The sequence below is a fragment of the Scomber japonicus genome, chromosome 2, assembly GCF_027409825.1.
Source record: "Scomber japonicus isolate fScoJap1 chromosome 2, fScoJap1.pri, whole genome shotgun sequence".
Taxonomy (NCBI): Eukaryota; Metazoa; Chordata; class Actinopteri; order Scombriformes; family Scombridae; genus Scomber; species Scomber japonicus.
In genome coordinates this window covers 1,835,415-1,907,210 of record NC_070579.1, presented here as the reverse complement: position 1 = coordinate 1,907,210, position 71,796 = coordinate 1,835,415, and the positions used below count along the sequence as shown (strand labels likewise).

Genomic DNA, 71,796 nt, shown 5'->3' with positions numbered 1-71,796 from the left:
TCAGTATTATAATAATGTTCCATCTGAAGCAGAAATAAGTTTAAACATAATAATCAGATCAATAATCCCAGTATTATAGTATTTTATATTATTTTATTATATTTGTGCCAAATGAACCGATTCAGTGTGAAATATAGAAATTAATCTGATTTAAAGAATAAAGTGAATCTTGTTGCTTCCTTCAGAGTTTAATGTTGATTTATTTGATTTATTTCAGCCTTCCTCCCTTCCTTCTTTCCCTTCTTCCTCCCTCCTTTCCCTTCCTCCCTTCCTTCTTTCCCTTCTTCCTCCCTCCTTTCCCTTCCTCCCTTCCTTCTTTCCCTTCTTCCTCCCTCCTTTCCCTTCCTCCCTTCCTTCTTTCCCTTCTTCCTCCCTCCTTTCCCTTCCTCCCTTCCTTCTTTCCCTTCTTCCTCCCTCCCTTCCTCCCTTCCTTCTTTCCCTTCTTCCTCCCTCCTTTCCCTTCCTCCCTTCCTTCCTTCCTCCCTTCCTTCTTTCCCTTCTTCCTCCCTCCCTCCCTCCCTCCCTTCCTTCTTTCCCTTCTTCCTCCCTCCTTTCCCTTCCTTCCTTCTTTCATTGTCCCAGTATTATATTATTTTATTATATTATTATGTTTGTGCCAAATGAACCGATTCAGTGTGAAATATAAAATTTAATCTGATTTAAAGAATAAAGTGAATCTTGTTGCTTCCTTCAGAGTTTCATGTTGATTTATTTTATTTATTTGAAGGTTTGATGACGTTTGATTTCTAACATTTAAACGTTTGTGTTTCAGTGAGATTAAAACTTCCTGCTGACCTGAGATGTTTCAGATCAACTCTCTCTCTTCTTTTTAAAGCAACAGAATATATTTAATCCTTTTCAGCTGCTATTTAACTCATAATGTTCATGTGAATGACGATACCAGTAACAATCTAAGTCATGAGTCCTTAAAGTCCTTCATTAGAGCCCATCATGTTAATAGAAGCATTAAATTGAATAAAATGTCTCCACTGCTTTACATTTAAAGTATATATTTTTGGGGCTTTTTTGCCTTTAATGTACAGGGTAGTAGAGAGAGACAGGAAACTGGAGGCAGAGAGAGGGGGAATGACACGCAGGATAAGACCACTCGGAGCGGGATTCGAACCGGGGTCGTCTGCAGTGAGGACTGTAGCCTCAACACATGGGGCTCTACCCCCCACTGCTTTACATTTAAATGATGATGAAGATTAATGCAATCCATAACGCGTTATTTTGTTTTAATGGCATTTTAATGTTTTAGCCTTTTTGTCCCTTCTACTCCCCCGTAGACGGCTCCTCTAGCTGTAGCGCTATGCTTTGAAGTGGCCTCCTGCAGTAAACCTACCGCGCTGATGGAAAGTAAGAGAGCTACTGGACTTTTGAACGGCTTGTTTAACTTTAAAACACTTCCAGACGCTTCAGTTGACAAGTCAAAAGTAAAATGCAACCTGTGTCAAACGGAGTTTAACTACCACCGGAGTACGTGGAGTTTGAGTTAGCACCTCCACGCTAAACACCCAGGTGCAGCCAAGCCAGCCTCAGCTCCACCAAAGGACCATTTTGGAGTGTGGGAGTCGCAGCAGAGCCGTGATTGATTCCCAGTTAAGACACTCTGGTAAGAAATGCTTTACATTATGGGCTTAAAACTGCCTTCAAATGGAAAATAACAGGATTTTAAACATGACATTCAAAACGCCATTAATCACGATTAACTATGGAAATTCTGAGATTAATCTCGATTAAAAAAATTAATCGTTTGACAGCCCTAGTTTTTACACAAATGAATTTAAAAGTCTTTATTATTCATATTTATTAAGTCTTGCATCATATTTTCTATCTCTGGGTGTAAAAAGGATCGATTGATGGGAGACCTTTAGATTCCCAGATTTAGCCAAACTTCCCAATCTGGCAAACATACTGGAATCACTGGTTTTACCCTCTCAGTAATCTGATCTGAGTTCAGCTCTACGCCTCTGTCTCCTCTCTGCATTAGATAGTCAGTCATGTTCTGCTGATCAGAGATGTAACGTGGATGGTTTCTAGTTGATATTAATAATAGTCTCTTCTTCCTTCCTTCCTCCTTCTCTCTTTCTTTCCTTACTCCTCTTTCCCCTTCCTTCCTCCTTCCTTCTTTCCTCTCTTCCTTATTTCTTCTCTTCCTTCCTCCCTCCTTTCCCCTTCCTTCCTTGACTCGAGGACAGCAGGAGGGTTAAAGATATGCAACCTTTGTTGTCATGGCAACATGAGCAAGATGAAGTCGATTAGAGTTTCTAAATGTTGGTTTAGCTCTACTCTGTTGATCCTTGTTGACTCTGAACTAAACTATTTCTGAATGAAAGAAAGAGTTCATGCTTCAGAGCAAAAGACAGAACCACACCTCTGCACTCTGGATGTTACAACAATAAGAGTCTAAACATTTCTCTGAGTCTTCATTCTTTCCTTCCTGTTAAATAAACTCTCTGAGCAGTAAATCCAGATTCCAGACTCTAACTCATCGTCACCATCAGCTGTGGAGTCATGTGACCAGACTGTGTTTTATTCTATAGAGGAACATTTGAAGGTTTTAGACATGGAGACACTCAGCATGGAGACAGTCTGGAGGTTAAATGTAAAGAGAAAAGGTTCAGACACTCTGTTGGTGATTTTGGTTTGAACATCAGATTGAAAAGTTTATTCTTCTTTCTTTCTATCCGGTCTGGATTAAGCTGCTTCCTTTTCTTCTTCTTCTTCTTCTTCTTCCTTCTTTCATTGTCCTAACCAGTAGAGCCGGTTCATCTTTAATCACCTCAAACTGTTGATCCTCAATGACTCAGCTGATTCTGGCTCAGAGAGAATAAGCTCCGAGCCAGAATCAGCTGGTTGGACGTTTAACACATAAAATTAACTTCTACATAACGTTGTTAAGATCGAGATTAAAGATGAAAGATTAAAGGGTTAGGGTTTCTTTATTAATCTGGAACTCTAAACCTTGTCAGTGTTTTAGAGTTTTTACTGACTTTAGTTTAACTGCATATTTTCTCTTTTATCTCCACTTCATTGTAAACGAGGCTTAAATTACATTTATACATTATTATTATTATTATTATTATTATTATTATTATTATTATACCAATACATTTACATTTATTTAAACTTGTGTTGATTTTCTTTTCTGTTCTCTGAAGTTCAAATCACAGTTTCAGTTTCTTCACGTCGGGTTTATTTAAAATAATAAACATGGATGGGAGTCTCCAAATCTGCGTTCAGGCAGAACCGTTGTCATGACAACCGATGAGGGTGAGGTGACCGATGAGGAAGTGAAAGAGATTATTAAACAGGTTTGTTCACATGTTCAACTAATAGATTTAAATATAGAGAGAGAAACAGTGATGACGTCCGTCTGGTTTCCTGCTTTGACATAATAAAGTTCAGACATGAATCATGATGTTTGTTTTTACTCCTCAGAGCTGAAGCACCTGCAGCTGAAGCACAAAAAATAAAACAACGAGCTGCAGTAATCAGTCTGCTGTACATGAAGGAACAAGCGCTAAGTACTGTGACTCTCTGCCTCAGCATCTCTCAGTCTATCATTTCCTGTTTACTGTCTATAAACTCCTCCATGGTCTCACTACAGATCCCAATCAATCAACCAATCAATCAACCAATCAATCAATCAATCAATCAACCAACCAACCAATCAGTCAATCAATCAGCTATAAAGCAGCTTTCATACAGACTGGTGTGGTTCTTCTTATTATCATTCTCTAGTTTTATCTCCTATTTCTTTCTTTTGTCTTTTTAATCTATTTTAACCATTTTTTAAATTTTTCTCTTATTCTCTCTTATTACTTAATACTTTATTTACATGTTTTAAGCATTTTATCATTTTTATTTTCTCTTTCAAACATTAGTCATTTAAATCGTTCTTTGTTTTTATTCCTTTTTAAAATAAATAATAATATGAATAAATAAATAATATTATTTTTTCTCTTAAATCTCTTAATCTTTAATTTATATTTTGTCATTTGTTCTGTTTTATTATCAGCTTGTCAATCAAATATCTGTAAAGCAGAAAAAAATTAATTAATTAATAAGTAAAAAATCACATCTGTTTTAATTTTGATCCTATAGTATAATTTATAACAGCTGTTTTATATCTGCAGTAAATCTTTATACTCACTATAGTATTTCATTATGAGTTATTATTAATATAAATATACATTTATATTTGTTTTATTAATTAAACTTTTAGGTTATTTTTATTAAAACGTTCCTAGTCTGTCCCATTAATAGATTAATATATGAGTGCAGTACCGCAGTCTGACCAGCAGGGGGCAGCAGTACCGCAGTCTGACCAGCAGGGGGCAGCAGCGCCTCAGAAACCCTGATTAACAGTCAGGATGAGAGAAATGCTTCATACTGGGAGGAGCTGGGATCATGACCTCTGACCTCTGACCCCTTTTATACTGGTTTATCTATTTAAATAATAAATATAGTTTTTATTTTAATCTTTATTTATTGATTTTATTACTTTTTCTTTTCTTTTTTTAATTCATCTTTTCTTTATCCACACCTCAGTTAAAACCTCAGTACAACATTTTCATTTTTGTAGTTTATGTTAAAAAATCTTTTTAAAAGGCAGAAAATAAATAAATACATGTAATAATTAAACATGAGAAGAACTGAGCTCAAATATAGAAGAAAAGAAAAGAAAAGAGGTTCCTTTAAAAACAAGAACAGATGGAAAAAGTATGAAGTTCAGTAAAATGTTATAAGACAGAACAAATGACGACAAAAAGAAAAGGAATAAAAATAAAGAACAAATTAATTCATTAATTAATTCAGCCCCTCCCTGAGCTACTACCTTATCGTGGTGGAGGGGTTTGTGCGTCCCAATGACCCCAGGAGCTCAGTTGTCGGGGGCTTTATGCCCCTGGTAGGGTCTCCCATGGCAAACAGGTCCGGGGGGAGGGGCCAGACAAAAGGTAGCTCAGAAAACCCCAATGACAAGCAAGATATTTGGTTTTTCGTATCCCTTACCCGGACGCGGGTCACCGGGGCCCCCCCCTGGAGCCTGGCCTGGGGGTGGGGCTCGGGGGCGAGCGCCTGGTGGCCGGGCACAGCCCGAAGAAGGGACATGGGACCCCGCTCCCACAGACCCACCAGTGAGAGGGGCCAAAGGGGTCGGGTGCAGTGCGAGTTGGGCAGCGGCCGAAGGCAGGGACCTTGGCGGTCCGATCCTCGGCTGCAGAAGCTGGCTCTAGGGACGTGGAACGTCATCTCTCTGGTGGGGAAGGAGCCTGAGCTGGTGCGTGAGGTTGAGACGCACAGCAAGAGCTCTGGAACCAGTCTCCTCCAGAGGGGTTGGACTCTCGTCCACTCTGGAGTTGCCACTGGTGAGAGGCGCCGGGCAGGGGTGGCAATACTTATTGCCCCCAGCTTGGTGCCTGTATGTTGGAGTTTACCCCGGTAGACGAGAGGGTGGCCTCCCTCCGCCTTCGGGTGGGGGGACGGATCCTGACTGTTGTTTGTGCCTATGGTCCAAACAGCAGCTCAGAGTATCCACCCTTTCTGGACTCCTTGGAGGGGGGGCTGGAGAGTGCTCCCCCTGGGGATTCCCTCGTTCTGCTGGGGGACTTCAACGCCCATGTTGGTAGCGACAGTGAGACCTGGAGGGGTGTGATTGGGAGGAACACCCCCCTCCCGATCTGAACCCGAATGGTGTTCTGTTATTGGACTTCTGTGCTCGTCACGGATTGTCCATAACGAACACCATGTTCAAGCATAAGGGTGTCCATATGTGCACTCGGCACCAGGACACCCTAGGCCGCAGTTCGATGATTGACTTTGTAGTTGTGTCGTCGGACTTGCGGCCGCATGTCTTGGACACTCGGGTGAAGAGAGGGGCGGAGCTGTCAACTGATCACCACCTGGTGATGAGTTGGCTCCGATGGTGGGGGAGGATGCCGGTCAGACCTGGCAGACCCAAACGCATTGTGAGGGTCTGCTGGGAACATCTGGCAGAGTCTCCTGTCAGAGAGAGTTTCAACTCACACCTCCGGGAGAGCTTCGACCACGTACCGGGGGAGGCGAGGAACATTGAGTCCGAGTGGGCCATGTTCCGTGCCTCCATTGTGAAGGTGGCCGACCGGAGCTGTGGCCGCAAGGTGGTCGGGGCGGCAATCCCCGAACCCGCTGGTGGACACCGCCGTTGAGGGATGCTGTCAAGCTGAAGAAGGAGTCCTATAGGTCCTTTTTGGCCTGTAGGACTCCGGAGGCAGCAGACAGGTACCGGCAGGCCAAGTGGAACGCAGCTAGGGCGGTCGCTGAGGCAAAAACCCGGACATGGGAGGAGTTTGGTGAGGCCATGGAAAAAGATTCTGGACCACCATCCGGCGTCTCAGGAGGGGGAAGCAGTGCACCGTCAACACTGTGTACGGTGGGGACGGTGTGCTGCTGACCTCGACTCGGGACGTTGTGGATTGGTGGAAGGAATACTTCGAAGACCTCCTCAATCGCACCGACACGCCTTCCGGTAAGGAAGCAGGGCCGGGGGAGGTCGCCGAGGTGGTTAAAAAGCTCTTCAGTGGCAGGGCCCCGGGGACGGATGAGATCCGCCCCGAGTTCCTCAAAGCCCTGGATGCTGTGGGGCTGTCATGGTTGACACGACTCTGCAGCATAGCGTGGACATCGGGGGCAGTGCCTCTGGATTGGCAGACTGGGGTGGTGGTCCCTCTTTTTAAGAAGGGGGACCGGAGGGTGTGTTCCAACTACAGGGGGATCACACTCCTCAGCCTCCCTGGTAAGGTCTATTCGGGGGTGCTGGAGAGGAGGGTCCGTTGAATAGTCGAACCTCGGATTCAGGAGGAGCAGTGTGGTTTTCATCCAGGTCGTGGAACTGTGGACCAGCTCTACACCCTCTGCAGGATCTTTGAGGGTGCATGGGAGTTTGCCCAACCGGTTCACATGTGTTTTGTGGACTTGGAGAAGGCATTTTACCGTGTCCCTCTGGGAATCCTGTGGGGGGTTCTCCGGGAATACGGGGTATCGGACCCCCTGATAAGGGCTGTCTGTTCCCTGTATGACCGGTGTCAGAGCTTGGTCCGCATTTCCGGCAATAAGTCGGACTTGTTTCCAGTGAGGGTTGGACTCCGTCAGGGCTGCCCTTTGTCACCGATCCTGTTCATAATTTTTATGGACAGGATTTCTAGGCGCAGCCAGGGTGTGGAGGGGGTCCGGTTTGGTGACCTCAGGATTGGGTCACTGCTTTTCGCGGATGATGTGGTCCTGTTGGCTTCATCAGACCGTGACCTCCAACTCTCACTGGATCAGTTCGCAGCCGAGTGTGAAGCGGCCGGGATGAGAATCAGCACCTCCAAATCCGAGGCCATGGTCCTCAACCGGAAAAGGGTGGAGTGCACTCTTCGGGTCGGGGATGAGATTCTGCCTCAAGTGGAGGAGTTCAAGTACCTCGGGGTCTTGTTCACGAGTGAAGGAAGGATGGAACGGGAGATCGACAGGCGGATCGGTGCGGCGTCTGCAGTAATGCGGACTCTGCACAGATCCGTCCTGGTGAAGAGTCCATCTTCGTTCCTACCCTCACCTCTGGTCATGAGCTTTGGGTTCCTACCCTCACCTCTGGTCATGAGCTTTGGGTTCCTACCCTCACCTCTGGTCATGAGCTTTGGGTCGTGACCCAAAGAACAAGATCGCGGGTACAAGCGGCCGAAATGAGCTTCCTCCGTAGGGTGGCTGGGCTCTCCCTTAGAGATAGGGTGAGAAGCTCAGTTATCCAGAGGGAGCTCGGAGTAGACCCGCTGCTCCTCCGCGTCGAGAGGAGCCAGATGAGGTGGTTCGGGCATCTAATCAGGATGCCTCCCGGACGCCTCCCTGGTGAGGTGTTCAGGGCCCGTCCCACCGGCAGGAGACCCAGGACACGCTGGAGAGACTATGTCTCTCGGCTGGCCTGGGAACGCCTCGGGGTCCCCCGGGAAGAGCTGGATGAAGTGGCTGGGGAGAGGGAAGTCTGGGCTTCCCTGCTTAGGCTGCCAGCGACCCGACCCCGGATAAGCGGAAGAAGATGGATGGATGGATGGATGGAAATTAATTCAGAGCAGAGATCAGACTTTATATCGCAGCTCTTCCTTCTTCCTTCTTTATAAGCAACTATGAGTCAATAAGTAAACATGCTTCCGTTACAGAGCAGCAGGGTTTTTTTTCTAGGGCCTGTAAATGTCCTCATTATTATAATGTTTTATTATAGAAAACACCTCAACACAGCCTGAGGAAGGTGTAAAACATGTTAATGTAGTGTAGTGTTGCTATCACATGTGAATTTGGGCTTTGGTCTTTTGGTGCTGCAGCAGTAAATGATCTGCATGTGAAAGTAAAAAGTCCGACCACAGATATAATGAGGCCTAGTTTCATGGTTCAAGCTTACGTGACTCAAAACAACGCCTGACGGTCAGTTTCATTTTAAAAGAAACTAAAACATGAAAATCTAAATAACTCGAGATTTTAAATGTCTGTCTGAGACAGCTGATGTTACAGGAGTGGTAAACAGTTTAAATGAGGTAAAGTCAGGTTTATATTAATATATCAAGCTGTAGATGGTCTGCATGTGAAAGTAAAAAGTCAAACCACAGATATAATGAGGCCTAGTTTCATGGTTCAAGCTTATGTGACTCAAAGCAACGTCTGACTGTCAGAGAAACTAAAACATTAACGTGACTGTATGTTTCCTTTAGAGCAGTAAAGGGTTAAATGATCTGTTATATGAGCCATATAAAGTAAAGTCAGGTTTATATTGATGCATCAAGCTGTAGAGGTTTGTTTTTAATCAGAAGTCATTTAACAAACATTTGAATCCCTAAAAAAAAAAAAAAAAAAATCAGTCCTGCTGGTGATGTCATCGGCTCAGCTTTGCATGACGTCACTGCCCAGGTCTTTAATTTCCTTTTAATGACAGATTAAATTAAATGTGAAGAAAAGAAAAAAACAACCTGATCCTATGATTGACTTTGTAGTCGTGTCGTCGGACTTGCGGCCGCATGTCTTGGACACTCGGGTGAAGAGAGGGGCGGAGCTGTCAACTGATCACCACCTGGTGGTGAGTTGGCTCCGATGGTGGGGGAGGATGCCGGTCAGACCTGGCAGACCCAAACGTATTGTGAGGGTCTGCTGGGAACGTCTGGCAGAGTCTCCTGTCAGAGAGAGTTTCAACTCACACCTCCGGGAGAGCTTTGACCATGTGCCGGGGGAGGCGGGGGACATTGAGTCCGAGTGGGCCATGTTCCATGCTTCCATTGTGAAGGTGGCCGACCGGAGCTGTGGCCGCAAGGTGGTCGGTGCCTGTCGGGGCGGCAATCCCCGAACCCGCTGGTGGACACCGGCGGTGAGGGATGCCGTCAAGTTGAAGAAGGAGTCCTATAGGACCTTTTTGGCCTGTAGGACTCCGGAGGCAGCAGACGGGTACCGGCAGGCCAAGTGGGGCGCAGCTAGGGCGGTCGCTGAGGCAAAAACCCGGACATGGGAGGAGTTCGGTGAGGCCATGGAAAAAGATTCTGGACCACCATCCGGCGTCTCAGGAGGGGGAAGCAGTGCACCGTCAACACTGTGTACGGTGGGGATGGTGCGCTGCTGACCTCGACTCGGGACGTTGTGGATCGGTGGAAGGAATACTTCGAAGACCTCCTCAATCCCACCGACACGCCTTCCGGTAAGCAAGCAGGGCCGGGGGACTCGGGTGTGCGCTCTCCTATCTCTGGGGTGGAGGTCGCCGAGGTGGTTAAAAAGCTCCTCGGTGGCAGGGCCCCGGGGGTGGATGAGATCCACCCCGAGTTCCTCAAGGCCCTGGATGCTGTGGGGCTGTCATGGTTGACACGACTCTGCAGCATTGCGTGGACATCGGGGGCAGTGCCTCTGGATTGGCAGACTGGGGTCGTGGTCCCTCTTTTTAAGAAGGGGGACCGGAGGGTGTGTTCCAACTACAGGGGGATCACACTCCTCAGCCTCCCTGGTGAGGTCTATTCGGGGGTGCTGGAGAGGAGGGTCCGTTGGATAGTTGAACCTCGGATTCAGGAGGAGCAGTGTGGTTTTCATCCAGGTCGTGGAACTGTGGACCAGCTCTACACCCTCTGCAGGATCTTTGAGGGTGCATGGGAGTTTGCCCAACCAGTCCACATGTGTTTTGTGGACTTGGAGAAGGCATTCGACCGTGTCCCTCGGGGGATTCTGTGGGGGGTTCTCCGGGAATACGGGGTATCGGACTCCCTGATAAGGGCCGTCCGTTCCCTGTATGACCGGTGTCAGAGCTTGGTCCGCATTTCCGGCAATAAGTCGGACTTGTTTCCAGTGACGGTTGGACTCTGCCAGGGCTGCCCTTTGTCACCGATCCTGTTCATAATCTTTATGGACAGGATTTCTAGGCGCAGTCAGGGTGTGGAGGGGGTCCGGTTTGGTGACCTCAGGATTGGGTCACTGCTTTTTGCGCATGATGTGGTCCTGTTGGCTTCATCAGACCGTGACCTCCAACTCTCACTGGATCGGTTCGCAGCCGAGTGTGAAGCGGCCGGGATGAGAATCAGCACCTCCAAATCCGAGGCCATGGTCCTCAACCGGAAAAGGGTGGAGTGCACTCTTCGGGTCGGGGATGAGATTCTGCCTCAAGTGGAGGAGTTCAAGTACCTCGGGGTCTTGTTCACGAGTGAGGGAAGGATGGAACGGGAGATCGACAGGCGGATCGGTGCGGCGTCTGCAGTAATGCAGACTCTGCACAGATCCGTCGTGGTGAAGAGAGAGCTGAGCCGAAAGGCGAAGCTCTGGATTTACCAGTCCATCTTCGTTCCTACCCTCACCTCTGGTCATGAGCTTTGGGTTCCTACCCTCACCTCTGGTCATGAGCTTTGGGTTCCTACCCTCACCTCTGGTCATGAGCTTTGGGTAGTGACCGAAAGAACAAGATCGCGGGTACAAGCGGCCGAAATGAGCTTCCTCCGTAGGGTGGCTGGGCTCTCCCTTAGAGATAGGGTGAGAAGCTCAGTTATCCGGAGGGAGCTCGGAGTAGACCCGCTGCTCCTCCACGTCGAGAGGAGCCAGATGAGGTGGTTCGGGCATCTAATCAGGATGCCTCCCGGACGCCTCCCTGGTGAGGTGTTCAGGGCACGTCCCACCGGCAGGAGACCCCGGGGAAGACCCAGGATACGCTGGAGAGACTATGTCTCTCGGCTGGCCTGGGAACGCCTCGGGGTCCCTCGGGAAGAGCTGGATGAAGTGGCTGGGGAGAGGGAAGTCTGGGCTTCCCTGCTTAGGCTGCCAGCGACCCGACCCCGGATAAGCGGAAGAAGATGGATGGATGGATGGATGGAAATTAATTCAGAGCAGAGATCAGACTTTATATCGCAGCTCTTCCTTCTTCCTTCTTTATAAGCAACTATGAGTCAATAAGTAAACATGCTTCCGTTACAGAGCAGCAGGGTTTTTTTTCTAGGGCCTGTAAATGTCCTCATTATTATAATGTTTTATTATAGAAAACACCTCAACACAGCCTGAGGAAGGTGTAAAACATGTTAATGTAGTGTAGTGTTGCTATCACATGTGAATTTGGGCTTTGGTCTTTTGGTGCTGCAGCAGTAAATGATCTGCATGTGAAAGTAAAAAGTCCGACCACAGATATAATGAGGCCTAGTTTCATGGTTCAAGCTTACGTGACTCAAAACAACGCCTGACGGTCAGTTTCATTTTAAAAGAAACTAAAACATGAAAATCTAAATAACTCGAGATTTTAAATGTCACTGTGTCTGAGACAGCTGATGTTACAGGAGTGGTAAGCAGTTTAAATGAGGTAAAGTCAGGTTTATATTAATATATCAGGCTGTAGATGGTCTGCATGTGAAAGTAAAAAGTCAAACCACAGATATAATGAGGCCTAGTTTCATGGTTCAAGCTTATGTGACTCAAAGCAACGTCTGACTGTCAGAGAAACTAAAACATTAACGTGACTGTATGTTTCCTTTAGAGCAGTAAAGGGTTAAATGATCTGTTATATGAGCCATATAAAGTAAAGTCAGGTTTATATTGATGCATCAAGCTGTAGAGGTTTGTTTTTAATCAGAAGTCATTTAACAAACATTTGAATCCCTAAAAAAAAAAAAAAAAAATCAGTCCTGCTGGTGACGTCATCGGCTCAGCTTTGCATGACGTCACTGCCCAGGTCTTTAATTTCCTTTTTAATGACAGATTAAATTAAACGTGAAGAAAAGAAAAAACAACCTGAGAGTGTTTTCATGTGTCTTATTTCCGTTATCCTGCAGCTGGGTCATATGACGCCTCGTGCTGCCTTCACGGCCTCTCAATAAAGTCAGTAACACTGAAACTTTATAAACTATACAGTTAAAAAAAAAGGAAATAAAGAATTAAAAAAGGCAAAAACAGCAGATGAATATGTGTAATATTAAGATATGCAGGTGACATAACCGGCAGATTATCATGATTTTAATAATTTAATAAGTTTACAGCATTATTATTGTGTTAATATTTTAGTGTTTAGGAGGAAAAACGACATTAAAACACTTTATAATAGTCCAAAAACAGGAGAAACTATGATATTAAATGCTAAGAATGAACATTTTTGACATTCAGGATGAATATATGTTTTATATATCTACTTTTATGTTTGTTAAGTTCATTAAATGTCAGGTTTAAAAGGATCTCAGCTGTAAATCGTGGCTATGAAAGGGTTAAAACATTACAAACATCTGTTTAAAGTGATTTCCTCTCATAATTATTCTCATTAACAAACTTCTGAACCACAAACATTTCATCAGTCACAGATTAATATGAGATTAAACCTTCATGAAGCTTTCAGAGAGCAGAAAAACTGCATTAAAACACTTGAAACTGTGATATTAAATACTAAGAACGAACATTTTTGACATTTTGGATAAATATAAGTTGAATATATTTACTTTTTTGTGTCATAAATTCATTAAATCTCAGGTTTAAAAGGGTCTCAGATGTAAATCGGAGCTCTTTAAGGGTTAAAACATCACAAACATCTGTTAAAAATGATCCCAGCTGCAGCTCGTCTCGTCTCCACGTCACTGCCTCCTTCCTCCCGCGACGCTCAGATGTCCGAGGTGTCCGTGAACGCAGCAGGACTCCAGCTTTATTACAGCAGGACAAACAGCAGCTGAGAGCAGATCAGATGAGTTCAGGGTCTCTGAGGAGATGCACCGCGATGCAGACCACACTGTCCCCCAGACCTCCAGCATGTAGACCCTCACAGCTGGACTCTTCCTGCTCACATTCACACATTTAAACATTTAAACATTAAATATTAAAACTAGTAAAACTCCTCCTGAAGCTGAAGACCCACCGAGCTGCAAAACTCAACGCTGCTTTTTTTACCTTTTCACTTTTTTCACTTAGTTTATCTTCTTGTTTTAAAGTTGTTTTTTTAAAGGAGGAAAGTTTAGTTTTAGTAGTTTTTGTAGTTTGGAGTTTGTAGTTTGGAGTCATGTCGGATCCGGAGAAGAAGAGTGAAGACATTCCTGATGAGTCTGCAGGAAAAGAGGACAGACTTCCTAACGGAGGGAATACTGTGAAGAGTAAAGAGGTGAGAGTGTGATGCTGCAGCTCTAACCTCTCTGATCATCATTTCATATTAATATTCACTTTAATATTAATAGTTTCATGTGTTAGTGCTGCTAACTCTAACCTGGTGGTTACTTCACGTGACTGCTGTAAAAGTCAGTAAACTGGACTTTTAACCTGCTGGACTCATAAAGTCTTAAAGTCCTCTCAGTGTCACGTTTCTGCTTCTCTTTAAAATCAACTCTAAACAGTTTAAACTTTAACTTTTGATCTTTAATAACCAGGTTAGTTCAGTAGAGAAGTTTTATTTCTTTATTTAACTCTTAAACACAGCAGAGGAAAAAGAGACGTTCATTATTGTTTTAATTCACTTTAATGTGACTAGTTCTCTCATTAGCAGCTTTATATATATATATATATTTATATTTTATATTTTATAAGTTTAACCTTTCCTTTACTCCCCAAGGGAGTAAAGGAAAGAAGGCAGGGAGGGAGGAAGGAAGGAAGGAAGGAGAGAGAACGACAGAAGGAAAAAAGGGGGATGGATGACGGAAGGAAGGAAGGAAGGGACGAAAGGGAATAAGGAAGGGAGGAAGGAAGCATGGAGGAAAGAAGTAAGGAAGGAAGGAAGGTGGGAGGGAAGAAGGTAGGAGGGAGGAAAGAAGGAAGGAGGGAGGAAAGAAGGAAGGAAGGAGGGAAGGATGGAGGAAAGAAGGTTAGAGAAGAAGAAAGAGAGGAAGGTAGGGGGGAGGAATGACAGAATGAAGGAAGAAAGGGAGATGGAGGAAAGAAAGAAAGAAAGAAAGAAGGAGAGAGGAAGCACAGATGGAAAGAAGGAAGGAAGGAAGGAAGGAGGGAGGACGACAGGAAGGTTAATCTTCACCAGGTTTCTCGTATTAAAGTATAAAACATGTATTTATATATTTCTGGTGTTTGTTAAACTTGAACTTTTAAGTTTTAATATTTAAACATAAAGACAAGGAAATGCAAAACAGGAAGAACTAGAATAATAATTATAATAATAAAGAATATACACACTCACACACACACACACTCACACACACACTCTCACACACACTCTCTCTCTCACACTCTCTGACCTCTGACCCTTCACACAGATGTAAATTAGATTAAATATAAATATATTTCAGTTGTAAACTCAGTTTTTTTTAATGAATCTTAAACTTTATTTAACTCTGAATAATAAACGTGAACAATAAGTTTAACACAAAGATATATATATATATATATATATATATATAAAAGTTCACTGATTCTTTAACATGAGGCTGATTTTAAATGAGAGTTAATCTGTTGCCGTGGTAACGAGCAGGATCACAGACAGGAAGTGTTTCTGATATTTTGTCCATGAAACGTTCTGATCTCAGCTGATTGTTCAACTTCTCACAGTTTAATGTTCTCTGACCTCGTTGTTCTGATAGTTTTATTTTATTTTATTTTATTTTATTTTCTTCTTCTTTGTGTTTCAGGACTTCGATCTCGCCTCCATCTACGTTTCAGACGCTCAGTACAACAGAAACATCTGCTTTGATCCTTCACCTCAATCTGTGAAGTGAGACCTCATTCATATCTGAGAGATGAAGGAAGGAAGGAAGGAGGGAAGGAGGAAGGAAGAAAGGATGGAAAGAAGGAAGGGTGGAAGGACAGATCGAAGGAAAGAAGAAATAAAGGAAAGAAGGACAGACAAATGGAAGGAAAGACAGAAGAAAGGAAAAGAAGACAGGAAGGAGAGATGGAAGAAAGGGAGGAAGGAAAGAAGACAAGGAGGAAAAAGGGAAGGAAGGGAGGAAGGAAGGAAGGATGGAAGGAAAGAAGAAATAAAGGAAAGAATGAAGGAATGAAGACAAGAAGGAAAGACAAATGGAAGGAAGGAAGCAAAGGAAAAGAAAACAGGAAGGAAGGAAAGAAGGACAGACGAACAGAAGGAAGGATAAGAAGACAGGAAAGAGAGAGGAAGGAAGGAAGGAAGGAAGGAAGGAAGGAAAGAAAAGAAGCCAGGTAGGAAAGTGGGCCGGATTGAACCCCTTAGCGGTCCGGTTCTGGTCCTCGGGCCTCAGGTTTGAACCTTTAGTCATTAACTGAGTGGATGATAGAAAAGCTGTTTGATCCACTGCAGCTTTAAAACTAATAGAGATTCAGACTCAGACTGGAAGGATGGAAGGAAGGAAAGAAGGAAAGGAAGGAAGGAAGGAAGGAAAGAAGGAAAGGAAGGAAGGAAAGAAGTAAGGAAGAATGGAAGGAAGGAAGGAAAGAAGGACAGACAAACAGAAGGAAGGAAGGAAGGAAGCAAGGAAGGAAAGATGAAAGGAAGGAAGGAAGGAAGGGAGGAAGTGATACTAACTACTTCCTGTGTGTTGCAGACTGTACCTGCTCTACAACCACTGGGTCCCTCAGGTCCTCCTCTACTTCTTCATCATGGTGGATTTATCTCTGGCCATCTTCGAGGAGCCGGCCGTCTTCCTACTTCCTGTTTGGGTAAAAACTAAAAACTCACTTCCTCTTTATGTCTGTGAAAACTCAACGGCAGCTAAAAGCTCTGAGTCAGCAGATAAATGATGATGTCATGATGTCAAACTGCTGATGGAGAGAAATGATTCAGTAACAGAGAGGTCTGGAAGGAAGGAAGGAAGGAAGGAAGGAAGGAAGGGAGGAGTGAAGGAAGGGTGTGATGATGTTAAACTGCTGATGGAGAGAAATTATAACGTCTTCAGTAACAGAGAGGTCTCTAAGGAAGGAAGGAAGGACAGACAGAATGAAGGAAGGAAGGATGGAAGAAAGGGAGTAAGGACAGAAGAAGGGAAGGAGTAAAGAAAAGAGGGGAGGACAGGACAGAAGGAAGGAAAGTCAGAAGGAAGAAGGAAGAAAGGGAGGAGGGAAGGGAGGAAGGAAGGAAGAAAGGGAAGAAGGAAAGATGGAAGAAAGGGAGGAAGGACAGAAGGAAGGAAAGTCAGAAGGAAGAAAGGGAGGAAGGACAGAAGAAAGGAAGGAGGGAAGAGAGGAGGGAAGGAAGGAAGAAAGGAAGGACAGAAGAAAGGAAGGAGGGAAGAGAGGAGGGAAGGAAGGAAAGAACTGGAGCCTGATGAGGAATCCGCAGCAAGACATCATGGGTCACACTGAACTGCATATTGAGGGCTGGTCTGCTCTTTATTCATGATGTCATCGACCTACCAGGAATTGTCCCGTCCCTCCCAATGCCCCCCCCCCCCCCACCGCCTTTGATTGCACATGTAGACGGAAGAAAAACGAGAAAAATACTGAGCTGTTTCAAAAAAAAGTCCAAAAAGAACAGAAGAAAGCCGAGATAGACCGTAACCAATAACAACTATCTGACCTGAGTCAGTAGATCTCAGAGCTCTGGGCTCGACTATCTGACCTGAGTCAGTAGATCTCAGAGCTCTGGGTTCAACTATCTGACCTGAGTCAGTAGATCTCAGAGCTCTGGGCTCAACTATCTGACCTGAGTCAGTAGATCTCAGAGCTCTGGGCTCAACTATCTGACCTGAGTATATGAACACCAGATCAGATCTCATGTAAACATTTGTCCTGAAATCATCAATCAGAATACAAACTGTACTGTGTGTGTGTGTGTGTGTGTGTGTGTGCGTGTGTGTGCGTGTGTGTTTGTGTGTTCTGTTGCTAGGCGACCATGCTGGTGGAGCTGCTCTGTCTGCTCGTCTTCACCCTTCGTCTCGTCCACTACGCCAAAGTCATCCCACGAGAGAAGTTCTGGAAAGACCCCAAAAACATCGCCATCATCGTCATCATCATGGTGGGTGGGGCTCAGTGATGTCATCGTTGTAGTGGTGGTGGGTGGGGGGGCTTAGTGACGTCATCGGTACGGTGGTGGGCGGGTGGGGCTTAGTGACGTCATCAGTATGGTGGTGGGTGGGGGGGCTTAGTGACGTCATCGGTACGGTGGTGGGCGGGTGGGGCTTAGTGACGTCATCAGTACGGTGGTGGGTGGGGCTTAGCGACGTCATCAGTATGGTGGTGGGTAGGGGGTTTTAGTGACGTCATCAGTATGGTGATGGGTGGGGGGGCTTAGTGACATCATCATTATAGTGGTAGGTGGGGCTTAGTGACATCACCGTTGTACTGACATAGTTCAGCTTTAAATGTATATCTACTTTTTCTAGAACTGCCACTAAGCATTATTTTCATTATCAGTTAGAAAAGAGTGAAACTTATTGTCTTTATACGATGATAAGACGAGCCGAAGCAACACTTACTCACATTTAAGAAGCTAAAACAAAGAATGAAAGATAAGAATCAAAAACTATGTAACTAGAATCCCCTAAAATATCACTAATTACACTTTAATGTACCCCTGAAAGCTCAGTAAGAGGTTTAATGATCCCTTCATTTGACAAGGCCTTATTTATTCATCTGAAGGAGGTATTAAGGGTAAAACTTAAACCCCTTAAAGTCCGTGTAAAGTAAGAATAAATATGTGTTCTGAGTTTGACATACCACAGAAAAGTGTGTTGTTAACCACCCTGCCAAATTTGAATGATTAAAAAAAATCACCAAATATATGAAATTAGGCTTCAAAGTTGTGTAAAACTCCGCTGAAGCCCCGCCCCCTACGAAGTGTCATCTGTCAATCAAAGTCACCACCTCTACCAGAAACGTGGATGCTACGTCTGAGAGCTTTCTGCTGCTAACTCGGCTGCTAGCTCGGCGGCTAACTGTAGACTGTAGTAGTAGTAGTGTGTGCTGAATGTATTTATACCTCTACAGCAGCAGGGGCTACTAACTCAACTGCTAGCTCGGCAGTTAGCTCGGCGGCTAACTCAACTGCTAGCTAGGCGGTTAGCTCGGCTACTAACTCAACTGCTAGCTAGGCGGCTAGCTCGTCAGCTAACTCAGGTAACTGTAGACTGTAGTAGTAGTAGTGTGTGCTGAATGTATTTATACCTCTACAGCAGCAGGGGCGGGTTTATGCTAATCACTAAATCCTGAACACACAATCCACAATTCAAATCTAAATGGTTGAAATGCTTTTTACACCTTTTTTAGAAATACATTTATGACCTATTTAATATGTTTAGAAGAAAACTCACTTTACATTAGAAAGTCCTTAATTTATTTATCACCTTAAAATCTCATTAAAATCACCTTATTTTAACATTATTCATGAGTAAATTCAGTATTTAATCAATTTAACCTCTACAGAGAATCACTGAACAATCATTTTAACATAATTCTTATAAAATCTGCAACAGAGAATATAAATTACTGCGTGTTTCCACTCAGTAAACGTGCACACAGTCACGTAAGCGTCTCTGTGTTGAGGGATCAGACTAACTCCTGGAGACGGTTGGTGACTCGTTGGACGTTTCCTGGAGGTTATTTTGGTGTGAAAGCTGCAGCAGAGTTCCTGTGAGAGACAGAAAAAGTGCTGAGGAGACTTTCTGCTGCTGCTGCTGCTGTTGTGAAACAACCTTTAGCCCAACATGTTGCCTCGTCAGCGCCTTTTTTAAAAAGCAGAACAACTTCCTGGTGACTCGCCGCGATCACTTCAGGACACGGGAAATAATCTGAAATACCAGCACTGACGTTGAGTTTTACTGCAGTCTGTGAACGCCTCTCTGTCCCTTCAGTTTAGAAAGATTAGCTTTATGAGTAATTGATGTTATTTAGTGTGATTTTAAAAGGTTTAACATGGTCTAAGTTCAGTAAGTTAAAGGTCAAAGGTCCCTGAACGCCTCGTGTTTGACGAGCTGAAGTCAGTAGAAGGTGAATTAGGAGATTTTTAGTTGTAAATCATGTAAATATATTCCAGTAGAGCTCCAGATTATAAACACAGAGCAGGAAATGTGAAGAATACGAGTCATTTTAAAGCTTATTATACAAATGTTACCTTCAGAGATAAGATAAGGAGACTTTATTGTCATTGTACGGACACATAGAGAATGAGATTAGAGCTGCTGCTGGCTCACAGTGAAACATATAACAGTATAACACAACAGGTGCAGGTCATAAATAATAAACACAACAACACAGGAAGCAGTAAATGTAAATGTAAGAGTTAATGGTTCATGTGGGTTCATTGTTAGAGAGGACAGCAGATATAAAGAGTTCATCATCACACTATTATAAAGATGTAGTTTAATATTAGAGCTGTTCAATATGTGGATATAATATTATATCTTCTGTAAAATGATTGAATTTAACAGACTGTTTCTACCTTTTATCCACATTACAGATGATTATCAAACATTTAACTGTTCAAGCATCAGGAAGCATCAAATTATGAATTTTGACGTATTTAATCAAATAATATTGTGATAGTAGATTTTGTCCATAAGGCTCAGCTCTAGTTATTATATCTCTGGATGCTTTATATTCATAGTCAGCAGCAGATGTTGAACCTTTAAGGAGTGTGTAAAATGAATTCATACATTATCTTCTAAACACATTAAATAGGTCATAAATGTATTTCTAAAAAAGGTGTAAAAAGCATTTCAACCATTTAGATTTGAATTGTGGAGCTAGGATTAGCATAAACCCGCCCCTGCTGCTGTAGAGGTAGAAATACATTCAGCACACACTACTACAGTCTACAGTTAGCCAGTTAGCTGAGTTAGCAGCTAAGCTAGCCGCTAAGTTAGCCGCCGAGCTAACCACAGAGCTAGCAGCCGAGCTAGCAGCAGAAAGCTCTCAGACGTAGCGTCCATGTTTCTGGTAGAGGTGGTGACTTTGATTGACAGGTGACATTTGGTAGGGGGCGGGGCTTCAGCGGACTCGGTGGCCACGCCCACAGCGTTTGGGAGCAGAGAAAGAGGCTAATTTTTACACAACTTTGAAGCCTAATTTCATATATTTGGTGATTTTTTTTATCATTCAAATTTAGCAGGGTGGTTAACAACACACTTTTCTGTGGTATGTCAAACTCAGAACACATATTTATTCTTACTTTACACAGATGTTGAGTATTAAGTTATTGTTAAAGTTATTGTCTCTGTTCTCTCTCTCTCCCCCCCCCCCCCCCCTCTCTCAGCTGACTCTGATAGATATGATAATCTATGGAGGTCTGAAAGCTGCTAACTGTTACTCCGTCCGCTGGTCCAGAGTTCTGCGGCCGCTGCTGTTGGTCAACGTCACCGAAGGACGACAGGTAACAAACACACTTTAACTCTTTAACTCTTTAACACCTGCTAGGAATATAACTATAAATGTTTATGATCAGTTAACCTCCTAATGTAACGGTCAATGCTCTTCAACTCTTCAAGAAGATTAAAACGTTCATCAGTTAAATCAGAGGAGTCAAACATGAGGCCAGTGGGCCAGAACCGGGCCACCGAAGGGTCCGATCCGGCCCACTGACCTTCTTCTTTTCCTTTCCTTCCCTCCTTCACTCTGTCTGTCTGTGTTCTTTTCCTTCCATCCGTGTTTCCTTCCTTCCTTCCTTCCTTCCTCCCTTGCCTCTCTCCCACTTTTCTTCCTGTTCTTTTCCTTCCTTCCTTCTTTCCATCCATCTTTCCTTTCTGTCTTCCATCTGTCCTTCCTCCCTTCCTCCATTCTGTCTTTTTCCATCTGTTCCTCGTCCTTCTTCCCTTTCTTCTTTCTTTCATGCTCTCCGTCCCTTCTTTCTTCCTTCTGTCCTTCCTCCCATCCCTCTTTTCTTCCTTCCTTCATTCTGTCTGTCCCTCCTTTCTTCCATGTTTCCTTCCTGTGTTCTTTTCCTTCCGTACTTCCTTCTTTCCATCCACCTTTCCTTTCTGTCTTCCATCTGTCCTTCCTCCCATCTCTCCTTTCTTCCATCTGTCCTTCCTCCCATCTCTCCTTTCTTCCATCTGTCCTTCCTCCCGTCCCTCCTTTCTTCCATCTGTCCTTCCTCCTGTCCCTCCTTTCTTCCATCTGTCCCTCCTCCCATCTCTCCTTTCTTCCATCTGTCCTTCCTCCCGCCCCTCCTTTCTTCCATCCACCTTTCCTTCCTTTCTTCCATCTGTCCCTCCTCCCGTCCCTCCTTTCTTCCATCTGTCCCTCCTCCCGTCCCTCCTTTCTTCCATCTGTCCCTCCTCCCGTCCCTCCTTTCTTCCATCTGTCCCTCCTCCCGTCCCTCCTTTCTTCCATCTGTCCCTCCTCCCGTCCCTCCTTTCTTCCATCTGTCCCTCCTCCCGCCCCTCCTTTCTTCCATCTGTCCCTCCTCCCATCCCTCCTTTCTTCCATCTGTCCCTCCTCCCGTCCCTCCTTTCTTCCATCTGTCCCTCCTCCCGTCCCTCCTTTCTTCCATCTGTCCCTCCTCCCGTCCCTCCTTTCTTCCATCTGTCCCTCCTCCCGTCCCTCCTTTCTTCCATCTGTCCCTCCTCCCGTCTCTCTTCCATTTTTCTATCCTGTCTTCTTTTCCTTCCTTCCATCTTTTTAATGATCCTACATCAGATCATATTAGTCTGTATTTGACTCGTCTGATTTAAAGGATCAACATGTGGAATATAAAAAGCGTATCAAACTCTTAAAAACCAGATGATGAAATATAAAGCTGAACTATTGGGGACATGTAACCATGAATATATAAAGAATCTATATCTGTCTTCTTTATCAGGTGAAACCATGACAACCATGAAACCCAAATAAAGCTCAGTGACCCAGAAACAACCCGGCATGAAACATGTTAAAGCCACAGTGAGACAAATCAGGTCAAACTATTATAAAACACCCCCCCCCCCCCACCAACACCCCCCCCCAACCCCTAACCCCCAACCCCCCCCCCCTCAACCCCCAACCCCTAACCCTAGAAAAACAATAACTAAACTAAACTATTTAAAAAGATGGAAGGCAGGAGTCAAGGAGTGAGGAAAGAAGGAAGGAAGGTAGGAAGGAAGGAAGGAAGGAAGGAAGGAAAAGAAGACAGAAAGGAAAGATGGAAGGAAGACAGGACAAATGGAAGGAAGGAAAAGGAGGAGGAGAAGGAAAGATGGAAGGAAGGACGGAAGGAAAAGGAGTAGGAGAAGGAAAGATGGAAGGAAGACAGGACAGATGGAAGGAAGGAATTAAGTATCAAAGAATGAAAAGAAGGAAGGAAAAGAAGACAGCAGGAAGTGGGCCGGGGTCGACCCCTTGGCGGGCCGGTCCTGGCCCACGGGCCGCATGTTTGACACCCCCCCCCCTTCCTTCCTTCTTCCTCCCTTCCTTTTCGTCCTCCTTCCTTTCTTTCCTTCTCTCCCTCCCTCCTTCCCTCATACCTTCCTTCCTTCCTCCCTCCTACCTTCCTTCCTTCCTTTCTTCCTTCTTTCTCTCCCTCCTACCTTCCTTCCTTCCTCTGTCCTTCTTTCTTTCTTTCCTTCTCTCCCTCCCTCCTTCCCTCATACCTTCCTTCCTTCCTTCACTCCTTTCTTACTCCTTTCCTTCCTTCTTCCTCCCTTCCTTTTCGTCCTCCTTCCTTTCTTTCCTTCTCTCCTTCCCTCATACCTTCCTTCCTTCCTCCCTCCTACCTTCCTTCCTTCCTTTCTTCCTTCTTTCTCTCCCTCCTACCTTCCTTCCTTCCTTCCTCCGTCCTACTTTCCTTCCTTTCCTCCCTCCCTTCTTTCCTCTGTCCTTCTTTCTTTCTTTCCTTCTCTCCCTCCCTCCTTCCCTCATACCTTCCTTCCTTCCTTCACTCCTTTCTTACTCCTTTCCTTCCTTCTTCCTCCCTTCCTTTTCGTCCTCCTTCCTTTCTTTCCTTCTCTCCCTCCCTCCTTCCCTCATACCTTCCTTCCTTCCTCCCTCCTACCTTCCTTCCTTCCTTTCTTCCTTCTTTCTCTCCCTCCTACCTTCCTTCCTTCCTTCCTCCGTCCTACTTTCCTTCCTTTCCTCCCTCCCTTCTTTCCTCTGTCCTTCTTTCTTTCTTTCCTTCTCTCCCTCCCTCCTTCCCTCATACCTACCTTCCTTCCTTCACTCCTTTCTTACTCCTTCCCTCATACCTTCCTCCGTCCTACTTTCCTTCCTTCTCTCCCTCCCTCCTTCCCTCATACCTTCCTTCCTCCCTCCCTCCTTCCCTCATACCTTCCTCCGTCCTACTTTCCTTCCTTCTCTCCCTCCCTCCTTCCCTCATACCTTCCTTCCTCCCTCCCTCCTTCCCTCATACCTTCCTTCCTTCCTCCTTCCTTCCTCCTTCCTACCTTCCTTCCTTCCTCCCTCATACCTTCCTTCCTTCCTTCCTCCGTCTTACCTTCCTTCCTTTCCTCCCTCCCTTCTCTCCTCTGTCCTTCTTTTTTTCCTTCTTTCCTCCCTCCTACCTTCCTTCCTTCCTTCCTCCGTCCTACTTTCCTTCCTTTCCTCCCTCCCTTCTTTCCTCTGTCCTTCTTTCTTTCTTTCCTTCTCTCCCTCTCTCCTTCCCTCATACCTTCCTTCCTTCCTTCCTTCCTTCCTTCCTTGCTTCCTTCGCTCCTTTCTTACTCAAATCAGGTCAAACTATTATAAAACATCCCCTAACCCTAACCCTAGAACTCTGTCCGACTCAAACCGAAGCCGAGCCCAGCTGTGAAGTCAGCAGTATAACCGTCAGATAAGATAAGTAACTCTTTATTGATCTCTGGAGAGGAAGTGTTCATGTTGGAGCAGAACAGGAAGTGAGGAAGTAAGATAAGAGCGGAGAGAGATAAACACACAAGAAACAAAAACATCAAGTCAGTGGAATTCAATCTGTGTTCGGCACGAAGACCCACACGAAGAGAAAGAAGGAAGGAATGACAGAAGGAATGAAGGAAGGAAAGAAGGGAAGGAGGAAGGAAGAGAAAGAAGGGAAGGAGGAAGGAAGAGAAAGAAGGAAGGAATGAAGGAAGGAATGAAGGAAGGGAGGATAAATGGAGGGAAGGTAGGAAGGAAGAAAGGAATGAAGGAAGGACAGAAGGAAGGGAGGAAAGAAGGGAGGAAGGAAGGACAGAAGGAAGGAAGGAAGGACAGAAGGAAAGAAGGGAGGAAGTAAGGAATGACAGAAGGAATGAAGGAAGGGAGGGAGGAAGGAAGGAAAGAAGGGAAGGAGGAAGGAAGAGAAAGAAGGAAGGAATGAAGGACAGAAGGAAGGAAGAAAAGAAGGGAGGAAGTGAATGAAGGAAGGCAGGACAAATGGAGGGAAGGGAGGACAAATGGAGGGAAGGTAGGAAGGAAGGAAGGACAGAAGGAGGGAAGGAAGGAAGGGAGGGAGGGAGGAAGTAAGGAATGACAGAAGGAATGAAGGAAGGGAGGGAGGGAGGAAGGAAGGAATAAAGGACAGAAGGAATGAAGGAAGGGAGGGAGGAAGGAAGGAATAAAGGACAGAAGGAAGGAAGGAAGGAAGGGAGGGAGGAAGGACGGACAAATGGAGAGAAGGTGGGAAGGGAGGGAGGGAGGAAGGAAGGAAGGAAGGAAGGAATAAAGGAAGAAAGGACAAAAGGAAGGAAGGACAGAAGGAAGGAAGGAAGGGAGGAATGACAGAAGGAATGAAAGGAGGGAGGAAGGAAAGAAAGAAGGAAAGAAGGGAGGGAGGGAGAAAGGAAGGAAGGAAGGGAGGAATGACAGAAGGAAGGAAGGGAGGGAGGATGGAAGGATAGAAGGAAGGAAGGAAGGAAGGAAGGACAGAAGGAGGGAAGGAAAGAAAGAAAGACGGAAAGAAGGAAGGGAGGAATGACAGAAGGAATAAAGGAAGGACAGAAGGAAGGAAGGAAGGGAGGAATGACAGAAGGAATGAAGGGAGGGAGGGAGGAAGGAAGGAATAAAGGAAGGACAGGAGGAAGGAAGGGAGGGAGGAAGGAAGGACAAATGGAGGGAGGGAAGGAAGGAAGGAAGGAAGAAGGAAGGAAGGACAAATGGAGGGAAGGTAGGAAGGAAGGAATGAAGGAAGGACAAATGGAGGGAAGGTATGAAGGAAGGACAAATGGAGGGAAGGACGGAAGGAAGGGAGGGAGGAAAGGAGGAAGGAAGGAAGAAGGAAGGAATGAAGGACAAATTGAGGGAAGGTAGGAAGGAAGGAAGGGAGGGAGGAATGAAGGAAGGAAGAAGAAGAATATCTTAATAACAGAAACACATGACTGGTGTCTGATAGCTGACCTCTTTTACTTCCTTCTTTTATTTTGAAATCCTGTTTATTGCATCAGTATCTGGGTCAGTGAGGTTTTATTTAGTGTCCGTGTGGTTTAGTTTAAATTTAAAGGGTTAAAATGTGAAAATAAACGTATGAATAACTTCACACATTCTTTTTTTGTGGACCCAGCATCAAATTTCTGCTTTTAATCCATTTAGAGAGAATATATTAGAGGATTATGGTAAAAATGTCTAAGTGGTGTAACCATAAAAACTTGAGACTGGAAGTCCCGTCTTCCTCCCTCCTTCCTTCCTTCCTTCCTCCCTCCTTCCTTCCTCCCTCCTTCCTACCTTCCTCCCTCCCTCCCTTCTACCTACTGTAGACTAGCTACTACTGTAATTACGGTAGACTAGCTACTACAGTAATTACAGTAGACTAGCTACTACAGTAATTACGGTAGACTAGCTACTACAGTAATTACTGTAGACTAGCTACTGCAGTAATTACGGTAGACTAGCTACTACAGTAATTACAGTAGACTAGCTACTACAGTAATTACAGTAGGCTAGCTACTACAGTAATTACAGTAGGCTAGCTACTACAGTAATTACGGTAGACTAGCTACTACAGTAATTACAGTAGACTAGCTACTACAGTAATTACAGTAGGCTAGCTACTACAGTAATGACAGTAGGCTAGCTACTACAGTAATTACGGTAGACTAGTTACTACAGTAATTACAGTAGGCTAGCTACTACAGTAATTACGGTAGACTAGCTACTACAGTAATTACAGTAGACTAGCTACTACAGTAATTACAGTAGGCTAGCTACTACAGTAATGACAGTAGGCTAGCTACTACAGTAATTACGGTAGACTAGTTACTACAGTAATTACAGTAGGCTAGCTACTACAGTAATTACGGTAGGCTAGCTACTACAGTAATTACAGTAGACTAGCTACTACAGTAATTATGGTAGACTAGCTACTACAGTAATTACAGTAGACTAGCTACTACTGTAATTACGGTAGACTAGCTACTACAGTAATTACGGTAGACTAGCTACTACAGTAATTACAGTAGGCTAGCTACTACAGTAATTACGGTAGACTAGCTACTACAGTAATTATGGTAGACTAGCTACTACAGTAATTACTGTAGACTAGCTACTACTGTAATTACGGTAGACTAGCTACTACAGTAATTACGGTAGGCTAGCTACTACAGTAATTACGGTAGGCTAGCTACTACAGTAATTACTGTAGACTAGATACTACAGTAATTACGGTAGACTAGCTACTACAGTAATTACTGTAGACTAGCAACTACAGTAATTACAGTAGGCTAGCTACTACAGTAATTACGGTAGACTAGTTACTACAGTAATTACGGTAGACTAGCAACTACAGTAATTACATTAGACTAGCTACTACAGTAATTACTGTAGACTAGCTACTGCAGTAATTACGGTAGACTAGCTACTACAGTAATTACAGTAGACTAGCTACTACAGTAATTACTGTAGACTAACTACTACTGTAATTACAGTAGACTAGCTACTACTGTTATTACGGTAGACTAGCTACTACAGTGATTACAGTAGACTAGTTACTACAGTAATTACGGTAGACTAGCTACTACAGTAATTATGGTAGACTAGTTACTACAGTAATTACGGTAGACTAGCTACTACAGTAATTATAGTAGACTAGCTAGTACAGTAATTACAGTAGGCTAGTTACTACAGTAATTACAGTAGACTAGCTAATACAGTAATTACTGTAGACTAGCTACTACAGTAATTACGGTAGACTAGCTACTACAGTAATTACGGTAGGCGAGCTACTACAGTAATTACGGTAGACTAGCTACTACAGTAATTACAGTAGACTAGTTACTACAGTAATTACAGTAGACTAGTTACTACAGTAATTACAGTAGACTAGCTACTACAGTAAGTACGGTAGACTAGTTACTACAGTAATTACGGTAGACTAGCTACTACAGTAATTACGGTAGACTAGCTACTACAGTAATTACGGTAGACTAGCTACTACAGTAATTACAGTAGACTAGTTACTACAGTAATTACGGTAGACTAGCTACTACAGTAATTACGGTAGACTAGTTACTACAGTAATTACAGTAGACTAGTTACTACAGTAATTACAGTAGACTAGCTACTACAGTAATTACGGTAGACTAGTTACTACAGTAATTACGGTAGACTAGCTACTACAGTAATTACGGTAGACTAGCTACTACAGTAATTACAGTAGACTAGCTACTACAGTAATTACTGTAGACTAGCTACTACAGTAATTACAGTAGACTAGTTACTACAGTAATTACGGTAGACTAGCTACTACAGTAAGTACGGTAGACTAGTTACTACAGTAATTACGGTAGACTAGCTACTACAGTAATTACGGTAGACTAGCTACTACAGTAATTACGGTAGACTAGCTACTACAGTAATTACAGTAGACTAGTTACTACAGTAATTACAGTAGACTAGTTACTACAGTAATTACGGTAGACTAGCTACTACAGTAAGTACGGTAGACTAGTTACTACAGTAATTACGGTAGACTAGCTACTACAGTAATTACGGTAGACTAGCTACTACAGTAATTACAGTAGACTAGTTACTACAGTAATTACGGTAGACTAAAGGCACTCGTTTGGATTTGATTGGGCTGCCGTAATTACTGTATTAACAGTGCAACTTCATTTCAAAAGGCAGCTTTCTCTCCCAGAGCTCCGCTGATGGACCCGGTGGAAATCCCCACTAAGGCAGCTTTATTTATATTATAGAGCATTTCATACACAGAGTCAACTGTGTTCCAGAGATAATAAAATAAAATCACGTTTACTGGATTTACTTCCTGTTACAGGTTTTATATTATTGGTCATAAATTCAAAGGTTCAGTGAACAGAGATCAGAAACGTAATGAAGCGTTCAGATTTTATCACCTGATGATGTCATCATGTCACATGATCAGATCAGGACTTCCTGTATTATAACTGACAACTGACCTGTGTGTGTATGTGTGTGTCTCTGTGTGTGTGTCTCTGTGTATGTGTGTGTCTCTGTGTGTGTGTGTGTGTGTGTGTGTGTGTGTGTGTGTGTGTGTGTGTGTGTGTGTGTGTGTGTGTATAATCTCTGCATCTGTGTATAAACTTCCGGCCGCTAAACGAACGAATGTTTTAACTTTTTGATCTGACGGCGCCTGAACGCGTCATTAGTGTTGCGTTCGGGTCCCGTGGGAGATCATCATTGTGTGTTTGTTAGTGTTGCGTTCGGGTGCCGTGGGAGATCATCATAGTGTGTGTGTGTGTTAGTGTTGCGTTCGGGTGCCGTGGGAGATCATCATAGTGTGTGTGTGTTAGTGTTGCGTTCGGGTGCCATGGGAGATCATCCTAGTGTGTGTGTGTTAGTGTTGCGTTCGGGTGCCGTGGGAGATCATCATTGTGTGTTTGTTAGTGTTGCGTTCGGGTGCGGTGGGAGATCATCATTGTGTGTTTATCCGTGTTGCGTTCGGGTGCCGTGGGAGATCATCATTGTGTGTTTGTTGGTGTTGCGTTCGGGTGCCGTGGGAGATCATCATTGTGTGTTTGTCTGTGTTGCGTTCGGGTGCCGTGGGAGATCATCATTGTGTGTGTTTGTCAGTGTTGCGTTCGGGTGCCGTGGGAGATCATCATTGTGTGTGTGTGTTAGTGTTGCGTTCGGGTGCCGTGGGAGATCATCATTGTGTGTTTGTTTGTGTTGCGTTCGGGTGCCGTGGGAGATCATCATTATTGTGTTTGTTAGTGTTGCGTTCGGGTCCCGTGGGAGATCATCATTGTGTGTTTGTCAGTGTTGCGTTCGGGTGCCGTAGGAGATCATCATTGTGTGTTGCGTTCAGCTTCCTACCTTCCTTCTTTCCTTCTCTCCGTCCTTCCCTCCCTCCTACCTTCCTACCTTCCTTCCTTCTTTCCTTCGTCCTCCCTTCCTCCCTCCCTCCTACATTCCTACCTTCTTTACTTCTTTCCTTCGTCCTTCCTTCATCATTGTGTGTTTGTCAGTGTTGCGTTCGGGTGCCGTGGGAGATCATCATAGTGTGTTTGTCTGTGTTGCGTTCGGGTGCCGTGGGAGATCATCATTGTGTGTTTGTTAGTGTTGCGTTCGGGTGCCGTGGGAGATCATCATTGTGTGTTTGTCTGTGTTCAGCTCCGCCGGGCGTTCAGAAGCATCCGGAACGCTCTGCCTCAGATCTTCTACGTCTTCCTGCTCTTCATGTTCAGCGTGCTCATCTTCTCCCTCATGGCCCTCAAGCTGCTCGGCAAACGGTGAGACTCCCTCCTACCTTCCCTCCTACCTTCTTTCCTTCCTTCTTTCCTTCCTTTCTACCTTCCTTCCTTCTTTCCTTCCCTCCTACCTAAAGGAACCCTCCTTTCTTCCTTCTTTCCTCCCTTCCTCTTTTCCTTTCTCCATATATATATATATTATTTTATGTGTTTTTATTTTATATGTGACGATAAAGCAGGGTATGCATTAGGGCATGGCTACGTCCTGATTGACAGGTTGATTGACCAATGTCCTCGAGATCCAGCCCTCGTAACCATAGCAACCTCCCCGCTCCGCCCATGGCTCCGCCTCATGCCCAGGACGTAAGAAATGGACGTAACATCCGTGACGTCACCCATTGGTTTGTGGACTGCTGCTCGGAAGCCAATAGTTTCTAATCTAGGCAGCGCCATCTTGAAAATTTCAGGTGCATGCTGGGAAAAATAAAAACACGGATTCTACTTATATGGGCATGAGGCGGAGCCATGGGCGGAGCGGGGAGGTTGCTATGGTTACGAGGGCTGGATCTCGAGGACATTGGTCAATCAACCTGTCAATCAGGACGTAGCCACGCCCTAATGCATACCCTGCTTTATCGTCACATATAAAATCAGGGAGGCCAAAATGTCCCAAATGAACATCATACTGCATTGAAGAAGGCTTTAAACTAGCGATTGAGACCATAAACACATTTTGAAAACGTTTACTGAGGTTAGAAATCAAGTGAGAAGTTGGTGAATTCTCCATTGACTTGTATAGAGACGGTCGCCCCCTGGTGGCCTTTTGATAGAATGCAGCTCTAAGTTACTTGGCTTCATTTCAGAGGAGCAGAACTCCCCGCCTGGTTCTACATCACTGAGCAGGTTTTATTAGGTTATAACATTAAGTGTCAGTTCATCATTCAGTCCTTCAGCAGCCGAGGTCACGATCTCCTGAAGGAGGCAGCGAAAACTTCCTGTCTCCTTCACAATAAGACAATAGATCTATATTTATATTGCCTAATATAGATAAAATCAACTATATTGCAGCAACAGTGTAGAAATGACTATCAGTGATTTCACAATATATTTACTCAATGCTTTTTTAATTTAAACTTCCTGTCGTCCTCCCGGGTCAAATTGACCCCGTCTCTTTTGACTGTTCCTTCTTTCTTCCCTTCCTACCTTCTGTCCTTCCTTCCTTCCTTCTGTCCTTCCTTCTCTCCCTCCCTCCCTCCTACCTTCCTTTCTTCCTTCCTTCTCTCCCTCCCGCCTACCTTCCTTCCTTCCTTCCTTCCCTTCCTTCCTTCCTTCTCTCCCTCCCTCCTACCTTCCTTCCCTCCGTCCTCCCTTCTTTCCTCCCTCCCTCCTACCTTCCTTTCTTCCTTCCTTCTCTCCTTCCCTCCTACCTTCCTGCCTTCCTTCCTTCCTTCCCTCCGTCCTCCCTTCTTTCCTTCCTTCCTCCCTCCTACCTTCCTTCCTTCCTTCCTCCGTCCTCCCTTCCTTCCTTTCCTCCGTCACTTCTTTCCTCTGTCCTTCTTTCTTTCCTTCTTTCCTCCCTTCTCCCCTCATACCTTCCTTTCGTCTTTCCTCCCTCCTTCCCTCATACCTTCCTTCCTTCCCTCCCTCCTTTCTTTTCCTTTCATCCTTCCTTCCCTCCTTTCTTACTCCTTTCCTTCCTTCTTCCTCCCTTCCTTTTCGTCCTCCTTTCCTCCCTTCCTTTCCTTCCTTTCCTTCGTTCTTCCTCCCTTCCTTCCTTGACTCGAGGACAACAGGAGTGTTAATATGAATATTTTATTTTCTCCTCAGAGGTCTGAAGACGATCGACGGCGCTCCGTACTTCACCAACTATCTGGACATCGTGTTCGACCTTTACGTCCTCGTCACGACGGCCAACAGCCCCGACATCATGTGAGAGCCACTTCCTGTCTGTGATGCTGCGATAATCATTCACACCTTAAATCTACATGTGCTGCATGATGGTGTTTTATTTCTGTAACTTCCTGTTAGACAGAAACAGGAAGTTGTTTTATGAAGAAGAAGAAGAAGAAACATTAAAACGACTATGAAGAAAGTTAATTTGTAATCCTCCTTCCTTTCTTTCCTTCTCTCCCTCCCTCCTTCCCTCATACCTACCTACCTACTTTCCTTCCTTCCTTCCTTCCTTCCTTCTCTCCCTCTGTCCTTCTTTCTTTCCTTCTTTCCTCCCTTCTCCCCTCCTACCTTCCTTCCTTCCTTCCTTCCTTCCTTCCTTCCTTCCTTCCTTCCTTCTCTCCCTCCCTCCTACCTTCCTTCCTTTCCACCCTCCCTTCCTTCCTTCTCTCCCTCCCTCCTACCTTCCTTCCTTCCTTTCCACCCTCCCTTCTTCCCTCTGTCCTTCTTTCCTCCCTTCTCCCCTCATACCTTCCTTCCTTCCTTCCTTCCTTCCTTCCTTCTCTCCCTCCCTCCTACCTTCCTTCCTTTCCACCCTCCCTTCTTCCCTCTGTCCTCCCTTCTCCCCTCATACCTTCCTTCCTTCCTCCCTCCTACCTTTCTTCCTTCCTTCTCTCCCTCCCTCCTACCTTCCTTCCTTTCCACCCTCCCTTCTTCCCTCTGTCCTTCTTTCCTCCCTTCTCCCCTCATACCTTCCTCCCTCCTACCTTCCTTCCTTTCCTCCCTCCCTTCTTCCCTCTGTCCTTCTTTCCTCCCTTCTCCCCTCATACCTTCCTTTTTCCCCTCATACCTTCCTCCCTCCTACCTTCCATCCTTCCTTCCTTCCTTTCTTCCTTCCTTCTTAATCGTGGCATCATAGCAGACATTTGAAAATATATAGTAGTAGTTTATATTAAAGTTTAATCATCATATAATTATAAATATAAAGCTTTTAATGAGCCCTGTTTCATGTCTCGGTCCGTTTGTAAGAGGAAGTGACATCATTCATGTTTTCTGCGTCTCTTCGGCGGGACGTCTCCGATGCTGCGATAATCATTAACACCTTAAATCAACATGACGGCGTTTTATTTCTGTAACTTCCTGTTAGAAAGAAACAGGAAGTTGTTTTATGAAGAAGAAGAAGAAGAAACATTAAAACTCATTTATTAGGTTTAGTTTTAGCAGGATTATAAATAAAGGTGTTGTTGTGTTTTATAACCGTGTTTCATGTCTTGGTCCGTTTGTAAAGAGGAAGTGACATCATTGGTGTTTCCTGTTTGTGTTCGGCAGGATGCCAGCGTACAACGCCAGCCTCTTCTTCGCCATCTTCTTCATCATTTACATCCTCATCAACACGTACATCTTCATGTCCGTCTTCTTGGCCGTCGTCTTCAACAACTACAAGAAATACCTCAAGGTACGGCGGTCTGGGTACGGTGGCCCAGAGGGGCAAAAACTAAAATAATAATTACTCAAAGTGGGCGTGGCTTAATGATAGAGGGCTAGAAAAGAAGGATTTTGATGTTAAAGTGCTTTAAAAGACAGATTTGTGGGATTTAGTGACAAGAACCTTTGAGAATCTCAAAAAGCAAAAAGTCTCTCTGTGGAGTCAGTGTTTAGTTTGTCCCTTCTGAGCTTCTGTAGAAACATGGCGGCTCTGTAGAAGAGGACCCGCTCCTTCTGTAGATATAAGTAATGAAAATACAATTATTCTCATTTCAAACCCGCCCCTGCTGCTGTAAAGGTATAAATACGTTCAGCACACACTACTACTACTACAGTCTACAGTTAGCCAGTTAGCCGCCAAGCTTGCAGCTGAGCTAGCAGCCGAGTTAGCGACAGAAAGCTCTCAGATGTAGCGTCCATGTTTCTGGTAGAGGTGGTGACTTTGATTGACAGGTGACACTTGGTAGGGGGCGGGGCTTCAGCGTTTGGGAGCAGAGAAAGAGGCTGATTTTTACACAACTTTGAAGCCTAATTTCATATATTTGGTGATTTTTTTTTTAATCATTCAAATTTGGCAGGGTGGTTAACAACACACTTTTCTGTGGTATGTCAAGCTCAGAACACGGTTTTTAAGGAGCACATTAACATTAACTTGAGTGTTTGACATTTTAGAAAAAATTTATTTCCAGAAGCAAATAAAATGTGTAAGCTCTTGTTATGCTATGAATCGATATTATAATGAGCTCGGTCATTATAACAATATGTTTAGAGAAGACAAACAAACAGCTGCGCTCTTACAAAAGCCAAAACATCCAAACAGAAGCAGATTCATTCACCAATCAAAACACTTCAGACATCAACTCTAACTGTGTGTAAATCATCTGTACCATCGACCCTCTGTCCAACAGGAGGAGGTACGGCAGCTGGTCAGGGCCAAGCGGCAGAAGATGGTGCGTGCGTTCGCCGTGCTGCAGGAGCAGAAGGAGGACGGAGGCGAGCAGGTGGTGAGTCAGGCCAGCTGGAGCCAAGTGGTCAAACTGGTGCAGCCGGACATCAGCGACGCTCACAGAGAGCTGCTGTGGAGCGTCTGTGACGACAAGAGCCAGGGATTCATCGGTGAGTCAGAACAACCTGTAGCTATAGCAACCATAGCACAACCTGTATCTATAGCAACCATAGCACAACATGTATCTATAGCAACCATAGCACAACCTGTATCTATAGCAACCATAACGCAACCTGTGTATCTTTAGCAACCATAGATCAACCTGTATCTATAGCAACCATAGATCAACCTGTATCTATAGCAACCATAGCACAACCTGTATCTATAGCAACCATAGCACAACCTGTATCTATAGCAACCATAGAACAACCTGTATCTATAGCAACCATAGAACAACCTGTATCTATAGCAACCATAACACAACCTGTATCTATAGCAACCATAGAATGACCTGTATCTATAGCAACCATAGAACAACCTGTATCTATAGCAACCATAACACAACCTGTATCTATAGCAACCATAGCGCAACCTGTAGCTATAGCAACCATAACACAACCTGTATCTATAGCAACCATAGCACAACCTGTATCTATAGCAACCATAGCGCAACCTGTATCTATAGCAACCATAGCGCAACCTGTATCTATAGCAACCATAGCACAACCTGCATCTATAGCAACCATAACACAACCTGTATCTATAGCAACCATAACACAACCTGTATCTATAGCAACCATAACACAACCTGTATCTATAGCAACCATAGAACAACCTGTATCTATAGCAACCATAGCGCAACCTGTAGCTATAGCAACCATAACACAACCTGTATCTATAGCAACCATAGCGCAACCTGTATCTATAGCAACCATAGCGCAACCTGTATCTATAGCAACCATAGAACAACCTGTATCTATAGCAACCATAGAACAACCTGTATCTATAGCAACCATAGAACAACCTGTATCTATAGCAACCATAGCACAACCTGTATCTATAGCAACCATAGCACAACCTGTATCTATAGCAACCATAAAACAACCTGTATCTGTAGCAACCATAGCACAACCTGTATCCATAGCAACCATAGAACAACTTGTATCTATAGCAACCATAGAACAACCTGTATCTATAGCAACCATAGCACAACCTGTGTCTATAGCAACCATAGAACAACCTGTATCTATAGCAACCATAGAACAACCTGTATCTATAGCAACCATAGCACGACCTGTATCTATAGCAACCATAGCATATCCTGTATCCATAGCAACCATAGAACAACCTGTATCTATAGCAACCATAGCACAACCTGTGTCTATAGCAACCATAGAACAACCTGTATCTATAGCAACCATAGAACAACCTGTATCTATAGCAACCATAGAACAACCTGTATCTATAGCAACCATAGAACAACCTGTATCCATAGCAACCATAGAACAACCTGTATCTATAGCAACCATAGCACAACCTGTGTCTATAGCAACCATAGAACAACCTGTATCCATAGCAACCATAGAACAACCTGTATCTATAGCAACCATAGCACAACCTGTGTCTATAGCAACCATAGAACAACCTGTATCTATAGCAACCATAGAACAACCTGTATCCATAGCAACCATAGAACAACCTGTATCTATAGCAACCATAGAACAACCTGTATCCATAGCAACCATAGAACAACCTGTATCTATAGCAACCATAGCACAACCTGTGTCTATAGCAACCATAGAACAACCTGTATCTATAGCAACCATAGAACAACCTGTATCCATAGCAACCATAGAACAACCTGTATCTATAGCAACCATAGAACAACCTGTATCTATAGCAACCATAGAACAACCTGATGGTCTGTCTGTGCATTAAATTCCTCATACATGTGCTAAACATTGACCTAAAAGTTAAATGTTCAATAAATGTAGTTTGTGACACACAGTGAGCTCTAGCAAACGGTGCAGACTGGATTCTGCTTTTTATGTGTTTTCGGTGTTGGAACAGCGTGTGAACCGTCACTTTGTGCTCATTAAACCAGTGACTGCTGTTCTGCATCAGGCTCTCACGCTGCTGAACTTACACCTTCCAACTTCCTGCAGAGTCACAATCAGCTCGAGCATCGCTCCACATGGAGGAAGTAAAACCGTCGACTCATTCAGCTCGACCGAGAAACTTCACACGGCTGAGCGGAGCAGAGTTTATCAGACGAAGCCAGACGTAGAGAGTCCTGTTTGTTCCTCATTAACACCAACCTGCTGCAGCCTGACACACGGGTGCTCATGTCAAACGTGAACGCTGCCAATAATAGTGATAATACAACAACAACAACATACACGATGCTTCTTATAGCTCATAAACAGTATTTGGTTGTTCTGGTGAATATATGTTTGGTGTTCTGATATCTGTTTCTGAAAATGTGAAACTATTAAGTGGGTTAAGGTTAGAGGTTAAGACCGATGTCAAGCAAACGATCATGTGATGCTTTCGTCTCTTCTGCTCCGTTTTAATTTTCATTTGTATCTTGATGAGTTTATTCAGCTGAGTTGCGTCTTTGTGTCGCGTGAACAAGATGTTTAAAAAAAGTCAAAGCTCCGGCTCACTGTGTGTACACATGCAAATATATACACATGCACATTAATATATATCTCTATAATAATAAACTTTATTGCAGAGACAGGTCAATATAACACAACATACAGTATAAAAAATACACATATATTTAGATTTTACATATATAAACATATACAACATATGATAAAATTAAGAACATCTATACTAAAATATATAAAATAAGACCAGCTTAGAATAGATAGAGGCAGGGCCTGAATCTCAGCACGGTATTGCGAACTATTTAATTGATTCCCGCAAATCCAACACTTAAAATGCGGGAAATTCCCTCACACACATTTACAGCGATGTATATTAATGTTCAACCAACGTCTGCAGCGGTGCTTTCTGCAGGACTACTGGCCGGAACCGCTGTGTCCGACTGTCTGACTGCGACCCTGAACACACCTGCAGCTCTCTGTATCTGAGAGGGTAATGGCTGCGGCCTGCTGGATGTCCATCCCCGCCCATAATCTACATATATAAATTCTCCCTAAGTTGCTTCAACCCCTCCCATCTTCCCTGCCGGCTAAAACATAGGAGAGAAGACAAAGAGAAGACACACCTGTCGTCCTCCCGGGTCTTGTTGGACTGTTTATAAAGCATGAAGTATAAAATGATCACACGATTCTGTGTTAAGGCCCATTCATGCTCAACGTTGAATACGGATACGGACAGAGCAGTACCACCGGAAGCCATGGGGGGGCAGTGTTGCTGTCATTACTCCATACGTAGCTCTAGTGAGACACGACGAAGAAATAATAATGGAGGAACTTTTTGAGGAAAGGTTGTGCGAGTTGGTTAGAAACTATAAAACTATATTTTTGTCTTTTATGCAAGAGGAACATGATCAATATCCGACAGTCATTTTGCACTGTTTCGACTGAGTTTCCGAATTCCTGACATTCCCTGAACCCACCACATTTACGTACTACATATGGGCGGGGCTGGACATTTGTGGACGGGGCTGGACGTCCAGACCCGCCTTCCCGCTGGCTGCAGCCGTTAGTAGCTCTCTGTACCTCCCGCTAGCATAACACAGACAAGCTAACAGTGATATTAAGTTTAAGGAAACAAACACAGACGGCTGGTTCCACAAACTCCTTAAAATCGTTCTTAAAATACATAAAATACCTCAGTATAAAATATAAGTGCATATTGGTTCCTGTGTGCATGTTGAAGTGTTTAAAATATGAATTGCACTTGGGATAAAATACTACTTATGAATATTATTTCTATTCTATTATCATATATTTAATGTCTTTACTGAAATGGCCTTTGTTGAATAATGAAAATATATTATAAATATACTTTGTTAAGCTTTATTTATAGGCCTACATGTAATGATGATAATCAATGAGACATAGGGTTTCATTTAAAGAGAGATCGGTCCTGGACAACAGAACATTACAGTACAACACTGAGATACAGATATATAATTACATTTTCTTATTTATTTATGAAATGTGTAAAACTGTTCCGTTTTGTGATATGTTGTCAAGGTAAAATATAATAAACTCCAACGACAGTTAAAGATTAATATATTTTTGCTGACAACCAAAACAATACTTCAACCCAAGTCCTTCCTCTGATGGAAAGGTTCAAGGTTTTCTTTGCATACTTTAGGGTGGTGTCCTTAAAACTCTGGTTTGCAATAACTTCATGACACAGTTACAGCTTATATTTATATTTTTATTTATTTATATATTTCACACACACATCACACACACACACATCACATCACAACACAACACACATTACTAAACTAAAAACTAAACAATCAAAGGAAACTTAACATTACTAATAAAATCAAAGGAAACTTAACATTATGAATAAAATCAAAGGAAACTTAACATTACTAATAAAATCAAAGGAAACTTAACATTATAAATAAAATCAAAGGAAACTTAACATTACTAAACTAAATCAAAGGAAACTTAACATTATGAATAAAATCAAAGGAAACTTAACATTACTAAATACAATCAAAGGAAACTTAACATTATAAATAAAATCAAAGGAAACTTAACATTACTAAACTAAATCAAAGGAAACTTAACATTACTAAACTAAATAAAATCAACTCTAAACTAAAACTACTTTCTGAAACACAGAACTTGTCCAACGTTGGCGAGGACGCGTCTGACCACGTTCCTCCTCTTCGGTAGAAGATGATGCGTGATCGACGCGGCGACGCATTTCTGGATGGTCCGATCCTCCATCCTGAACAATACTAGCATATTTGAAGCGTTACCCCATATTCTACGTAGTTTACGATATATTAACTTATCCACGTTTTTCAGGTGTTCAGTGGTTATTATGAAATCGTCGTTTTCAAACTCTGCCCAAATGTACTCGAAGACTCCGTCAACCATTTCTTGGTTCCGGTCGAGGTTCGGTGTTTTGGAGTCTCTGATGACGCGACTCATCAGCTTGTCTACGATGATTCTTAGCGACATCTTATACTGCATTTTGTTAAAGTCTTGCCTCTCACTCCTTTTTGAGCTCCCCCCACTAACACGATCCCCACTTAATACCCGCCCCTCCCTTTCTCCCTCCTTATTTTCCTTGTCTTCTCTTTCTCTCTCCTCTCTCTCCTTCCTTTCCTTCTCCCTACTCAACTCCTCCCTTTCTCTCTCCTTCCTTTCCTTCTCCCTACTCAACTCCTCTCTTTCTCTCTCCTTCCTTTCCTTCTCCCTACTCAACTCCTCCCTTTCTCTCTCCTTCCTTTTTTTCTCCCTACTCAACTCCTCTCTTTCTCTCTCCTTCCTTTCCTTCTCCCTACTCAACTCCTCTCTTTCTCTCTCCTTCCTTTCCTTCTCCCTACTCAACTCCTCCCTTTCCCTCTCCTCCCTTTCCTTCTCCCTACTCAACTCCTCCCTTTCTCTCTCCTTCCTTTCCTTCTCCCTACTCAACTCCTCCCTTTCTCTCTCCTTCCTTTCCTTCTCCCTACTCAACTCCTCCATTTCTCTCTCCTTCCTTTCCTTCTCCTTACTCAACTCCTCCCTTTCTCTCTCCTTCCTTTCCTTCTCCCTACTCAACTCCATTTCTCTCTCCTTCCTTTCCTTCTCCCTACTCAACTCCATTTCTCTCTCCTTCCTTTCCTTCTCCCTACTCAACTCCTCCCTTTCTCTCTCCTCCCTTTCTTTCTCTCCACTCCTCACCCTCTCCTCACTTAATTGTTGTTCCTCCCTTTTTGTTGTTTCTTCACTCCTTATTGATAAGTCTTCTGGAGTAAGTTCCCCTAAATATTGCTTAGTGGTTTCATTGCTCACTATAGCATTCACAACATCGTCCGTGTCATTGTTCACCTGAATTTTGTTCCACCATCGCATGAGGCTGAGGAAGCCTCGCACCCTGTTGCATACGTCCGCATAAATGTTTTTTTCTTTCTCCAATTTCTTGTCGGACATGTTGCCAACATGACCGTAGATCAGGTCGCTTAGTTGTTTGGAGAAGGATAATTTCTCCTCTTTGGTCGCGGACAGTGTTCTTGACATCTCACTGCCGCTCATAATGGACTTCTCCAGGAATGTCTCGAAATCAAAGATGAGCACCTGGGTATCAATCTTTGACATATTGGGGCTTTGGTATTTGGCCCTCAACTGGGCCACGATCCGGTGAATTGAAGACCTGGCTAGGGTCTTTGACAGGAACTCCCTTATTTTTTCTTTGGCTCTGTTGAGGGTTATACTACGCTTCGGTTCCTCTTTGTCCGACCCCTTTATATTATGGACTTCTTCTTCTATTAGTCCAGCCACATACGAACCTATCACTTCGATCTTTAGAGAGGACTGAATGAGGTCAAATTCCTCGTCTAAAAGAGGTTCCAGTACCTCCGTTACTTGACTTGTGAGAACAGCTTGGACGACTTTCTCCAAGCTGTCAGATTTTTGTTTTGTTCCCAACAAATATCTGTCTAAGTCATCCATGATCTCCTCCCACTCGTCCTTGACTGCTCTGGACTTGCTTTGTATGGCGAATATGTTTTTGCCTTTTTGTAAACAGTCTTTGAATAATTCACTGGCATAGTGAATCATGTGGTTTAGTCTGCGAGGTGGAGTTTCACGTGCCGGTTGGTCATTGTCCTTTTCTTTGCTCATGCTCTCCATCACCTCCTTCACCATGAGCTTAGCTAGCTTTTCTGAACTGGGGCTGTGGTCTCCCTCAGGAACCCCCAGAGCTTGCTGGAAAATGTCCATAACAGTTTTGTCCAGGACAATGTCTTCTTGTGTAATATCTTTCAGGTGTGCAAACGCTTGAAAAGCATTTGTAATTGCTGACAATAGTTCAGCGAGCATTTCTGCAATCAAAATCTTGGTTGCAGTGTTGGGTGTACCTGATTTAATCAGGTCCCACTGTTTAGCTGTGAGTTTGTTAAAGAAGGATGTGATCACCCTGCAAACCTTCTCTACATCCACGTGCATTTTCATTTGTGTGCTATCCATGTTTGTATAGTATGGTTTGATTCCTTGGTAGTAGGATTGATTTGCTTTGAGTTTTGAGAACTGTGCTCGGCTTTGTCTTCACTTACTGGTTTGTGAAAATAGGTTGACTTCATGTGGACGGGCAGTCCTATTTCAATACTCTGTTAATGTCCAGGCTTTGATCTTGGACTAGATTAAAGCATCAAAGTGTGACATCACCGTCCTTATGACATCATACCTCTAAAAAATGGAATCCAGAATGTTTCATAGCAACCGTTGCTAGGCACCTGCTGCACTGTTTGGCAGCTTTACATTTGAATCAGCACGAAACACTAAAGTCAAGTTTCTAAACACAACAAATCCATCAAATAGTGAAAAATATGTATAAAATACTAATCTGATAAAAAATATGACAGTTTGCAGGCTGTTTGTGTAAAAAAAAAAAAAAAAAAAAAAAAAAATTATATATATATATTTTTATTTTTTTTTGTGAAAGCTGAGTTAAAGCTCTTTTCAAATATGTCTATTTATTTCATAGCTTGTCTCTAACAAATATTACGGTGATCTGAAGTCAGCTGATTTTTCAGGTTTAAAGAATCACAACGTTATAGAATCACAAAAGCCAAGTGTCTCTTTACATGTAAAATGTGATTTTATTTTATTATCTCTGGAACAGACGGAAACACAGATTACACTGAGATTAATAAATGTTGGTAAGATGATGAATTCATAAATCAGTTAAACTAGATTTAAAAGTAGCATCAGGTTTGTTAAAATGAACATTTAGTATTTTTGTTGGTTTTCTAGATAAATTCAGACTGAACTCAGCGGCAGCAAGACATCATGGAGGTTACGCCCAGTTCAATATAATCAATATATTAAAAAAAGATCAATAAGAGAGATTTGAAATGACATTTGACCCATTTTATACCAAAAGACTGAATGCTCCTGACAATGTCAAATGGTGTAACCACAAAAGAATGATAGATATTAAATATTGTATCAGCTACAGTGTGTTTAAGTGGACTTATACTAATAATGACTTCATTTTAAACATGTAAATGTTTCCTGATCTCCATGGTAACCAGATGAAATGTAATATTTAGAACAATAGTATTCCATTATTTTTATTTAATATAAAAGTTATAATGTAAGATCATGCCAAACTAGATGATATGGTGTTAGGTAGGAAGGAAGGAAGGCAGGAAGGAAGGAAGGAAGGATGTAAGATCATGCCAAACTAGTTGATATGGTGTTTTATTGACTACTGTTTTTAAGCAAGTTGAATTATTTGGTACTAAAGGTACAAGAGAGAGATTTGAAATGACATTTGCACCATTTTTTTTTACCAAAAGTAAGACTGAATGCTCCTGAAAATGTCAAATGGTGTAACCACAAAAGAATGATATATATTAAATATTTGGATACCTACAGTATATTTACCGTAAATATCAGTATAGAAGGGACAGTTGCCCTTAGCAACTGTAGGACCTTAGCTGCCCTTAGCAACCGTAGGACCTTAGCTGCCCTTAGCAACCATAGGACCCTAGCTGCCCTTAGCAACTGTAGGACCTTAGTTGCCCTTAGCAACTGTAGGACCTTAGCTGCCCTCAGCAACGATATGGCCTCATCTGCCCTTAGCAACCCTAGGGACTTAGCTGCCCTTAGCAACCATAGGACCTTAGCTGCCCTTAGCAACCATAGGATCGTAGCTGCCCTTAGCAACCGTAGGGCCTTAGCTGCCCTTAGCAACCTGTCGCCGGGCAGAAACTGAGCTACTTTTTTGTGAAAGTGATAATTGTACTGTGATTATTACTGAGGTTGTACTAAGTGGTGCTGGTGGACTTGGGTGCATTACATTAAATGGTGTTCTTAATATTTTGCCCTCCTCATGTATGTTAATGGACAAAATATTAGGAACACCTTTCAATATAATTCACCCTAATACACCACAATTCACCCTAATACACCACAATTCACCCTAATACACCACAATTCACCCTAATACACCACAATTCACCGTAATACATCACAATTCACCCTAATACATCACAATTCACCCTAATACATCACAATTCACCCTAATACACCACAATTCACCCTAATACAACCCTAATACATTATTTATTATATCACTTTTTTGACAATGTCACCAAAAACTGAAAATAAACTTTAAATAAAGCAGAATTTATAGCAGAGCTGTTTATTGGATTTAATTATATTGCACATGTGTTCCTAATGAAGTTGCAGGTGACTGTAGCCACTGTAGTCTGTATATAAGTGCGTATTGGTTCCTGTGTGCATGTTGAAGTGTTTAAAATATGAATTGCACTTGGGATAAAATACTTCTTATGAATATTACTTCTATTCTATTATCATATATTTAATGTCTTTACTGAAATGGCCTTTGTTGAATGATGGAAATATATTATAAATATACTTTGTTAAGCTTTATTTATAGGCCTACATGTAATGATGATAATCAATGAGACATAGGGTTTCATTTTAAAGAGAGATCGGTCCTGGACAACAGAACATTACAGTACAACACTGAGAAACAGATATATAATTACATTTTCTTTTTTTATTAATGAAATATGTAAAACTTCCATTTTGTGATATGTTGTCAAGGTAAAATATAATAAACTCCAACGACAGTTAAAGATTAATATATTTTTGCTGACAACCAAAACAATACTTCAGTCCAAGTCCTTCCTCTGATGGAAAGGTTCAAGGTTTTCTTTGCATACTTTAGGGTGGTGTCCTTAAAACTCTGGTTTGCAATAACTTCATGACACAATTACAGCTTATATTTATATTTTTATTTATTTATATATTTCACACACACATCACATCACAACACACACACATAAACACACATTACTAAACTAAAAACTAAACAATCAAAGGAAACTTAACATTATAAATAAAATCAAAGGAAACTTAACATTATAAATAAAATCAAAGGAAACTTAACATTACTAAATAAAATCAAAGGAAACTTAACATTACTAATAAAATCAAAGGAAACTTAACATTACTGAATAAAATCAAAGGAAACTTAACATTACTAAATAAAATCAAAGGAAACTTAACATTACTAATAAAATCAAAGGAAACTTAACATTACTAAACTAAATAAAATCAACTCTAAACTAAAACTACTTTCTGAAACACAGAACTTGTCCAATGTTGGCGAGGACGCGTCTGACCACGTTCCTCCTCTTCGGTAGAAGATGATGCGTGATCGACGCGGCAACGCATTTCTGGATGGTCCGATCTTCCATCCTGAACAATACTAGCATGTTTGAAGCTTTGCCCCATATTCTACGTAATTTACGATATATTAACTTATCCACTTTCTGCAGATGTTCAGTGGTTATTATGAAATCGTCGTTTTCAAACTCTGCCCAAATGTACTCGAAGACTCCGTCAACCATTTCTTGGTTCCAGACGAGGTTCGGTGTTTTGGAGTCTCTGATGACGCGACTCATCAGCTTGTCTACGATGATTCTTAGCGACATCTTATACTGCATTTTGTTAAAGTCTTGCCTCTCACTCCTTTTTGAGCTCCCCCCACTAACACGATCCCCACTTAATACCCGCCCCTCCCTTTCCCTCTCCTTATTTTCCTTGTCTTCTCTTTCTCTCTCCTCTCTCTCCTTCCTTTCCTTCTCCCTACTCAACTCCTCCCTTTCTCTCTCCTTCCTTTCCTTCTCCCTACTCAACTCCTCCCTTTCTCTCTCCTTCCTTTCCTTCTCCCTACTCAACTCCTCCCTTTCTCTCTCCTTCCTTTCCTTCTCCCTACTCAACTCCTCCCTTTCTCTCTTCTTCCTTTCCTTCTCCCTACTCAACTCCTCCCTTTCTCTCTCCTTCCTTTCCTTCTCCCTACTCAACTCCTCCCTTTCTCTCTCCTTCCTTTCCTTCTCCCTACTCAACTCCTCACTTTCTCTCTCCTTCCTTTCCTTCTCCTTACTCAACTCCTCCCTTTCTCTCTCCTCCCTTTCCTTCTCTCCACTCCTCACCCTCTCCTCACTTAATTGTTGTTCCTCCCTTTTTGTTGTTTCTTCACTCCTTATTGATAAGTCTTCTGGAATGAGTTCACCTAAATATTGCTTAGTGGTTTCATTGCTCACTATAGCATTCACAACATCGTCCGTGTCATTGTTCACCTGAATTTTGTTCCACCATCGCATGAGGCTGAGGAAGCCTCGCACCCTGTTGCATACGTCCGCATAAATGTTTTTTTCTTTCTCCAATTTCTTGTCGGACATGTTGCCAACATGACCGTAGATCAGGTCGCTTAGTTGTTTGGAGAAGGATAACTTCTCCTCTTTGGTCGCGGACAGTGTTCTTGACATCTCACTGCCGCTCATAATGGACTTCTCCAGGAATGTCTCGAAATCAAAGATGAGCACCTGGCTATCAACCTTTGACATATTGGGGCTTTGGTATTTGGCCCTCAACTGGGCCACGATCCGGTGAATTGAAGACCTGGCTAGGGTCTTTGACAGGAACTCCCTTATTTTTTCTTTGGCTCTGTTGAGGGTTATACTACGCTTCGGTTCCTCTTTGTCCGACCCCTTTATATTATGGACTTCTTCTTCTATTAGTCCAGCCACATACGAACCTATCACTTCGATCTTTAGAGAGGACTGAATGAGGTCAAATTCCTCGTCTAAAAGAGGTTCCAGTACCTCCGTTACTTGACTTGTGAGAACAGCTTGGACGACTTTCTCCAAGCTGTCAGATTTTTGTTTTGGCCCCAACAAATATCTGTCTAAGTCATCCATGATCTCCTCCCACTCGTCCTTGACTGCTCTGGACTTGCTTTGTATGGCGAATATGTTTTTGCCTTTTTGTAAACAGTCTTTGAATAATTCACTGGCATAGTGAATCATGTGGTTTAGTCTGCGAGGTGGAGTTTCACGTGCCGGTTGGTCATTGTCCTTTTCTTTGCTCATGCTCTCCATCACCTCCTTCACCATGAGCTTAGCTAGCTTTTCTGAACTGGGGCTGTGGTCTCCCTCAGGAACCCCCAGAGCTTGCTGGAAAATGTCCATAACAGTTTTGTCCAGGACAATGTTTTCTTGTGTAATATCTTTCAGGTGTGCAAACGCTTGAAAAGCATTTGTAATTGCTGACAATAGTTCAGCGAGCATTTCTGCAATCAAAATCTTGGTTGCAGTGTTGGGTGTACCTGATTTAATCAGGTCCCACTGTTTAGCTGTGAGTTTGTTAAAGAAGGATGTGATCACCCTACAAACCTTCTCGACATCGACATGCATTTTCATTTGTGTGCTATCCATGTTTGTATAGTATGGTTTGATTCCTTGGTAGTAGGATTGATTTGCTTTGAGTTTTGAGAACTGTGCTCGGCTTTGTCTTCACTTACTGGTTTGTGAAAATAGGTTGACTTCATGTGGACGGGCAGTCCTATTTCAATACTCTGTTAATGTCCAGGCTTTGATCTTGGACTAGATTAAAGCATCAAAGTGTGACATCACCGTCCTTATGACATCATACCTCTAAAAAATGGAATCCAGAATGTTTCATAGCAACCGTTGCTAGGCACCTGCTGCACTGTTTGGCAGCTTTACATTTGAGTCAGCAGGAAACACTAAAGTCAAGTTTCTAAACACAACAAATCCATCACATAGTGAAAAATATGTATAAAAATACTAATCTGATAAAAATATGACAGTTTGCAGGCTGTTTGTGTAAAAAAATAAATAAATAAAAAAAGTAAATCTTCACATTCTATAATCACAACATTCTAGAATGTTAGGAACCGTAGGACCTTATCTGCCCTTAGCAACCTTAGCTACCCTTAGCAACCGTAGGGCCTTAGTTGCCCTTAGCAACCGTTGGGCCTGAGCTGCCCTCAGCAACCGTAGGGCCTTAGTTGCCCTTAGCAACCGTAGGGCCTTAGCTGCCCTTAGCAACCTGTCGCTGGGCAGAAACTGAGCTACTTTTTTGTGAAAGTGATAATTGTACTGTGATTATTACTGAGGTTGTACTAAGTGGTGCTGGTGGACTTGGGTGCATTACATTAAATGGTGTTCTTAATATTTTGCCCTCCTCATGTATGTTAATGGACAAAATATTAGGAACACCATTCAATATAATTCACCCTAATACACCACAATTCACCCTAATACACCACAATTCACCCTAATACACCACAATTCACCCTAATACAACCCTAATACATTATTTATTATATCACTTTTTTGACAATGTCAACAAAAACTGAAAATGTATAAACCTATATTTATATCAGAGCTCTGTTGTATAGGATTGAATTATATTGCACATGTGTTCCTAATGAAGTTGCAGGTGACTGTAGTTCAGAGAATAAAACTACTAAAGTATTTACTAAATAACTAATTATTATATAATATAGTTCAGAAAATACCTTAAATTGAAGGAAAGTGACAAAATACAATCTGCGGTAAGAATAGGACAGGGTGCGACCTATTGCCCCCCCCCAACAAAGTAAAATCCCCCCTATATGAAGCATTTAAGGGGGAATTCCTCCCTATTTTAATAAATGATACCTCTCAGGGCCTGAAATATTTATTTATTTATTTATTTATTTATTAATGGACCAAGAAAAGCAGAATATTTCTATATACTTTTAAATAAAATTGAGGTCTTACTATTCCTTTACTGTTTTTATTAATTATTATATTTGTGTGATTATTTAGTATTTTGAATTTTAACTGTGCAGCTCTAAATAAAGCTTGACTTGGACTGTTAACTGAGTTTTAATCTGAAAACACAACCCTGCTGCCCCCTGCTGGTGGAAATAACTAATGCACCCTAAAATGGTCTAAAGCAGCCAGGTGTCCAATCCGGCCCACTTTCCTTCTTGTCTTCTCTTCCTTCCTGCCCTCCTGTCATGTCCTTCCTTCCTTCCTTACTTCTTTCCTTCTTTGTTTACTTCCATCTGTCTTTCCTTCCTTCCTTGTCTTCTTTTCCTTTCTTCCTTTCCTTTCCTTCATATTCCCTTTTCCTTCTTTCCTTCCGTCAATCCTTCCCTTCCTTCCTTCCTTCCTTCCTTCCTCCCTTCCTTTCCTTTATATTCCCTTTCCTTCCTTCCTTCCTTCCATCTTTCCTTCCTGTCTTCTCTTCCTTCTTACCCTCCTGTCATCTGCCCTTCCTCCCTTCCTTCCTTCCTTCCTTCCTTCCATCTTTTCTTCCTTTCTTTTGTCTTTCCTTCCCTCCTTTCTTTCCTTCCTATCACTTTTCCCTTTTCCCTTCTTTCCATCCTTGTTTCCTTCCGTACGTCCTTCCTTCCATCTTTTTATTATCTTTTGTTTTCTTCTCTGATTGATTTGCAGGTAAAGTGGCGTTCGTCCAGTTGGCCGACCTGCTGAACATCGAGGTCATCACGCTCAAAGCGAGGCCACACCCCCTCAACCGTTTATGCCCCGCCTTCTACCGGTCAGCGCCGAGCCGGCTCCTCTGCAGGATGGTCCAACACCGGTGAGACGTTAAGGGAGGAAGGAAGGAAGGAGGGAAGGGAGGGAGGGAGGGAGGTCCAACACCGGTGAGATGTAAAGGGAGGAAGGGAGGGAGGGAGGGAGGAAGGAAGGAGGGAAGGGAGGGAGGGAGGGAGGGAGGGAGGAAAGAAGGGAGGGAGGGAGGGAGGTCCAACACCGGTGAGACGAGACAAGCCTTCATGTTTCAGCTTCAGCTAACGCTCCTGGAGGGAGGAGGGGAGGGAGGTAGGGAGGGAGTTAGAAAGGAAGAGAGGAAGGAAGGAAAGACGGAAGGAAAGAAGGAGGGAAGGAGGGAGGAAAGAAAAAAGGAGGAAGGACAGACAGAAGGAAGGAAGGAAAGAAGGAGAGAAGAAGGGAAGGAAAGAAGGAGAGAAGGAGGGAGTAAAGAAAGGAGAGAAGGAGGAAGGACAGACGGAAGGAAGGAAGGCAGGGAAGGAAGGAAAGAAGGAACAGTGAAAACAGAGGACAGGAAGGAAGGAAAGAAGGACAGACGGAAGGAAGGAAGGGAGGAAAGAAGGAAGTAAGGAAGCAAGGAAGGGAGAGTGAAACCAGACGACAGGAAGTTTAAATGTTGTGTGTTTCCTTTCAGAGCGTTCGTGATCGTGTACGATCTCATCATCCTGGTGAACGCGGTGTTCATCGGTCTGGACGAAGAGAATCCGATGATCGCTAACTCGGAGTGGGTCTTCCTGGCGCTCTACCTGCTGGAGATCCTGCTGAAGCTCTACGTGTTCGAGCCCAGGGCCTTCTTCTCCAGACACAGCTTCTGGAACTGGTGAGACGGGCCGACCGACCAACCGACCGAACTTCACGTGATGTTTGTTCGGAATAACTGAAAACGTTGAAAACTGTGATTGGCTAGGTAGCTAGAGGAGAATGTCAGAAGAAGCTTTTATTCATGTTCAGCCACCAGACTCGCTGTTAACATAAATATACTTTCCTTCCCTTCATTAACATTAATTAAATGCCATTTAACTGCAATACCTAAGGCCCTATGGTTGCTAAGGGCAGCTAAGGCCCTACGGTTGCTGAGGGCAGCTAAAGCCCTACGGTTGCTAAGGTCCTATGGTTGCTAAGGGCAGCTAAAGCCCTACGGTTGCTAAGGTCCTATGGTTGCTAAGGGCAGCTAAGGCCCTACGGTTGCTAAGGGCAGCTAAGGTCCTACGGTTGCTAAGGGCAGCTAAGACCCTATGGTTGCTAAGGGCAGCTAAGGTCCTACGGTTGCTGAGGGCAGCTAAGGCCCTACGGTTGAAGCTCTTCGTGTTTGAGCCCAGGGCCTTCTTCTCCAGACACAGCTTCTGGAACTGGTGAGACGGGCCGACCGTGTTTTACTGTCAGCTGGAGTCCCGAACTTCACGAGATGTTTGTTCGGAATAACTGAAAACATCAACAACAACAACAAGCTGGAGATGAATGTCAGCAGGTGTTACTGATGTTTCAAGAAGCTTTTATTCATGCTCAGCCACCAGACTCTCTGTTAACATGAATATACTTTCCTTCCCTTCATTAACATTAATCATCAGGGCAGCTAAGACCCTACGGTTGCTGAGGGCAGCTAACACCCTACGGTTGCTAAGGGTTGCTAAGGGCAGCTAAGGCCCTACGGTTGCTGAGAGCAGCTAAGGCCCTACGGTTGCTAAGGGCAGCTAAGGCCCTACGGTTGCTGAGGGCAGCTAAGGCCCTACGGTTGCTGAGGGCAGCTAAGACCCTACGGTTGCTGAGGGCAGCTAAGGCCCTACGGTTGCTGAGGGCAGCTAAGGCCCTATGGTTGCTGAGGGCAGCTAGGACCCTACGGTTGCTGAGAGCAGCTAAGGCCATACGGTTGCTGAGGGCAGCTAAGGCCCTATGGTTGCTGAGGGCAGCTAGGACCCTACGGTTGCTGAGAGCAGCTAAGGCCCTACGGTTGCTGAGGGCAGCTAAGGCCCTACGGTTGCTGAGGGCAGCTAAGGCCCTACGGTTGCTGAGGGCAGCTAAGGCCCTACGGTTGCTACGGCGATTTGAGAATCTGCTTAGAACAAATTCTCAAAATGCTCCCAGAATTTGGCTTCTGACAAGGTCCTGAACAATTTCAAACTGTGAGAAAACCGTAACTCCTGTCCAAAAACCGAAAACACCGTGAGAGACACAGAAGCCGGCAGATTCTGACAGTGTTTATTTTATTCAGATATTCTTTAAAACGAGCGAGTAAGCTCAGTGTGAACACAGAGTGAGATTCTTTTGAAAAATTAAGTTTGAATCACATTTCTACATGCAGGTATGAGCGAGCTAGGTGACGCGCTTCCTTCCTCCCTCCTTTCCTACCTCCCTTCCTTCCTTCTTCCTAAGAGATGCACTTCTGTAATTTCCAGGTTATCGTAAAAATTTAAACCTTTTTAAATGAAGAAAATGTGTTTAAACCTCTGAATGTTTGTCTTCCTGTCGTCTTGTCTTGTTAAACTCTGACTAATGAAATCAAACTCTGACTAATGAAAACTAACTAAATGTAAAATCAATGAGCTGTGTCATTTCACACGCAGCTTATCTACGTCCCAGATTATCAGTACGAGGTATGTGATTCATGTTTCAGTGCTTTTATACGAAGACGCTGCTGCTTTTTACCTTTGGACGCTACAGTTAGCGCTTAGCTTAGACCCGCTCACTGCTGCTTAAGGCGGCTTGGTTATTCATTTGTTTAATTATTTATTTATTTATTTATTTATTTCAGTATTTTTTTATTTTTTATTTCATTATTTCATTATTTTTGTATTTATTCATTTCATTATTTATTTGTTTATTTCATTATTTATTTCATTATTTATTTTTTTATTTAATTATTTTTTTTATTTCATTATTTCATTATTTATTTATTTAATTATTTATTTCATTTATTTATTTTTTATTTCATTATTTATTTATTTCATTATTTATTTCATTTTTTTTATTTAATTATTTATTTATTTCATTATTTTTTTATTTTTTTATTTCATTATTTTTTTTATTTCATTATTTATATATTTTTTATTTATTTAATTATTTTTTTTTATTTTTTTTATTTATTACTTTCAGGGAGTAAAACAGCTTTTAAAGGATCATTAATTGTGGTTTAAAGGTGCAATAAACCACATTCAGCCCCTTTTTAGATGTCAGCAAACAATTAAATAATAATAAATAAAGTTGCGTGAACTCCTAACTTTATTTAAACAACGTGCTCATATCTGACATGTAGTGGGGCTGAACGTCGTATATTCTGCTTTTCTAAAGAACAAAAAGTCTAAAAATAAAAATTAAGGTTAAAACATTTAAAAGAAACCAAAACTGTAAGTAAAGAAAATAAAGATATAACAGATGTGTGTTGGCTGTAATGAGCGCTGCAGCCTGTGGAGGCGCTATAGCAGCTCTTCACTCACAGGTTTGGTTTCTTCTTCTGTGGTTTTTATCTTTTAGACTTGTGTTTTATTATGAAACTCATTTTAAACTTCCTGTCGTCCTCCCGGGTCAAATTGACCCCATCTGTTTTTACTGTTCCTTCTTTCCTTCCTTCCTTCCTTCCTTCCATCTGTCCTTCCTTCAATCTGTCCTTCCTTCCCTCCCTCCTTCCCTCCTTCTGTCCGTCTGTCCTTCCTTCCCTCCTTCCTTCAATCTGTCCCTCCTTCCCTCCCTCCTTCCTTCCTTCCTTCCATCCATCTGTCCTTCCTTCCTTCCTTCCATCTGTCCTTCCGTCCTTCCTTCTTTCCTCCCTTCGTCTCTCTTTCCCCCCTTCCTCCTGTCCTCCCTTCTTTCCTTCCTTCCTTTCCTTCCTCCCTTCTTTCTTTCCTCTTTCCTTCCTTCCTCCCTTCCTCTTTTCGTTTCTCCCTCCCTCCTTCATTGTTTCCTCTCTCCCTCCTACCTTCCTTCTTCCTCCCTTTTTTCTTTCCTTTCCTTCCCCCTTTCCTTCCTTCCTCCCTCCTTTCCTTCCTTCTTCCACCCTACCTTCCTTGACTCGAGGGTTCCTCCTTTCCTCCCTTCCTTCCTCCTTTCCTCCCTCCCTTCCTTCCTTCCTCATGTCCCCTCCTTCCTTTCCTTCCTTCATTCCACCCTCCTCCCTCCTTTCCTTCTTTCTTTCCTTCCTTCTTCCACCCTACCTTCCCCCTTTCCTTCCTTCCTCCCTCCTTTCCTTCTTCCTCCCTCCCTACCTTCCTTGACTGGAGGACAACAGGAGGGTTAAAGCATTGGAGAGTCTTGCGCCCCCTGCTGGTGAGCAGCGCAGCAGCAGCAGCGTGTTTCTGTTTAAACAGGAAGGAAACGGCTTCGACGACGCTAACGCTGGTTCGGCTTTCAGCTTTTCAACTTCAATGTTTTAGTTTTCTGACTTTTGGTTTTTTGGTTTTTTTGGTTCCAGGTTCGACACCATCATCGTCGTAGCAGCGCTCATCGCTACCGTCATCAACTCTGCCATGAAGTCATGTGAGTCATCAACACTTATAACCTTCCTCCTTTCCTTCCTCCCTCCCTTCTCTATTTCTTTCCTCCCATTACCTTCCTTCTTTCCTTCCTCCTCCCTTCCTCTTTTCCTTTTTCCCTCCCTCCTTTCCTTCTTTCTTTCTTTCCTCCTTTCCTTCCTTCCTTCCACCCTCTTCCCTCCTTTCCTTCCCTCCTTCCTTCTTCCTCCCTCCCTCCTTTCCTTCTTTCTTTCCTCTGTCCTTCTTCCTCCCTTCTTCCTTCCTCCTCCCTTCCTTCCTTCCTCCCTCCCTCCCTCCCTTCCTTCCTTTCCTTCCTTCTTCCTCCCTTCCTTCCTCATATCCTCCCTTCCTCTTTTCCTTTCTCCCTCCCTCCTTTCCTTCTTTCTTTCCTCTGTCCTTCTTCCTCCCTCCTTCCTTCCTCCTCCCTTACTCTTTTCCCTTCCTCTGTTCATTTATAGTCATGAGGTCATTAGATTTATTTTCTTGCTGAAGTCTGCAAACTCTGACGGACATTTCTCATAATGATTATAGATAAAGACTAATAGTAACTGTACTTTCTGCTTTAAACATCAGGAATATGTTTAGCAGCTAGCGGAGGTTTGTCTGAACTGACTGAACTGACTGAGTGTTGTCTTGCTGTCTTGTTGTCTTGTTGTCTTGTTTAGCGGGCGGTTACACCAGCAGACAGATCCTGGACATCGTCTTCATCCTCAGAGTCCTCAGACTGATCCGAGTGGTGGACAGCATCAAGAGGTTCGATCTCTGACTCTGAAACTGTGGAGGAGTTTAGAAATGTGCCATGTTTGTAAAACTCCTCAGACTCTGTGACTGTTGCCATGGAGACGGAGCTAATAAACAACCTGATGGCGATATTGTGAATAGAGACGAGGTCACTGACTGAATAACTGAGAGTGGGTCAGTGATTAATAAATGTTGGTAAGATGATGAATTCATAAATCAGTTAAACTAGATTTAAAAGCAGCATCAGGTTTGTTAAAATGTACATTTAGTATTTTTGTTGGTTTTCTAGATAAATTCAGACTGAACTCAGCGGCAGCAAGACATCATGGAGGTTACGACCAGTTCAATATAATCAATATATTAAAAAAAGATCAATAAGAGAGATTTGAAATGAACTTTGACCCATTTTATACCAAAAGTAAGACTGAATGCTCCTGAACATGTCAAATGGTGTAACCACAAAAGAATGATAGATATTAAATAGTGTATCAGCTACAGTGTATTTAAGTGGACTTATACTAATAATGACTTCATTTAAAACATGTAAATGTTTCCTGATCTCCATGGTAACCAGATGAAATGTAATATTTAGAACAATTTAACCCTTTAAATTTAAACTAAACCACATGGACACTAATAAACATCACAGATACAGAAGAAGAGCCTCTTGTTATAATATTTATCTTATTGAACTTTTCAGGTTTCGTGCGATCATCAACACACTGATCAGAATCGGTCCGGCGATTCTCACGTTTGGTCAACTGATCATCGTAAGTTCTGATGATTAATGAAAAATAAAAGTTTCAATCAGTAGTTCATGTTCTCAGAGCCTCCTCTTCTTCCTCCTCCTCCCCCCCACCCCTCCTCTCCCCCCCCCCCCCTCCTCAGGTGGTGTACTATATCTTTGCCATGGTTGGCATGGAGCTGTTTAAAGGGAAGGTTCAGTCTTTCCCGTTGGACTCGACGGATCCAACGAAGTCTTTCTGTGGAAACGTTCTCCTTAAAGGAACCGACTTCGCTAAACTCAACTACTGCAAGAATAACTTCAACAACGTGGTGTCGTCCTTCGTCCTGCTGGTGGAGCTCACCGTGGTCAACCAGTGGCACGATATCCTTTATATGCTGCTAGGAGATCCATAGGTGGGGTGGGGTTCATCTCAGTCTGATTAATTAAATACTTTAGATTATAAAAGTATTACTCATATATTTGGTTGGTTGGTTGGTTGGTTGGTTGATTGGTTGGTTGGGTGGTTGGTTGGTTGGTTGATTGGTTGGTTGGGTGGTTGGTTGGTTGATTGGTTGGTTGGTTGGTTGGTTGAGTGGTTGGTTGGTTGGGTGATTGGTTGATTGGTTGAGTGGTTGGTTGGTTGGTTGGTTGGTTGGTTGGGTGATTGGTTGATTGGTTGAGTGGTTGGTTGGTTGGTTGGTTGGTTGGTTGGTTGATTGGTTGGTTGGTTGGTTGGTTGGTTGGTTGATTGAATGATTGGTTGGTGGGTTGGTTGGTTGGTTGGTTGGTTAATTGGTTGGTTGGTTGGGTGGTTGAGTGGTTGGTTGGTTGCAAGCATTAAAAAAGATCTTTCTAACATTTATTTTATTTGATTTAATAAAGGTAAAGAAAATAATATAAAGTATGATTTAATATAAAAATATTCACATTCAAATTGATTGGTGAAATTCAGATTAGTTAACATTATAAAAGGTTATAATTAATAGTTGCTTATAAAATTTGTTTAGTATTTAAATGTGGTTTTAAACTAACCAATAGCTTTTACAAATAGTTGAAAGAGATTTTTAATATTGAAATATTCATTCTGTAACAATTACTATTATTTCAAAAAAACATTGTTTCTCTCTGAGCTGAAATATAATTAGTTGGTTAATAATTAATCGATAACTTTTTATTAGTGTTTTCCATCATAAAACTGCCACGCAACAATAAAACAAGAAAAACATTGAAGAAAAAAACAGGAAGTTACAAAATAAAAGTCTTGTTTTAATTGAGATGAGTGAAAAACTGAATGACTTGAAAAACTGACTTGAAACTTGATTGGTTGGTTGATTCTTTGATTGGTTGGTTGGTTGGTTGGTTGGTTGGTTGAATTGTTGAATGGTTCGTTGATTTGGTTGGTTGATTTGGTTGGTTGATTTGGTTGGTTGGTTGGTTGATTTGGTTGGTTGATTTGGTTGGTTGGTTGAGTGGTTGGTTGGTTGGTTGGTTGGTTGGTTGGTTGAATGGTTGGTTGGTTGAGTGGTTGGTTGGTTGGTTGAGTGGTTGGTTGGTTGGTTGGTTGAGTGGTTGGTTGGTTGGTTGGTTGAGTGGTTGGTTGGTTGGTTGAATGGTTGGTTGATTTGGTTGGTTGATTGAATGGTTGGTTGGTGGGTTGGTTGGTTGGTTAATTGGTTGGTTGGTTGGTTGATTGGTTGGTTGAATGGTTGGTTGGTTGGTTGGTTGGTTGGTTGGTTGAATGGTTGGTTGGTTGGTTGGTTGGTTGGTTGGTTGGTTGATTGGTTGGTTGGTTGAATGGTTGGTTGGTTGGTTGGTTGATTGATGGGTTGGTTGGTTGGTTGGTTGGTTGAATAGTTGGTTGGTTGGTTGGTTGGTTGGTTGAATGATTGGTTGGTTGGTTGGTTGAATGATTGGTTGGTTGGTTGAATGATTGGTTGGTTGATGGGTTGGTGGGTTGGTTGGTTGGTTGAATGATTGGTTGGTTGGTTGGTTGGTTGAATGATTGGTTGGTTGGTTGGTTAAATGGTTGGTTGGTTGGTTGAATGATTGGTTGGTTGGTTGGTTGAATGATTGGTTGGTTGGTTGGTTGGTTGGTTGGTTGGTTGGTTGGTTGAATGGTTGGTTGGTTGGTTGGTTGAATGATTGATTGTTTGGTTGGTTGGTTGAATGATTGGTTGGTTGAATGATTGGTTGGTTGGTTGGTTCATTGGTTGGTTGGTTGGTTGGTTGGTTGAATGATTGGTTGGTTGAATGGTTGGTTGGTTGATTAGTTGGTTGGTTGGTTGGTTGATTTGGTTGGTTGATTAGTTGGTTGGTTGATTTGGTTGGTTGATTAGTTGGTTGGTTGGTTGGTTGATTTGGTTGGTTGGTTGATTTGGTTGGTTGGTTAGTTGGTTGGTTGGTTGGTTGATTGGTTGGTTGATTGATTGGTTATTTGGTTGGTTGATTGATTGGTTGGTTGGTTGGTTGGTTGATTGATGGGTTGGTTGGTTGATTGATGGGTTGGTTGGTTGGTTGATTGGTTGGTTGGTTGACTGGTTGATTGGTTGGTTGACTGGTTGATTGATTGGTTGGTTGATTGGTTGGTTGGTTGATTAGTTGGTTGAGTGGTTGGTTGAGTGATTGGTCAGTTGGTTGATTAGTTGGTCGGTTGGTTGGTTGGTTGGTTGGTTGAATCATTGGTTGGTTGGTTGGTTGGTTAATTGATTGATTGATTGGTTCGTAGGTTGGTTGGTCGGTTGGTTGGTTGGTTGGTTGGTTGGTTGGTTGACTGATTGGTTGATTGGTTGGTTGGTTGGTTGGGTGAATGATTGGTTGGGTGATTGGTTGGTTGGTTGGTTGACTGATTGGTTGGTTGGTTGGTTGAATGATTGGTTGGTTGGTTGATTGGTTGGTTGGTTGATTGGTTGATCTGAAGTGTTTCTTTTTCCTGAGCGTCTTCGTACTTCTCGCCAGCGGTTTCGCCGTCGTTACTCACGTAGCGGCTCGGATCTTCTTCGTCCTCTTTCACATCGTGGTCGTCATCGTCATCATCAAGTAAGACTCACATCACCTTCCTCACCTTCACCATCATCACCTTCATCACCTTCACCTTCCTCACCTTCATCACCTTCATCACTTTCATCACCTTCACCATCATCACCTTCATCTTCCTCACCTTCATCACCTTCCTCACCTTCATCATCACCTTCATCACCTTCACCTTCCTCACCTTCCTCACCTTCATCACCTTCATCACCTTCATTACCTTCACGTTCCTCACCTTCCTCACCTTCACCTTCCTCACCTTCATCACCTTCACCATCCTCACCTTCATCACCTTCCTCACCCTCACCTTCATCACCTTCCTCACCTTCACCATCATCATCATGTATTTTATTGTGAAGCTGATGCTGACTTCCTGTGTGTCCTCAGCATCTTCGTGGCCTTCGTGTTGGAGGCGTTCTTCGTGGAGTACTCGGTGGATAAAAGTGATCTGCAGTCGTCTCTGGAGAAGAAGATCGAGGAGCTCGAGCTCTCCGTGGCTCAGTACGACGTTCCACTATACTCACCTCTGATTGGTCCACAGACTCACATGACTGGTTACTGACTGTTCCTGTTTTTTTGTCCACCAGGGAGAACTTCGACGATAACTTGGTGAACGCCATGGAAACCATGGACAACGACTTGGGCCAATCAGGAGGCCAGCCGACCGACAACAAACCGTCACTCATGTTTAAAATCGCCTCGAAACGTAAGAAACACTCACACCTCCTTTCCTTCCCTCCTTCCTCCCTTCCTTCCTTCCTTCCTTCCTTCCTACCTTCCTTCGTCCATCTCCCTCCTTTCCTTCCTTCCTTCCCTCCATTCTCCCTCCCTCCTACCTTCCTTCCGACCTTCCTTCGTCCGTCCTCCCTCCTTTCCTTCCTTCGTTCTCCCTCCCTCCTTCCTTCCTTCTTTCCTCCCTCCTACCTCCCTCCCTCCCTTCCTTCCATTCTTCCTCCCTCCTTTGCTTCCTTCTTCCTCCCTCCCTCCTTTCCTTCCTTCTTCCTCCTTTCCATCCTTCCTTCCTACCTTCCTTCTTTCCTCCTATCCTTCCTCCCTCCTTTCCTTCCCAGAATAAAGATATAAAAGCTAACGTTGCCTCTCTATCAGTGTTTAAATCTTCTTCTCGTTGTCATGGTTTCCGTTGTTTAAATCTGGTTGTCATGGTTTCCGTTGTTTCCTGTCAGGATATCGGACGGTCGACGCTTTGCTGCAGCGGATGTTCGAGGCCGATCTCGACCCCGAAGACTTCGCCGACAGCGACGAGGCCGACGCTCAGACCAACGGGAACTTCCCCAACCCGACGTCCAGCTCGGCGTGAACACGTTTTCTACTTCGGCTTCAACAAATATAATCACCTCTCTATTTTTATACGTCTGTCCTGAAGCTCCGCCTCCAACACCATATAAAGAATATTTACTCTCAGCTGCTTCCTGTCGTCTTTTATTACATTAAGAGTTGGAAAAACACTTCCTTCCTTCCTTCCTTCCTTCCTTCTTATCTACTTCACTCTGTCCTTCTTTCCTTCCTTCCTCTTTTCCTCCCTCCTTTCCTTCCTTCCCTCCTCCCTTCCTCTTTTCCTCCCTCCTTTCCTTCCTTCCTCTTTTCCTTTCTTCCTTCCTTCCTTCCTTCCTTCCTCCCTTCCTTCTTCACTCTGTCCTTCTTTCCTTCCTACCCTCCTCCCTTCCTCTTTTCCTCCCTCATTTCCTTCCTTTCTTCCTTCCTTCCTTCCTTCTTCACTCTGTCCTTCTTTCCTTCCTTCCTTCCTTCCTTCCTCACTCTGTCCTTCTTTCCTTCTTTCCTTCCTTCCTTCCATTCAACATTGAATTGAATAAAAGTTAAAACACATTTAAAAGGTGAAACTGAATAAAAACAGGTGTAAAATATAAGATAAAAAAAACTAAATAAAAAATATGAATAAATAAAAAGACTTCTTTCTTTATATTCTATAAAATGTTTTTCTCTATCATAAAATATTGATTTTAAATGTTTAGTAGATTATTAGTCAGAATATGAAATGAACAGTTTAATAAGTGATTCAGTAGTTTGAGTTTTGAGTCTGCCGCCCCCTGCTGGACGCTGCTGGACGCTGCTGCCCCCTGCTGGACGCTGCCGCCTCCTGCTGGACGCTGCTGGACGCTGCTGCCCCCTGCTGGACGCTGCCGCCCCCTGCTGGACGCTGCTGGACGCTGCTGGACGCTGCCGCCCCCTGCTGGACGCTGCTGGACGCTTCCTGTTACTACAACAAGTCAAACTGTTAAAGATGATTTTATCTGCAGGTTAGTTTCAGCTAGTCTTCGTTTATAATTAAATATAATAAACCTGATCAGACTTCACTATGAAATGAGACAAAATAGAGATTAATAATGTAAAACGTGTTAAAGATCATAAAGAAGCTAAACTCAATAAATGTTTTTCTTTTAAATGCTGATTTTTATAAAGCAAATAAAAAATGAACATTATATAAAGATAAAACATTTATACTGACAACACATGAAGAGAAATATATTTAATCTGACCATATATTATTAATGAAGCTTAATTTATATTTTTATTTCTTGTATTTTATTGTAAATGTTCCCACATGTTGGACAGTTTTGTTAAATTCTTCGTTTTAAAACATCAGAAAATTAGTTTTTAGTCAATGTTTAGAAGAAAGAACATAAAACATCAAATATATAAGTTAGAAAATAAATGTTTATCCCTCCTGTTGTGTTCAAGTCGAGGAAGGAAGGGAGGAAGAAGGAGGGAGGGAGGGAGGGAGGGAGGAAGGGAGTAAAGGAAAGGAAGGAGGAAGGAAGGAGAGAGAGAGGAAGGAACGACAGAAGGAAGAAAGGAAGGAAGGGAGGAAAGGAAAGAAGGCAGGGAGGAAGGAATGATGGAGGAAAGAAGTAAGTAAGGAAGCAAGGTAGGAGGGAGGGAGGAAAGAGAGAAGAAGGAAGGAAGTAGGGAGAAAGAAGGAAGGGAGGAAAGAAGTAAGGAAGGAAAGAAGGTAGGATGGAGGGAGGAAAGACAGAAGAAGGAAGGAAGTAGGGAGAAAGGAAAGAAGGAAGGGAGGAAAGAAGTAAGGAAGGAAAGAAGGTAGGAGGGAGGGAGGAAAGAGAGAAGAAGAAAAGAAAAAGAGAAGGAGAGAGGAAGGACAGATGGGAGGGAGGAAGGAAGGAACAGTTAAAAATAGACGGGTCAATTTGACCCTGGAGGAGACAGGAAGGTTGAAGTGATTAATAACTGATCAGTGAATCAGAGCAGCGCGCGCGTGTCGCCTCCTGCTGGTGGTCACGTGTTACTGCAGCGCTCCGTTTATTAAACGATTCAATATAAAAGAGCAGAACCTTCCTTCCTCCCTCCCATCCATCCTTCCTCCCTCCCATCCATCCTTCCTCCCTTCCTCCCTCCCTTCCTTCCTTCTTTCCTTTCCTCCCTCCCTTTCTTCCTTCCTCCCTTCTTTTCTCCCTCCTTTCTTCCCTCCCTTCCTTCCTCCCTCCCTCCCTCCCTCCGTCCCTCCCTTCCTTCCTCCCTCCCATCCATCCTTCCTTCCTCCCTCCCTCTCTCCCATCCTCCCTCCCTTCCTTCCTCCCCCCTCCCTCACTCCCTTCCTTCCTTCCTTCCTTGACTTGAGGATAAACCTGTACCAATTTTAAATCTCTTGTTAAACCCACTATGACTCAGAGGATACAGATATAATTATTATATAATCATGAATTATATAATATATAACTTTTTATATTTGTAATATTTGTGAGTATTTATTTTATAGGAATGATTTAATACTTAATTATTTTATTACTTCCTGTCAGCAGCAGAGTTAAATATTCAACTTTAATCATTAAAATCATTAAAATCATTAAAATCATTAACCCTTTATAGGACACTCATTGAAAGGAAAGAAGGAAGGATGGAAGGATGGAAGGGAAGGGAAGGAAGGAAGGAAGGAAGGGAAGGAAGGATGTAAGGGAAGGAAGGAAGGAGGGAGGAAGGACAGGAAGGAAGGAGGGAGGAAGGACAGGAAAGAAGGAAAGAAGGAAGGTAGGGGGGAGGAAAGAAAGATGGAAGGATGGAAGGGAAGGAGGGAGGAAGGAAGGACGGAGGAAAGAAGTAAGGAAGGACGGAGGAAAGAAGTAAGGAAGGAAGGAAGGAAGGGAGGAAAGAGAGAAGAAGGAAAGAAAAAGAGAAGGACAGAGGAAGGAAGGAAGGAAGGAAGGAAGGAAGGAAAGAAGGAACAGTTAAAACAGACGGGGGGGGGAGTGAAGGGAGGGGGGGTTGGTTGTGGTGGTTGGTGGTGGTGATGACGTCAGTGCGGCTCTAGCTCTAGCTCGTGCAGGCTCCGGGCCAGCAGGTGCCGCTGTGACGCAGAGTGACGCTGTGAGCTCAGCATGGAGGAGGAAGAGTGAGGAAGAGTGTGGTGCTGATGCTGAGAGGATGAAGATGGAGCCGAGGAGCGTCCTGCTCGGCTCGCTGCGCTGCGGTCCAGGTAAGAGATATACAGCACCGTGTGTGTGTGTGCGCGCGCGTGTGTGTTACCGTGTATGTGGCACTGTGTGTGTGTGTGTGTGTGTAGTATTAATATGTGTAGGCCTATATAGATATGTGTGTGTGTGTGTGTGTGTGTGTGTGTTTAGCCTATGTATGTGTGTGTATAGGCCTATATATGTCCGTGTGTGTGTGTGTGTGTGTGTGTGTGTATTATAATGTGTGTGTGTGTGTGTGTGTGTGTGTGTGTGTGTGTGTCTGTTAATGTCTGTATATATAGGTATAGCCTGTGTGTGTGTGTGTGTGTGTGTGTGTGTGTGTGTATTCATGTGTGTATATATATATATCCGTATGTGTGTGTGTGTGTGTTCATGTGTGTGTATTATAGTGTGTGTGTGTATTATGTGTGTGTGTGTGTGTGTGTGTGTGTGTGTGTGTGTATTATAATGTGTGTGTGTGTGCGCGAGGCCACAGGATGAGGACCGGAGCGGTGTATTTCGGGTGCGGCTCCTCTCAAACCGGATGTTTGCTCTCAATCTTTTGTGACAACGTTAAAACAACCTTTTAATAACGTTACAGCGTCATGTTAACGTCAGCTGGCCGTTATTCAGCCGTTAAATGACCGTTAACTCTCCGGTGTAACGGCCGCTCTTCAGGCCTGTCCGTATTGAACGGGATGATGAGGCGTTCAGGTGCAGGCTGGAGGGTGGGACTAAGCAGCGCTGCCTGCCTCACCCAGCTGCTGCCGTCCAATTACAGAGGAGGAGAGACACTGACGTCAACTCATAACATCCGGGATGTCTTTTCAAAATAAAGAGCCAACAATTAAAACTCAACAGGAGAATAAATAAAGAGATTAATGAACATTTTTCTATCCAGAAGCATTAAAACACTGAACATTAAAGGCAGATTCATATTATTTATTTTATTTTATTTGTTTATTTTATTTTATTTATTTTTATTTATTTTATTTTTTCATTGTTTTAGTAATTAATTTATTTATTTATTTTATTTGTTTTATTTCATTTATTTATTTTATTTTATTTTATTTATTTTATTTATTTTATTTATTTTATTTATTTTATTTATTTTATTTATTTTATTTATTTATTTTATTTATTTCATTTATTTTATTTATTTATTTTATTTATTTATTTATTAAGTATAACACCAGCATCGTGTGTCTGTAATAATCAAAGCTACTAAATCCTGTTTCTGTTTGTTTAACTTGAGATTTTTAACCTGAATTTAAATTTAAATGTTTAATTCTTTAACGTTTCTTTTTATTGTAATAAAAACTATGAATATAAAATGTTTAGGAGCTCAGAGGAGGAGCATCTCTAAACCTTCACACTCTAATAAAGATCATTAAAGTTAAATAAAGGAACATTAAAGTCTTCTAATGAATATTTATAAAGGTAATAAAAGTGGATCCTCTCATTTATAAACTCTGATAAGTTCATATATTCCTTTATTAGTCTCATGATGGAGACATTAATGTTATTACAGCAGCAAATATAGAAAGAATAAAGAACATTAATAATTAATAAGTCAGTATAAAGTAAAATAATAATAATAGTAACATTATATAGAAGATATAAAAGTGATAAAGTGAAACATCAGATCAATGAAACCAACAGAAGATTAAACATCAACTATTATAATCATCTAATCATCTCTACTGTCACTTTTATTATATATATTATTAATATATATTATTATTCATCAGTAAGATCAGTTTTTATTCTTTAAACTTTGATTAATATAAAACATTAAAGCAGCATTTTGACTTTTATGACTCAATAATAGGAACATATTTAAGTTTAATCAGATAAATGTCAAAGTATAAAATAAACTGAAGAAATAATAAAGTGTTAAAAAGAAGAAGCTTTAGATAAACTTCAATAAAGTGTTAAAGAGAAGAAGTAGAACATAAAGAACATTTAGTGAGACGTTCCTCTTTTTATTTTCCTGATTATAAAACTAAACCAAACTTCCTGATCATATAAAGTAACGTCAGAGTCAGTTTATTATAAGTTTCTGTTAAATAAAATTAAATAAAAGTCAAACTAACAAACATTAAAACTATAAAGTCATAAAACTAAAAGCAGAAGTTTGTAGTTTCTCCTCACTTTTTATAGAAATCTGATCTGATGAAGATGATGATGATGATGATGATGAAGATGAACAGAAACGTAGATTCATTTAAAACATTAAACATAAAACATCATAAACTATAAACTTTAAATAATTAATGTTAAATATCATATTTTAAAGCTTTAATAACATTTTTCTACTTTATCAGATGTTAAAGATTGTTTTCAGGCTTTCTGTGGTTGCTACGCTGGTTGCTAGGCTGGTTGCTAGGCTGGTTGCCGTGCAGTAATCTGAGCTGTTAGTTAAAGCTCTGAGTTTAACCGTCACATGTTCAGGTTTTAATTTAATTTAATTTAATATCTCTAAACGTCTCTGAGACAAATAAACATGATGAGTTCATTAAAGTTTTAATTTAAGTCTGAATCACATGAAAAAGTATAAATAAAATAAATAAATAGTTAATGATAAAAACAAACAGTATAAATATAATATAATATAACATTTTAATTATAACATTAAAAACAGTCTGCAGGAGTTTTATTATGAATTTTACACAATATGAATTTATCCTTTATTTAAAAACATGCTTATTCTTTATCTGGTGATTTATTATTTATGATTTATTATCATTATTATTTATTATTATTTATTATTTTTTATAATTATTATTTATTATTTATTATTTTTTATTATTTTTTATTATTATTTATATTATTTATATTATTTATATTATTTATTATTTATTATTTATATTATTATTATTTATTAAACAGAACTGTCCACACTAACCGGCCCATCATGAATGTGTTCAATAAATAATAAATCTATAATCTAATAATAAATCATTAATAGAAATAATCAGACTATAAATAACCATATAACCCATTTTAACTCTTTAATGCATCAAAACTAATATAATAACTTTATTTTATTTTACATTAAATTATATTAAACTATTTTAAATTAAATGATATTAAACTATATTAAATTATATTAAATTATATTATAATAACATAACTGATGCATTAAAAGGCTTCATTATAACCAGTGAGAGCATTCTGTGCAGGTGGAGCTTTATTTTGAAGTGCTGCAGGATGTTGTGGTGGGGGTGAGAGGAGGAGGAGGGGGGTGTTGAAGGAGGGGGGGGGGGGGGGGCGCGTGCAGAGCTGCAGTGCGGACAAACAGGCTGAATCCGGAGAACTGACACCCAACAGCCGCCTCTGTCCTCCTCCTCCGGCCCGGAGCAGCGCGAGGACAGGACCGGTCTACTTCCTGCTTCACCTCCTTCACCTCCATCCTTCCTTTACTTCCTTCCTTCCTTCCTTTACCTACATCCATCCTTCCTTTACCTCCTTCACCTTCCATCCTTCCTTCCTTTACTTCCATCTTTCCTTCCTTTACCTCCTCTACTTCCATCCTTCTTTTACTTCCTTTACCTCCTTCCCTACTTCCTTGATTCCTTCCTTCCTTCCTTCCTTCCTTTACCTCCATCCTCCATCCTTCCTCCTGCATCAGCACCGAGGAGGAACCGGACAGCAGCAGCAGCTCGTGCAGCAGCTCGTGGACTCTAAAGGATTATTATATTTGATTATTTGGACTGAGTGCGTCTCGGTGCGTCTCGGTGCGTCTGTGCGCGTGCCACCGGTGCGTCCCGGTGACTGAGGATGGTTTAGTGCTGCGGGATCAGACCCCCCCCTCCCTCCCCCCACCAACCCTTGCCCCCCCCCTACGGTGGGTTTTCTCGACCAGGACGTTTTGTGCCGATATAAAGTCCCAGATGAAGATTCCCAAAAGGCGGAAAAGGAGCGGACGGTGCGCCAGGTAGGCCCGACCGTCCCCGAGCGCACGCGAGCAGACCCGAACCAGCGTGTGCGGCACAGTGCGTGTGTGTGTGCGCGTGCGTGTGTGTCCCGCAGTGAATGCATTGACTATAAGTGATGGTGTTTCTGTTCATTTGTTTAATTGATAACTCGCTTCAGATTTATTGATCAGAGGGATGCTATGTTGCGCATGCGCAGAGGAGGACCCATGACTGTGCACTGCAGAGAGATTCAGTATGAGGGATGCAGAGGAGAGGAGGAGGAGGGAGGAGGGAGAGAAGGGGGGGGGCATCCTCACTGCTCATCAGCTCAGTTTGCTTTAAAATATAAATGAAATATATTCCAGAGTGAAGATAATCTGCAGTCTGAGCTACGGAGGCTCGTTAGGGCCAAAATTATGAAGTCAAAGTCATTAAATAATAAGAATAAAACCTTTAATTGAAGTTTATTATTTAACCCTTTAAACAGGAAGCCGCAGATTAAGACTCTTTAACTCTCTGATACAGGAAGTGCTTGTTTAATAGTTTAACCCTTAAATAATTATATTTGGTAACTTCTGTAAATATCCCAAAATATCCTTCCTTCCTTCCTTCCTTCCTTCTTTCCTTCCTCCCTCCCTCCTTCTCTCCTCCCTTCCTTCTTTCCTTCCTCCATCCTTCCTTTCCTTCCTCCCTGCCTTCTTTTTTCCCTTCCTCTTTTCCTTTCTCCCTCCCTCGTTCCTTATTTCCTCTGTCCTTCCTTCCTATCCTTCCTTCCATCTGTCCTTCCTCTCTCCTCCCTTCCTTCTTTCCTTCCCTCCGTCCTTCCTTTCTTCTTCCTTCCTTCTTTCCTCCGTTCCTTCTTTCCTTCCTCCGTCCTTCCTTCCATCTATCCTTCCTCCCTCCCTCCTTCTCTCCTCCCTTCCTTCTTTCCTTCCTCCATCCTTCCTTTCCTTCCTCCCTGCCTTCTTTCTTCCCTTCCTCTTTTCCTTTCTCCCTCCCTCGTTCCTTATTTCCTCTGTGCTTCCTTCCTTTCCTTCCTTCCATCTGTTCTTCCTCCCTCCCTCCTTCTCTCCTCCCTTCCTTCCTTCCTTCTTTCTTCCCCTATACCTTCCTTCCTCCGTCCTTCCTTCCTTTCCTTCCTCCTTCCTTCCTTCCTTCCTTTCCTTACTTCCATCTGTTCTTCCTCCTTCTCTCCTCCCTTCCTTCTTTCTTTCCTCCATCCCCCTTTCTTCTTCCTTCCTTCCTTCTTTCTTCCCTTCCTCCCTCCCTCCTTCTCTCTTTCTTTCCTCCGTTCTTCCTTCCTTTCCTTCCTTCTTTCCTCCCCCCTACCTACCTTCCTTCCTTCTTTCCTCCGTCCTTCCTTCCTTTCCTTCCTCCCTCCTTCCTTCCCTTCCTTCCTTCCTTCCTTCCTTCCTCCCTTCCTTTCAATGACTATCCTATAAAGGGTTAATAGTTTAATAGTTTGAGAGAACTAGTGACATCAGATTATGTGCTGTCTGTTTAAAGGGTTAAACATGCTAATTCTTTATTTGGTGATTTTATATATTGATTATTTTGTTGTCCAATAAGATCATTTATTCTTTTCATTGTTCACCGAGCTGCGTATCGTGCATGTGTTTAATATTAATAATGATTAATCTATAATCTCTGAGCTCAGTGTCTAATCCACGTTGTGTTTTCTCTCTAAGGTTGATGAATGTTTGTGTTTGCTGCTGTTTGTTGAAGCTTCGGAGCTGCTGTCTGATCACAAGCTAACATTTACTGAAGCTAACGGTTACCAAAGCTAACGGTTACCAAGGCTAACGGTTACCAAAGCTAAGGTTTACCAAAGCTAAGGGTTACCAAAGCTAAGGTTTACCAAAGCTAAGGGTTACCAAAGCTAAGGTTTACCAAAGCTAAGGTTTACCAAAGCTAATGGTTACCAAAGCTAAGGTTACCAAAGCTAAGGTTTACCAAAGCTAATGGTTACCAAAGCTAAGGTTTACCAAAGCTAACGGTTACCAAGGCTAACGGCTAAGGTTTACCAAAGCTAATGGTTACCAAAGCTAACGTTTACCAAAGCTAATGGTTACCAAAGCTAAGGTTACCAAAGCTAAGGGTTACCAAAGCTAACGTTTACCAAAGCTAAGGTTTACCAAAGCTAATGGTTACCAAGGCTAACGGCTAAGGTTTACCAAAGCTAATGGTTACCAAAGCTAACGTTTACCAAAGCTAATGGTTACCAAAGCTAAGGTTACCAAAGCTAAGGGTTACCAAAGCTAACGTTTACCAAAGCTAATGGTTACCAAAGCTAAGGTTACCAAAGCTAATGGTTACCAAAGCTAACGTTTACCAAAGCTAAGGTTTACCAAAGCTAATGGTTACCAAGGCTAACGGCTAAGGTTTACCAAAGCTAATGGTTACCAAAGCTAACGTTTACCAAAGCTAATGGTTACCAAAGCTAAGGTTACCAAAGCTAAGGGTTACCAAAGCTAACGTTTACCGAAGCTAAGGTTTACCGAAGCTAACGTTTACCAAAGCTAACGGTTACCAAAGCTAAGGTTTAACAAAGCTAACGGTTACTGAAGCTAACGTTTACCAAAGCTAAGGTTTACCAAAGTTAAGGGTTACCAAAGCTAACGGTTACCAAAGCTAAGGTTTACCAAAGCTAACGGTTACCGAAGCTAAGGGTTACCAAAGCTAACGGTTACCAAAGCTAACGTTAAAACTGTTAAACTGTGGATGTTTTTGTGCTTCACGGTCCGACGTCGGCTCACCAAAACACTTCCAGCTCAGTTTGGACCTTTCATGATTATTTGAAGTGTTTGAAGGTTTTTGCTTTTATTAGAAAAAATAAAGACGGGCAGCAGCAGCAGCGTTTTCACCACTGTTGCTCTCTAGAGTCAAAAACCTAAATAAAAACCAACATTTACAGTCTCAGAAATAATTTATGTTAAGAAATCACTGAAATCAGTCGACTTCATCCTCCGCTGTATGGAAGATTTAAAATGCATCAATTTAAAGATTTTTCCCTTCCTTCCTTCCTTCTGTCCTCCCTCCCTTTATTCCTCCCTTCCTCCCTCTCTTCCTTCCTTCCTTCCTTCCTTCGCACCTTCCCTCCATTTGTCCGTCCTTCCTTCCTTCCTTCCTTCCTCCATCCTTTCCTCCCTCTCTCCCTCCTTCCCTTCCTTAACCCTTTAAATTTAAACTAAACCACATGGACACTAATTTAAACCTCACTAACTCTTAAATACTGCTTGTAACTCTGCTGTTAGTGTAAATGTTGGTTTTGTTCATTTATATTTCTGCCACAAAAGGAGCCAAAGTCAAACCTGGTGAGATGTTGCTGCTGCTGTTTGTCTCTTTGTCTTTTCTCTTGTCGTTTTTTATTGAGTCGTTTTAAATCTTCCGTAAAGCAGAAACATGAAGCTCAGAGTGTTCTGGTGAAGCCGGCGTCTCGTGTTAAAAGGTCTCACTCAGGTTAGATGATGATGATGTGAAGGTTTCCCTCCATGCTCCTCCTCCTCCCCCCCTTCCTCCCCCCCTGTGATGTCACTGTGATGTCACCGTGTGAGGTCAGAGGGCGGCGGCGGTGGCGTTGGCGGCGGCGGCGGCGGTCCTCCTGGTTATAACTGTGCCCTCTGTTCTGGCTTGTAGGCTAACACAGGAACAGGAAGGGTTTTGTCCCGCTCAGGATTTGTTGTAAGCCGTCAGGTTTTCCGGGAGCTCAGAACTATGGTGAGCTCTGACTGACTTCAGACCGAACCTGGAATGATGCAAACCCGGCTTCTGGCAGAGCACCCCTCCTCCTCCTCCCCCCTCCCCCCCATTCCTCCTCTTTACCAGTTTAACAGATGAGTAGACTTATATAGGCGAAGAGGAGAAGAAGAAGAGCAGACTGAGGTTTGAAGGTAGAGAAACTGTCGGACAGGATGTTTGGACTCTGATCAGCTGCTGAGACGCTTGAACCGAGCCGAGCTCACTGCTGCAGGACCGCAGAGCTTCTCTCACTGCTCATCACCATCAGACCGCTGAACCCTCACAGGTTATACAACACTGTGCAGAATGAATCACACAGAATGATGTAACACTCAAACACACTAAACCATACAATAAGATATATATAAGAAGTCAGGTTTGATCAGCTCTACATTAACCCAGCCAGCAGGCCCATGTGGGTTAAATGTGGGCTACGTTGGTGCTGCACAGAAATAAAGAAACTATTACTCTACGTAGCTGATTTACCTTTCAGAGTAAAAGCACAAAACTAAAGAAACTATTACTCTACAAAGCTGATTAACCCTTCAGAGTAAAAGCACAAAATAAAAGAGACTATTACTCTACATAGCTGAATAACCTTTCAGAGTAAAAGCACAAAAAGTAAAGAAACTATTACTCTACAAAGCTGATTAAACCTTCAGAGTAAAAGCACAAAACTAAAGAAACTATTACTCTACATAGCTGATTAACCCTTCAGAGTAAAAGCACAAAATAAAAGAAACTATTACTCTACATAGCTGATTAACCCTTCAGAGTAAAAGCACAAAATAAAAGAAACTATTACTCTACAAAGCTGATTAACCTTTCAGAGTAAAAGCACAAAAAGTAAAGAAACTATTACTCTACATAGCTGATTAACCTTTCAGAGTAAAAGCACAAAAAGTAAAGAAACTATTACTCTATGTAGCTGATTAACCTTTCAGAGTAAAAGCACAAAAGTAAAGAAACTATTACTCTACATAGCTGATTAACCTTTCAGAGTAAAAGCACAAAAAGTAAAGAAACTATTACTCTACATAGCTGATTAACCCTTCAGAGTAAAAGCACAAAATACAAGAAACTATTACTCTACATAGCTGATTAACCCTTCAGAGTAAAAGCACAAAATAAAAGAAACTATTACTCTACATAGCTGATTAACCCTTCAGAGTAAAAGCACAAAATAAAAGAAACTATTACTCTACGTAGCTGATTAACCTTTCAGAGTAAAAGCACAGAAATAAAGGAAAGTGACGACAAAGTGGTCTGAGTGGGCTTGAACTGGTAATAATATTAATTACTAATATTGCAGGTCCCACATGGTTTCAGTAACATGAGCCCCACATATGAAGCTGACTGTATGAGCCCCATAAGGGACGTAAGTGGGTAAAGTGGGCATAAACATATGGTGTTAGGTAGGAAGGAAGGAAGGAAGGATGTAAGATCATGCCAACTGATCTCAAAAGTCCATTCTGATCCCACTTAGACCCCATATGGGTAGCCAGCAGGTCCATGTGGGTTAAATGTGGGCCATGTGGGTGCTGAGTGGGCTTGAACTGGACTAATATTGCAGGTCCCACATGGTTTCAGTAACATGGGCCCCACATATGAAGCCGACTGTATGAGCCCCATAAGGGATGTAAGTGGGTAAAGTGGGCATAAACAGGGCAAACTGATCTCCAAAGTCCATTCTGATCCCACTTAGACCCCATATGGGTAGCCAGCAGGTCCATGTGGGTGCTGAGTGGGCTTGAACTGAGCTAATATTGCAGGTCCCACATGGTTTCAGTAACATGAGCCCGTGTATGAGCCCCATAAGGGATGTAATTGGGTAAAGTGGGTATAAACAGGGCAAACTGATCTCCAAAGTCCATTCTGATCCCACTTAGACCCCATATGGGCAAACCTACGGCGTCCACATGGGTCTCACCCAGATGGGCTCCACCTGAAACCCAGTCAGAACCCACTTGAAGCCCATATGAGC

The 71,796-nt window shown here is 42.6% G+C and overlaps 1 protein-coding gene across 1 annotated transcript; it reads left to right on the top strand.

Moving 5' to 3' along the window:
• The first annotated feature begins 13,485 nt into the window (after window positions 1-13,485).
• tpcn3 (two pore segment channel 3) lies at window positions 13,486-59,027 on the top strand. Its single transcript, XM_053337875.1, has 19 exons — window positions 13,486-13,594; window positions 15,063-15,145; window positions 15,954-16,068; window positions 17,234-17,362; window positions 20,597-20,713; window positions 29,791-29,909; window positions 31,695-31,796; window positions 33,087-33,213; window positions 34,151-34,358; window positions 48,635-48,779; window positions 49,386-49,571; window positions 53,154-53,218; window positions 53,880-53,967; window positions 54,656-54,725; window positions 54,844-55,063; window positions 57,628-57,718; window positions 58,097-58,210; window positions 58,297-58,415; window positions 58,894-59,027. Exons 1-19 carry the CDS (start codon window positions 13,496-13,498, stop codon window positions 59,025-59,027), a joined length of 2,331 nt encoding a protein of 776 aa, XP_053193850.1. The 5' UTR covers window positions 13,486-13,495.
• Window positions 59,028-71,796: the final 12,769 nt, after the last annotated feature.

Bases quoted from the DNA above. Each gene is read 5' to 3' on its own strand.
- tpcn3 (XM_053337875.1), top strand. From the start codon at position 13,496: ATGTCGGATCCGGAGAAGAAGAGTGAAGACATTCCTGATGAGTCTGCA. The intron at 13,595-15,062 runs GTGAGAGTGTGA...TTTGTGTTTCAG, and splicing joins ATACTGTGAAGAGTAAAGAG to GACTTCGATCTCGCCTCCAT. The intron at 48,780-49,385 runs GTGAGACGTTAA...GTTTCCTTTCAG, and splicing joins TGCAGGATGGTCCAACACCG to AGCGTTCGTGATCGTGTACG.